This window comes from Amphiura filiformis, chromosome 1 (assembly GCF_039555335.1).
Source record: "Amphiura filiformis chromosome 1, Afil_fr2py, whole genome shotgun sequence".
NCBI lineage: Eukaryota > Metazoa > Echinodermata > Ophiuroidea > Amphilepidida > Amphiuridae > Amphiura > Amphiura filiformis.
The window spans coordinates 12,993,289-13,065,377 of record NC_092628.1 but is presented as its reverse complement, the minus strand read 5'-3'; the positions used below and the strand labels follow the sequence as shown (position 1 = coordinate 13,065,377).

The window sequence follows — 72,089 nt, the reverse complement described above, 5'->3', positions numbered from 1 at the left end:
AATTTTACTAGTATTTGTCTGGAGCTTTTATGAGTTACGAGTCCGGAAAATAGCTATGCAAGAATTGCAATGAAAGTCTTCCTCCCAGTCCCCATGGCACACCAGTCTTATTGGCTAAGAATGGAACAGTGTTTTAGGCATCAGTGACTTTTGCCACCTTGGCTGATGGCTTTATCAGAATAAACGCTGGAACATTCAGTGATCTTGCCAAAAACTTGTGCATTGCGTATAATAATTACTATTTTATGATGTATATGTTTTTCTGCTGAGGATTCGATGTCACTCATTCATGCGTTTTCTGGTTGCATTTTGTGCTTTTCGCTTTCTGTCACGGTATGGCACTGTTTTTGCGCACTCTCCATATCGTGTTTGCCTCCAGATTCTCCTCTCCTCCTTCCTGATTGAGCGACATCGAATTCCTGCATATCTGGTTTCTTTAATGTATTTTTCATGCGTATATTCATCTCTTTTAAGAGTTAACTAATTTTTGTACATACATTTGGTCTTTTAACTAGTATTTTTAATCACATCTTGTAATATATATAGTTGTATAATTTAAGTTGTATTAAGTTGTAAGTTAAGTATTTTAGTAGGGGAGAGCGGGGAGTGTTCGCCCTAGGGGCAGGTTCGCCCACCCCTTGTTTCTCAGCACTACGGCTATCGGGGAATTTGGTGATGGCAAAATTAGGTGACATAGGTCATTATAAACTTCTCATATTAGCTACGCGACATATAGGGACGTGTTCATCGAGCTGCAGCCAAAACAAAAAAATTACACCAAAACGTAAATTTTTCTTGCATTAATATTGTTGTATTATCATTGATACATAAATACAGATGGTTTTAATTGAAATCTGTATGGGAACATATGGGATTTGTCAAAGATTTAATGCAATTATAAACTCCTTATTCGATTTGTATTTTGCATACCCTGAAGAAAATACAAAAATGTGCACAAGGGGCACGTTAAGCCCTTTTTTTGAGGATGGGGCATGTTAGCCCTATATCTTCCCAGGCGGACTTACCCCAAACTGGAGGGGACCTGCCCCATCAGCGTATTATGCAAAATATTTATAATTATACCATTAAACAAGGTAAAACTACTGAAAAGCATGTTTTTTAAGTTAAGTGGTATCAGTATTACTCATACCACCGTTTATGTCTTAATCCATAATCTCCCCGAAGTTGTAAACATGATATGTCACTTTGGACCCCTACATTTTACCCTGACCCGACCCCTGCAACAAATTTAGTGACTCCCCAGAAGAGAATGAATGCCCCATATACTCTTGCTAAATGTTTGCATTTAATATGTTATTGTTATGCAATGTTTAAACCTTTTTTTGTGATTAGGGTGAACTTACCCCACAATATATGCGAACCTGCCCCAATATGGGGCAAGTTCGCCACTTTGCAAAACTTTTTTGTTTGCTCTATCCTGTTGCTATTGTAAGGCCTATAGTTCTGGGACTGTGGCCATATGTAGCTAAGACATAGGGCTTTCACATGGGCTAAGCAGGTCATCCCTAACCTTAAAATTGACATCGCTAGGCTGGTCAGAAAAATATAGGGCGAACACTCCCCGCTCTCCCCTATATTCTCTGTAAAGCGCCTTGAGGTGTTTCGTAAGGCGCTATATAAATGCAGTTTTGTTGTTGTTGTTGTTGTTATCATTTCCAACAAACATATCTACTTCATGTTTTAAAAACCTCAAAACACAAATGAATCAAAAGGGAAAAGTGCTGTGACCATCAATTTTCAAAGGTGCTATCACTATGCAGCAAAAAGCTATACTGGAACTTGGTGCAGAGGTGAAGTCACAGGCAAGGGTGCAGAAACAAGGGTGAAGATAAAGTGAAGACTGCAACAAAATGACGAAACCAAGACTGATGAAGAACTGAGGGTGCACTTTACACAAGGAGCTTCACATGAAATAAAAAAATAATTTGGATGGTCAAGTTATGGACAGCTAAACTGTTATTTTTAGCCTAAATAAAATATGTTAATACTTACCTCTTCCTGTCCTTTTTGTTGTCCTACTTGCCAGTGTATCTGACTCAATAGTCCTTCGAGCTGATGGGGTTGTTCTATCTATTACTATTGGGTCAGTCTTTGAAGCTTTCATTGTTGTTGTCATCTTCATAGTGGTTTCTACTTGGTTTGTTTTGGGTTGAGTTGTTGGTTTGGTAGTTGTTGGTGGGTTGGTAGTTGTTGTTGGCTGTGTTGTCACAGGTAAAGTAGTAACTTCAACAAATTTACTTGGCGGTCCTTCTCCATTGGCTCCTTCTCTTATTACTGTTACATAAAATCTATACAACATATTTGGAGTCAGGTCTCCAACAACGGTAGAGTAAACAGTTTGTGGCTGAGTAGGTGACACAGCTACTGTTGCTACCACAGTTGGTGATCCTACGTTATACACATTGTATGCGACAACAGGCCCATCTCCTGTATCCTCTGCATACGTCCCCCATGCATCCCATGATACTGTTACTGATGTGATGCCTACATTATCAGCTCTAGGAGATCGACCTAACTTTGGAGGAGTTGGAGGAGTTACTAAACAAGGAGTCAAGGGAAAACAAGAGCATTTAAATGATGAAAGTATAACACATGGCCTACTCCTGATTACAGATATAAAAAGCACTAATATTTTGGAATTAAAAAAATATTATCTTGTTTTGCCAACTAAAACATAGCTAAATCCTAATCCTTTAGTTGATTCTTACTGTCCATAAAAGTCAAATTTTTATATTTTGCAATTTGAGGGAAAATGGGCCAAAATATGCAATTTTGCATGTTTTCTAACAACTGAAATCACAACTTGGCACAAGTCTAAGCATTCACAATCTTGAGTATAGGCTAAAAGTTAGCTCATTATTTTAATATTTTATGTTATTTTTGATATTTAGTTATGGAAAAAATGAGAAAAATGTGCTCTAGAAAAATTAGAATGCATAATTTGAAATTAGTCTGTGGGCTTGATTGTCACACCATACAAAAAAAAAACCACCCCAAAAACTTATGTTTTTGGCCCTTATTTCCTAAAATTGTTCAAATATTAAAATTTGATTTTAATTGCCAGTTAGGACTAACTAAAGGATTAGGATTTGTTTCATTTGGCAAAACAGGGTATTTGTTAATCCAAAAAAAATTGTGCTGTATTTTTCTGAAATGGGGAAATTCACATTAATTTTAGTAAACCTGCAGAGTAATACAAATCTATAACGAAAAGACTTAATAGCATGGTTAGGTTAGTGAAAAGTTGTTGCAGTTTGCCATTACTAGCATGAATAAAACAAAGTCATACAATATGATAAGTTAAAATCATGGTACAATGCAAACTGTCCATGGACTTACAGTTATAATAGTCTTCTATGATTGTATAAAAAGCTGTTGTTGACTGTCCATTCTCTGTGTATTGAAATAAACATGTGACTCCTACTCCATTAGTTGAAGGTTGTGCTGTAAAGTTGGCTATTGCATACATTCCTTTTATGTCAAGTTGTGTTGGAGAAATAGACTGGGAATCATAATATAACGTAAATGTAGTTGAAGGCACTATAATTGTATTCCACATTGCTATGCATTGAAATTTCACAGTTTCTCCAGTATTCACCTTGCTCTCAACAGACAATTCAGCAATACCTAAAAAATCCAGAAATAAAATTATCTGAGAATTAATTTTGTTTTAATATTTTTTTTATGTTAAAGCACATCTGGCATTAAGGGCGTACTACACCCATATATTGGTTTGATTGGTCTAAAAAAATATTTTTTCATTTATAGCTAGGCGATATATGCACGGATCATGTGAAATTAAAAAAATTATGAAAAAACATCATTTTTCACCTATTTGTCTTAAAAGTTGATTGGTTGATAAGGACGCTTATTCATCCCTTTTTAAGGGATTTTTTATTTAGCGAGAGTACGTAGTCAATCTCCATAGGGATGGGCGATACCAGCTTTTGGTACCCATTGTCGAACTAGAGCAGTCAGGGGGTTTGGGTCGAATTTGTAGAAAAAATAAAACAAAATGAAAAAAAATGGCCGCGGAGCGCGCTTGCGGGACGCAGGGGGTTGTCTGAGGGAGTGTGTTCCCCCCTCAGAAATAAAAAAAAAACGTGTGCAAAATGAAGATCTAATTGAAGCGATTTGGTGGACAATTTTGGCACTATTATGCCAAGGCCTATATACTAATGTAAAATTTTAGTTTGGCGGCCGAAAATTTGTGAGAGCCTTTCGTGGACAAGTTTCAATTCCCTATTATCGTGAGGCCTATAAATTGTTTTAAACATAAATCGGCGAAAGCAGAGCGAAAATGGCCACTTGTATATCGATTACGCAGGGGAGGGTAAAATGAAGACTAAATTGAAGTGATTTGGTGGACCATTTTGGTACTAGTGTGTAAAATTTTAGTTTGAAAAAGCCGCAAATTTGTAAAATGATGGTCCATGAAACCTTCCTTGGACAAGTTTTCCCTGTAAGCCTATACCGCAAATTGGGCTTTTGCAAATGTTGGAAGAAGAGCGAAAATTATCATATGTTTATCCACTATGCAAGGGGGAGTCTGAGGGGGATGTTCCCCCCTGAGAAGTTTGAAAAATTTGCAAAATGAAGGTCGAATTGAAGCCATTCGGTGCATTGTTTTTACACTACTATTTGAATCAATTGCTTTAAACAGAAAAAGGGCCCAAAATCAATTTGCAAAACTTGAGATTGGCAATTACTAAAGCATGCATAAATCGATGAAGTCGTTATGGAGTCCGTCTTAATTTTTGACTTTGGTGGCAAAATGTGAGGGGCCCTGCATATCGGCGGACCATGAGTAATTTTTTCACGTGCTTTTAGGACGAGGACCCGCCTTCAAGCAATGCCTAGGCGCAGGCCTCTATAGGACCTACTTCCAATCGTCCCGACTGTGCGGTTATTTACACATGGGCCTACTCAATTACGTGCAATTTAGTTTCTCTCCTCCTTTCCTCCATTTTCTCTTCTCTTTTCTCCTTTCTTCCCTTCTCTTCTCTTTATTTATTTATTTGGGGGCGTCAGCCACCTGAATCCAGCATTAATTGAGTCCATGTGTAGGCCTATGTTGGGGATTGGAGGGGGTACTGAGGCCTACCACATTTAATAACGAACTTACTTACTCTTTGTGGGATTTCGAATCGCAACACAGGTAATAATAAAACCAGTAGCAAACTTCACTTTACCAACAAGATACAACAACTTTACAACTTTCTTTTTAATTAATGAAACAAAGCTTATTTTTGACTCAGAGTTTAAATTTAAGATGCTAGCCGAAGTCAATAACTTTGCACATTCTTCGGGTTCCTTTGTTTCCACTCATGTTAAAAGAAGACATAAAACCTGATGATCAGCTGACTCTTTCTGTTGACAATTTAAGTTTAAAACATTATTAACACAATTTTTGTGTTGAAATTAATTGTAAACATTAAACAAAACCAATACATTGGCTATAGTTTCAAATCTTTCATAACATATAACCGTGGTGTTTGTAAAATATTTTGTAAAAGATTTGCAATTAGGCCTACTTTGATTGGATTCGAACATTGCAACTTTACAATGCTCAAGAACACGAAAACTTGGTGTGTGAAACATTGTTAAAAATTGTATGAAATGAGAATTCCTAGCGTAAACTAGTTTCTATACACTTTTAAATGTGAATGATAGGAGGTCTGTAGGCTAAAGGGGGCCCCAAAATTTTTTGTGATGAATTTTTTTGCTTCAGCCCCCCCAGCAAGTGTTTGTGAACGGTCGACGGTCCCTATAGGCCTACCACACACAATTTATTCGCTACCTGAAGTCGCTAATAGAGAATGAAAGATTTTTTATTTAATATTTCTTTTCAATTTTCGAATAATTATTTTTGTTTTCAATAGGCCTACGTTCCATAAAAATAAAAGTATTGTATCGAAATTGACCGATACCAAAATGGTATCGAATCGCCCACCGCTAGAAAAACCAAATCATGGCGTCTGTACAAAAATGTATGCGGAAGTCTTTCGGCAGCGAATACAGTGAGTTTCATGGATTTATACTGGATTTATAATGGATTTTCTTAAAGTGGAATGATTTCAGCATGCGGTACAGGTAAGTGACGAAAACTGTCAATACACGTGAACTAGTAGGGTGTCCCATTTAACTGTTATCATTGTGAACATACCGATTCACATTACAAATGCATTATAAATCATGTTTTGTAAGCTTCCCGTTTTTCCTCAGAAAACTGAGCAAAAATTCACCTAATACTGAAAACCAAGGCATTTACTGTTCTTTAATTTCAACCTTATCAAACCTGAAACAAATATGCTGCCTTGCGAACACAAATTTTGCATATCATTGTCAACTAAAAGGGGGGAAATAAGTTTAATTTCATTGATAACATGAAATTGATGCATATTAATGTTTTCAAAGCTGTGCATAATTAATTAATTTCCCCCAAAAAATAATTTTTATACTTTTAGCGTCTGTCACAAATGCTTAACAAGTGTGAGTGATTGGATTAACGGTATCAATTCTGAAATTCTAAAGAAACTCGATTTTGTGAATCGAGGTCTATGTACCTCTTCCGAGCTTCTACCTTTAAAAGCATGTAAGCTACATTGATACCGATGCCACCAATAGAACGAGAAGATTTGCCCCTTCATTTTGCATACCACTTTGACCAATTTTTTTTTCTCATTTCTCCACAAAATGCAGAAAACCCGCAAAAAAAAATCCAATGGGTGTAGTACCCCCTTAACAATAATAGTGGACACTACACACAAGTGTCTAGCAATCAGTAAGTTGCACCCAATGGGAAACCCAACACCAGAAACAGCATGTTGGGTTAAACACTGAATGATTGTAAACAGGGCTGCATGTGCTGGCAAAGGTAATTTTCAGCTCCTCTGTATAGTGTTTGTTTAATAATTGGACATTTTGTAGTTGATTTTAGGTTATTGTTCTAATGAACCCTTTGAAAACAAACACCCATTACATATCGAGTAAATCTCAAAGGAGGGATAAACACCTATTTTCATGTAAACGTTTTACAATTTTTTACTGTTTCTGGTGTATCAAATCTTCTTTTGCTTTTGAGGCCACCTTCAAATATTATTTACAGAACCAAAGTTACAAGAGAGGAGGTAGAACTTAATGAATGACCCTTGTATATTAACCATATAATGAATATGATAGCTGCATGTGTGCATAAATTGTTCAGGATATAATAATAATAAAAATAATAGATATTCTTTTTAAGGTGCAAAATCTTCTGAGGAAAGGTATGTGATATCAGAGCCCAAAATCTGTATAGCATTATTTTCAATCTGGCTAACACAAGAAACCGTACCAACGGTGATGAACTCCCATCTTATCTGTGTTGAGCATGAGCTTATTACTATCCACCCAACACAAAACAGCATTAATACACTCTTGAATGGACAACTTAGTTGACATTAAGTCTTGAGGCATGCCACATTGTGGTATTTCAATATCATCAGCATACTTATGAAAAGAGCAATTGTGCTGGATGATAATGTCAGAAAGTGGTTTGAGAATATAATAATAAAATAAAATTGCCCAAGTACGGAGTATATGTGTACCATGAACTGCATGTGATTGAATTAGAAGCATATCACATTATATTCATGAGATAATGAATAATTTTTAATTCTTGTTGTAGGAAAAGAACTCTTTATATTCTTCATTAACCCTAACAAGAGACATGCTTTTTTGCTATCGGAAGGCAGAGAAGGAAACAAAAAAGGAGAGAAGATGAAGAAAGATTTCACTTGGCACCCTCGGGAATTAACCCTGGGACCCCTCGGGTGCCACTCACATGATCACTGACCTCATGCCACTGGGGAGTAGCTTGCCCGGCCAATGATTTGGTGGGCATGTATGACTTAGGGTGATTGCGCAATGGCATCACATTGAATGCATGCATGTGCAGTGGTTTTCCTTGTAAGATTTATATAGTAGGGTTAATATATTCTCATTCATTGGTTAAAAGTGTATCAAAAATATTTTAACTATTTTGCAAAGTAAAACATCATCTTGATGCTAGCAATGAGGTATGTACTATTGGAAGTACTCATTCCCCTACTTGGGATATAGTAACTATTCCTAGTGGTCAGTCAAATCATGTGTATCCATCTATAGTCAGTGAGCTTTGTTTGTTATGCATCATCCTTAGTTATGGTGTCTTGCAAAGCACAAGCAGTGCAGAACTGCAGCAAATACAGCGGTTTCATGAGTTACATTGAATTTTTATCTATATCATATATTATATTGACAGTGAAACACAGAGGTTACAACACTTTCACGTTAAGCTTTAGCTGCTCAGCCATGTGTGCAGTGCTGTGTGCAATCAATCAAAACAAAGCAAACAAGGCTGGCCTAGCCTTACCTAGCGCATGTGTATGCCTAGGCCGCTGTCTATGATAAAGGTCTTGCATGTTTAATATAAGAACCAATCAATGAACAAAGAATAAATTAATTAAGGATACAAAACAAATACCATAAAAATTTGTTAATAAGCATATGTGCCTATTAACAAGTACACTACGGGATTCTCATGAGAGTAGCAGCGCTGCTACTCTCGAGTACCCACGTCGGCCACCAGACCCTTGTGGCCCAGCAAGCCGGCTGCAACTCGCGAATACCTCGTGGCGTAGGTACTTTGAAGGTACTCAGTACCGGCACTGGTACTCACCTGCCGGGTACTCTGCAGCTGAGTACCGACATGGGTACTCTGGCAAAAAAAAATGAGGCAAGCAGGTTGCCATTTCTTATTTATTTCTGTTGCCATATTGATTTATATTGATTAATATGTTCTTGATTTATGTTTCTTATTTTATTCTTTGGGCATTTTTAAGCGGATAAGTTAAGTAGGCCTATTAGTAAATGAGTGAATAAATAAGTAAATAACAATACATATGTAAGTAAATAAATAAATAAGCAAATAACTAAAGTAGTAAGTAAATAAGGAAATAAGTTATTAAATAAATTATAACCCAAAGATGTAAATAAATAAATAAATAGATAAATAAATAATTAAATAAATAATAGGGAGATAGGTAAATAACTAATTATACAAATAAGTAAATAATTAGGTAAATAATAACTAAATAAGTAAATAAACAAGAAAATAAGATAAGAAAATAGCCAAGTAAGTAAATAAGCAACTAAATAAATAAATAAATGAATAAATATCTAAATGAGTAAGTAAATAAATAAGTGAAGATAATAAGTAAGTATAAAAACAATTAAATAAATAAAGAAAGAACTAAGTAAATTTATAGGTACATAAGTAAATAAATAAGTAACTAACTAAATAAATAAACAGGTAATAAATAAATCAGTAAAATAACTAAAGCAAGTAATGAGTTAATGAATAAAAAAACATATGAACATAAAATACATGATGTAATCTTTTCTAAACATTTCTGAAAAATAATAAATTTACTAAATAATTAAATAACATAAAAATTACAAATGAAAACAACCAAGCTGAGCAACCATCAGCCAAGCAAACAGCTAACTAACCAACCAAGTAAACAATCAAACAAACAAAAACCGTGTTACTTTCCTGACAGAACAAAACGGAAAACAAAAGAAAAACAACGGAATTATAACACTGTCGCCGGCGTACGGAAAAACTGCATTGTGCAACAAGCAATTGCATCAAGATCATAACAAATTAATAATTCCACTTCAACGCTTTCGTGTGCAAGCCTTGTTGAACACGTAGTTGAACGCGCAGTCGGCCGCGTAGTTGTACCACGGGCGCGCACGCCTTGAAGTCAAATGAACTTTACGATCAAAGGACTTTAGCGACGGAGTACCTCGCGGGTAAGTACCTTCACTGCTACTTCACTGCTGACACATGGGTACACCATGGATGCGGTTACTGTGCAGGTACTACCGCTGAAGGGCCATCGAAGTACCCCCGACCATGGTCTGCCTATAAGTCACCTACTCGGTACATCGCAGTTGACTCTTAGGTGACGCATGGTGGAGTATCGATGTAAGTACTTTGCTACGGGGGTATCTACAGTATGGTGGCCGACGCTGGTACTTTGGTGTAGTACCAACGTCGGCCACAAAGGGCTTGTGTACTCGGTAGTAGCAGCGGTAGTAGCAGCGAAGTAACATTGCAGCAGAGGTACTCCGTCGCCAGGAATCTTGTAGTGTACATATATTTGTAAATTCTAAAAGAAGAAAAAATTGAACAAAGTATGCTAAATAAAAATTTGTTCTTGTCCAAGCAACTGAATTATAGGTATTAACTGTTCTAGGATCTGGTGGAATCTATGTTTCAGTTCATCTCAGGGATCAATAGATTCCATCAGATCCTATGAGCAGTAAATATTGTGTATAATAGGTAAACGAAAGTGTTATTGCCATGATAAGTGCACATTTTGAACCAGATAATGGCCGGCACCGATAGTGGCAAAGTTTTAGCCTGTACTTCATCTTTCTTTTTGAAAAATAAAATACTTGGATGTCAAGAGAAATATCGCAAAGAATATTAACAAAAAACAAGAAATCTTCATTGCTACATGTAAATAAAACAGTCGATACAATTCTATCAGTGATTTATTTCAGTAGTATTATTCCCAAGTAGCGTATACTTTGCCTGGAAAAGTATGTTTTCTCTTGTTTTGCTTGTGGTTTCTTAAATCTGTTTAAGTCTCATACAATCTTACCTATATGACACATTGCTCCACTCCAACCTGTATCGCATCCACCTGTACATACACCGGTTTCACTACAAAAGGAACTACCAAGAGTACAGTGACATGTTTTAGAGCAGGTATCATAGCAACCTCTATCTGCGAGAGTAAAATTATTATTTTTTGTTCAGTTAATAGTACAGAAAGTTGATAAGATATGATTCAATATTCTACTATACCACAATTTATATCGATTAGAGATTGGTGACTGGATATGATTTGTTGATGCTCATATGGCAAATATCAATGCATGCCCAATGCCAACAGTGGGCATTTTATAATTCAAAGCACACATTAAAGGATAAAGTCTTTTTAGTGAACTATTGCACGACATGTTTGAAAAACACAATGTGCACTTTTCATAAAAAAATAAAATGCTTGCATTTATGGGCAGTTATGCAAATGGGGTGTTTACATCAGGGTTTACATGAAAGTCTCGATTACAGTGTAAAACCTGCAAAAATGGACTGACATGAATCATGTTAATAATAAAAAAGTGGACTGGAACAGTTAGTGATGAAAATTACTGTACACCAGAGCAGACAAATTAAACCAAACAGACAAAAATAATCCAGCATTTTGAGCAGACAACAGCAGGCAAAACTTCATGTTGTACCTCAAGTTCGAATTCAAGAAGTATATAGTGGCAAGTTGAAATTGAAACAAGTAACAAATAAGACAGCAAGCTCAGAGCAAAATTAGCTAATGTCTACACACAATGAAGGCAAATTCACTAATGACCCTCAAATTGTGTCATACATATTGCTGGCAACTTCCACCGATTTATCCTGAAATAGGATAAATGTGTATGAAATTATCCAAAGAAAGAAGAAACCTAACCAAAATGGAACAAACACGTACACACCACAACGGAAGGAATATACTATCGCAAGATCCCCCTCATGGCTAAAGCCAGGGAATATAACAATTGTATGTCCCTATCTGCTGAGCCAAACGAAGTATCATCCCAGGTCTTCTTATAATCAAAACGATAGTTTGCATGACTTGAATTTGCACTTACATTGTTGACAGCCATCAAAGTTGGCTCCAGTAGAGGACACATATCCAGGTTCACACAGGCTCAGTCCAGTAGCATCATCAACATCACATTTACCAGTATCTCTGTCACATGCTACACCATTCAAGCAATGACATTCTATTTCACAGTTGGTGCCATAGAATCCCTGTAGACACTCAGTATCACCTGTGCAGGAGCCTATGATGTTGTCACATTGACAGTTGCATTTCTCAGTGCACATAGTGCCATAATAACCTGGGCCACAAGTTGCTGGAACTAGAATGATTTTGATACAGTAAAGGAGAAACAACATTCTTAAATTTGTCACATATGTTGGGTTTTGTGCAATAATTGAGCTGGTTTGAAATTCCCCTCAACAGAACAATCTGCTTATACTGGCAGTTTATAGGGTTGTGTGGGGCAGTAGCTAGAACATTGGAATATTGACCACAAAGTTGTGGGGTTGAACCACACATGGTCATAGCCTCCACTCAATTAACCAAAGAGTAATATATAGGCCTAATTGTTTTGTTCAAAAATGGACCATCAGGCTATGATGTTTCCAAACAGACATACACAAATTTGGGGAGCTGATCATGGTTGCAATGGTTATTTTTAAACGTAGGGTAATAAGGGTTCTGTACATATTATTAATTTATTTGTTATAAACATGCGGAAAACATTCAAGCGCTTGCCGTATTACATACTTTGTGACCTACTGTGCATATATTAACAAGTCATTTAGAAATGGGAGTGATGCACCATGTGAAAGCTTATTGACAGAAGACACATTTTTACACATAAAGATACCTTACTTTGACAGTTTGTTCCAGACCATCCTGCTGCACAAACTCTTGGACCTGAAACACATACTCCTGTGGCTGAGTATACATGTACACCCCCACACACACATACATGTACATACAGATATCTTACTTTGACAGTTTGTTCCAGACCATCCTGCTGCACAAACTCCTTGACCTGAAAAACATACACCCCACCCTCTCCACACACACCCCCCCACACATACATACAGATACCTTACTTTGACAGTTGGTTCCAGACCATCCTGCTGCACAAACTCCTGGACCTGAAAAACATATTCCAGTGAATGAGTTGCAGCTGACTCCATCTGGACAATGACAATCTTGTGAACAACCAGCACCAAAGAATCCTGGAGAGCAGGCTGTGGGGTTTAGGGAACATAATTTCACAAATTAGACTACAGGTTAGCAACTATTTGCAAAGTCCCAGTATGTAAATGTGAGGAAACATAAGCATCATATCCATCCCCCTTTTTGATAGGTAGGGGTACCGTATGAGAGGTCAGGAGAACATCAACAACAACAATAACAACAACAACACTTAAACAACAACAACAACACTTAAATAATTGTTATAGGGAAAATTGAATTATTCAAATGCCATACAATGTGGATTTTTAGGCACTAACTAACTAAAAGTACCTCCTGTAAAAATCCCACCAGTAAATAAAAGCATGAATCCTTAATTCTTTTTGCTATTTTCAGAGGAGAGAGATCTGCATTTGTATGTGAAATTACCCAAAGGCAAAGGGCATGTGCTCCATTAGAAGAATCTTTATGATATACAAATTAATTTTAAGCGAATTTATGCACAATTTTGATGATGGGCTATCTCTATTATGCAAATTTATTCTGCTAATGACAGCCTATCACCCACATTGTACATAAATTTTAATCAATTACAAATTAATTGATGCAAAAAGTGCAAATTAACATAACAATTACGAATCAATAACAATATTAGCATAAGACAGAAACATGTTAGGGTGAACAGCAACCCATAGATCTTGTAGAAGTGCTATATAAATCTTTCGACTCATCATTTTTATGTGGCGAAGACGACGATGATTTTTGATATTTGGGAGGAAAATCCAATGCGATTTCAACTTGTCACTTACTATTCTGACATTCTGGTCCTGTGTATCCCGTCATACAGCTACAACCCACAGGATCTGGCATACAGAACACAGAACCTGCACATGTGTCTGTAAATAATGTTGTCCTACACTGATGGCCACAGTCATGCCCATAGGTATCTCTTCCACATGCTGCAAATATTCAACAAATATCACTGCTTTGACCCACATCCTTTTGATAATCATAGTCCATTCAATGTAGTAAAGCTTATGGGTATACCCAGATATTCTCGCATTTATGACCCTAGCTGCTATGGGCTATTTGTGGGGAGGAGATAAGTTTAAGTGACCGCTTATGGGTTCGAATTTCAACCAGCCTAATCATGAAGCTCCCGTGGCCTAGTGGTTAAGGCACAGGTCTCGTAAACCTGAGGTCCTGGGTTCGATTCCCAGGTGGGATCACTTTTTCTACTTGTCTCCTTTATTATTAATAGCGACGGCGAACCTGGTGAAAAATTATGTTTATTTATATAATTCCCGTCGATCATGCCACTGTTTTTACATGTAATACCCATACATAGGTCTAATTGCAAAATTATAGCTAACATGTTACATTATACCTGTAAGACAGTTAGGTCCCATGAATCCAGGTCTACATACACACTCTCCAGTCTTGTCATCACATATGCCTCCATTGTAACAGTTATCACATGTCCTTACACAGGACGGAGGTCCCCATCTTCCAGCAGGACATTCTGCATATTGTATCAAAACATTATTTGAGGTTAAGCAAAATACCAATGTTTCAAAAGATAGAAGCTTACTTTACCACAAGCTACATAATTCTTCTTCTATATTTGTTTCAGAAAATATAAACAGCATATGTTAACATTAAACAGAAAATTTCAGATGGCAAGAAATTCAAATTCCAGTTGTGCCTTCAATCTTCGCTTTCCATAAGGTTTAACAACATTAAAAAACCACCCATCTGTTAAGTTCCATGGATTTGCAGATCCATCTGGAATATTGACCACTTTGGGTTGTGTGCCTTGAATGTGAAAAATGAACAACCCCGGGTGGGGGCACTTCAATATGAAATGTATATATTTGTTGGGCTGGCACTTTCACAGTGGGCATTCGGTGAGAGCAAAATGTAAAAAATATGGGGTCATTGGGTCAGTGCATGATTTTTGGCATTCGGTGAGAGCAAAATGTAAAAAATCTGGGGTCAATGGGTGAGAACATGACCTTTTCTTGAATGGATCCTTTGGGTGAGAGCCGAAACACTGGTGCAGAAACCTTGAACATTAAATTCTAAATGGCTTCAAATTTCTTTGTTTTTTCAAAATAAGTAACAAAATCAGTGACAAATGAACTGTTCAAATTGAAAAATAAGGGTCCTTGGGTGACAGATCAAATGGAAAAATAAGGGGTCTTCGGGTGACAGAGCATGTGTTCATAAACAAATATGGGATCTTTGGGTGACAGCGATGCTTAAAAATGGGTCCTAACAGCCTTACATACACTTAACCTCCAAAGTTGGAGTGCCCCCCCCCCCGATAACAACAGTCAAACAATTCTTACCTCTCACAATGAGTCTAACCAGACTGAATAAGAATTCATTGCGTAGATTTCTCAAGTAAGTGGCATAGACTCCAGCATCCTCTACTGTTACAGGATCGAAGACCAGAGTAGTACTACCATCACCACTTGAAATATCCTGGAATTCACCCACTGTTGCACCTTGTTTCTCCCATCGAATATCTGATGTTGAGTACCCAGCAGGAGTGTTTTTAATGTTGACAAAAAGGTTAAAGGCATCGCCTGCATTACTTGTTAGTGTGAATGGCCCGTCAAAACGTCCTGTTGACAAAAAAAAGGTTACAGATATTTAACCCAGTTGCTATAATGAAAGACAAAGATAAAGAGAATTTATCGCGTCTGACGTCATCTGTCAATCAAACCCGAGCATGGTTTGTTTACAAGTGTCGTGATGATGACTTGCTGAACGCGGATTTATAACCGTGCGCCTTATTGTTAATTTTGCACCTTTCGACATGCAAACCATCTCAAAAGTTAGGTCTTTATAGTAGGAAACTTTCTTTGGTAAAGGCACCATGTCCACAATGCCTAGAAAAGCTGCTTTTTGCCTTGTAAAAGTATGGACTTTTTCGCCATTTGCTGCTATTCCTTTTCTCCGATCAGCACCAGATAGATCGGTCTTCCTTTTACGCGCTGATTAACCTGTGTAAACCAATCAAGGATCGTAATTGACAGTGACATCAGACGCGATAAATTCTTTTTATCTTGGTCTTTAATTATATTTTAAGTTCTTTGTCAAGACCAAAGGAAAAACTTACATTTTTCTGCTGACAGTTTCACCAAAAACTTTCTAGCTTTCCCAAAGCGATTGATGTTGTTATTGATCCATCTGCTTGGAGCGGGAATCCTGGCCGGATGTTATTGTTTTACCGGAACTGTCTTGGTGCTGCTTTTCTTGGTAATATTTTATACCAAAAGGTGGTTTATTACTCTACTATAAACTCTAAATTCCATATTTATACATTTCTTTTACCCTTTGACTAAAGAATATTTTATGGGGTGGCAACAGTGCCACCCAGTGCACATGCCACCCCAGTTCTGACATCTATGTTGCATATTGAACCACTGCCTATACAGTTCTGTTCTGCCATCTGTGTTGCATATAATGAATTTGCAGTGATGGTACTTACTATTGGCATGGTAGCCAGGATAGTGACGGGTACCCTTGTGGTGAGTCCTCTATTAGATGCCTCACTGTAGTATACACCCTGAGATTCTATGCTATAATTAGTGCCTAGGAATAGTACTTACTATTGGTAGCCAGGATAGTGACAGGTATACTTGTGGTGAGTCCTCTATTAGATGCCTCACAGTAGTATACACCCTGAGATTCTATACTATAATTAGTGCCTAGGAATAGTACTTATTATATCACTCATACATAAATTCTAGACAGTTCATTGGTTGATTACCATTTGCCATTTTTACTATCACCCTCTCCGTGTGATAGTCTTTACCATCATAGTGCTCTGTCGTGAGTGCGCCTGCGCCAAGCCGTCAAGCTGACTCTTAGACTCGCCGATTTAGTTATGGGGTGGACCCCAAAATGTGAAGTATATCACGGCAAAACATGGTGTTATGTTGATGAAAAAATGTATTTCCTACCTTAAATAGTAATAGAATTTATGTATGAGTGATATAAAACAAATATTAACTGTCTCAAATTAGTGATGGTCGAAATAAGAAATAAGATGTATTGTTCCATTCCACTCGCCGTTCGCTCGTGGAATGGAACAATCCATCTTTCACCTTGTGATTATATTTCGACCATCACACTCATAGACAGTTAATATTTGTATACTATCGGTAGCCAGGATAGTGACAGGCACCCTTGTGGTGAGTCCTCTATTAGATGCCTCACAGTAGTATACACCCTGAGATTCTATGCTATAATTAGTGCCTAGGAATAGTACTTACTATTGGTAGCCAGGATAGTGACAGGTACCCTTGTGGTGAGTCCTCTATTAGATGCCTCACAATAGTATACACCCTGAGATTCTATGCTATCATTAGTGCCTAGGAATAGTACTTACTATTGGTAGCCAGGATAGTGACAGGTACCCTTGTGGTGAGTCCTCTATTAGATGCCTCACAGTAGTATACACCCTGAGATTCTATGCTATAATTAGTGCCTAGGAATAGTACTTACTATTGGTAGCCAGGATAGTGACGGGTACCCTTGTGGTGAGTCCTCTATTAGATGCCTCACAGTAGTATACACCTGAGATTATATGCTATAATAAGTGCCTAGGAATACAGGGTGTATCAAAATGATTGGTACCGACGACTTCTCATTTTTTTTACTATTTTGTGTACCAGTTTGGGGTTAATTGTTTAAATATTTGACATTATAGTAGTTTTATCTTCTCTAAGAATTTTAGATCATAAAGATAGCACATTCAGTTCAGAACTTACATGCTTCTAAAGGAAAGTAGACGTTTAACACTTTTCATCGTAACGCTGGATCAGTAGCGCACCATTTTCAATGCTCTATTTTACTACAAATACCTTGTGAGAATGGTATGTTGAAAATCATGGAATTGTTTAATTTTTTCCTTGCCTATTTTTTCATTCATAATATATATCAATGTTCTAATAAATATTGGTTGAGAGTAGTATTACTGACTTGAATAATTTAGGTGGGGTGAAAGAAGTTTGTGTAGCAACACCTTCTAGGGCGGTAATTTAAATTGTAGTAGATGTTTGAGATTACTAAGTAGATGGTGTGGCAGATTGGCAATAGACTGTAGACAGTGTATGGTAGGTTAGACCTGATAAAGGTTATTGGAATAGCTCCATAGTATTCCACACTCCAGCATTCATTCATAGTAAAGAATTACTGGTTGACACAAGCTATGGAGAAGTGCAGAGAAGATTTAGAAGACAGTTTCCAAGAGCAAGGAGTATCCCATACAAACATGCTATAATCCGCAATGTTTCAAAATTTGATATGGGCAGTTACAGAATAGATCCATCCCGGGTGTTAAGTTCATTATCAAGATATGCCTTCATCTCACACTCCCATGAGTCGTAAGGCAGGGACCTCAGTAACTACTTCGTAAAAGCATCTGTAAAGCAATTTTATATTATGTAGACTGAGGAGAAGAGCACGTATGCAATAAATAGTTCAAGCAGTGAACCTATTCATCTTGTGTTGTTACGTTGATCTTCGTTTAAATGACAATAGCTCCCAGATGCATCAACCTATTATCTTCAGACTATTAGATCAATAAGTTAACATATGCCACTTACTATTTATAGTACAAAAACTGTATCAATTAGGAATTTTATATTTTTGGTATATTTTTGAATATGTCACATAGCCCGGTACCAATCATTTTGATACACCCTGTAGTACTTACTATTGGTAGCCAGGATAGTGACAGGTACCCTTGTGGTGAGTCCTCTATGCCTCACAGTAGTATACACCCTGAGATTCTATGCTATAATTATTGCCTTGGAATATAGTACTTACTATTGGTAGCCAGGATAGTGACAGGTACCCTTGTGGTGAGTCCTCTATTAGATGCCTCACAGTAGTATACACCCTGAGATTCTATGCTATAATTAGTGCCTAGGAATTGTACTTACTATTGGTAGCCAGGATAGTGACAGGTACCCTTGTGGTGAGTCCTCTATTAGATGCCTCACAGTAGTATACACCCTGAGATTCTATGCTATAATTATTGCCTTGGAATATAGTACTTACTATTGGTAGCCAGGATAGTGACAGGTACCCTTGTGGTGAGTCCTCTATTAGATGCCTCACAGTAGTATACACCCTGAGATTCTATGCTGGGTGGTAGAGTAGTTTCTATGTAGCCCAATGTTCGATTTGTGAACATACCTGATCCATCAGGTATTGACAATGTATCATACGGGGAAATGCTTCCTCTCATTACATATCTACTACGTGTGATATTATTAACTTGGTTTTTATCCGGATCACTGAGAAGACACACAAAGTTACTATATAAAGACGAGGAAGCACCAAATGGAGTAGATGTGACTGACATCAGATGAACTGTGTCCCCTGAAACAAAATTATTTGATAAAAAGTGTTTTAAAATGCTCGGATGCAAAATTCCTTGCCTAGAAAAAAGAAATCATTGTGTAGGTCTCTCCTGTAAGTTGCATATACCCCATGTACATCCAGTAACATGCATCCAAAAGACCTAAAATTAGTAGGTCTTTTTGGAAACTTCATGTATATCTTCAATACAAAAGGTCAATGTTTTCATATGTTGGTCAGCTTTTTATCCCAGATACATATACTTTAATATCATTAGATTGATAAAGTTTACTTTGAGGACTGTTTTAAAAATTGACATTGTTGACATTTAAAAATGTCAACAATGTCAATTTTAATAATTTGCCATTAAATCCAAATCATTTGACACAAGAAGGACATTCCGCCTATTCAGAAAATGTAATGGTGCGCCCCTTAGAACCAAGTTAGATGCACAGACCGTCAATATGAGTACAAGAACTTGGTCTTTGCATAGACATGAGTCAGCCAGGATTGAAATTCAGGAAATCCTTGATCAAGAAACTTATTCTCTTTATATCCAGGTCACTCATAGGCAAAACCAGAGTACATATTTAACATGTACAAAATCATGAAAATGTATGCTTTCAAATATTCCATGATTTGATATAGAATTACCCGATATTTTCATCTGGGAGTGATGGGGTCTACATCTGCCTATCTGGCTTATGTAAGCAATGGGAAGGGGGGGGGGGCAGATGAATTGCTAATGGGGTAATGAAGTGAGATAGTAGTTACTAATAATATTTACTAATGAAAAAAAATGCAGGAAAAAATGGGTCTCCACCTCCCCCTTTTTTAGATTCTTGAGCGACGTGGCGGAAATAAATTGGGTCAACAATTTAGTGAAATTGAGGCACACATTGTTAAAAGTCATGCTTAAAATCACATTCTCAAGTCAAAATGATTTTTAGTAGGCCTAGGTCAAAGATATTATAACTTACAATATAACTAATATTATGAAATAAAAATTGAAACCCTAGATGTACTTACCCCCCCCTCCTATCAAATGTCCTATTTTGTCTTTAATACACAGCTTTTGGTTTAACTACTTGCATGCTATGTCAGCACATCTACTAACAAAGGTGCATGTTACAATCTTCCAAATTGGCAAATCCTCAAATAGGCCTTTAATTGCATTGTGCCAGTTTTGGATATCATTATCTTTGCTGCAAATAATCAACAAAATAAGTTACATTTTTACACCTTGTGACACCCAAGTACACTTCACCAAGACCATAATGATGAAGAATATTTTTAATTTGCAAAGCACAACATTCTTTGCCATAAATCTTAACAATGACATATCAACTTCAGTTGTATCCAAAGATAAATATGCAACCAATATTCAACAGCTTTATGTCTTTGCACCGTCAGTGTGTATATAAACAGTGTTCAAACAAGCCGTATGTTAATGTAACAGGAAATAGGTAAAATATACATGTATACAGATATGTCATATAATAATTGCTATCCTAATCATTTTTATTCTTTCTATAATTTTTACTCACCTGCAGTTTCTGTCCAAAACACAACCAATATCAACCCCAAAATTCCTTGATAAAGCTGGCATAAATACGTATTGCAGAAGGTTTCCATTTTGGTCGAGTTTTGTCTGGTACTGTGGGTAAACAGGTTGAATATAGTTTATAATTTGCAACAAAAGAGACAGTTATGCAGGCAAACAAAACAAGTTGAGGAAACTATATAAAAAGTTTTGGTTCAGTGAACTATGGTGAAACAGTGGTTCAGTGGGTGCTATTTCATGAAAGAAACAAAGTTTTAGGACGTTTTTTCACACTTCCGTTAGCAACAACAAATTTCTCAATGTCCGTTTGATTAAATTGCACCCTATTCTAGTTTGACAGAAGTGAAAAACAAGATTCATCCATCTATTTTAACACCATAACCATGCTTGACATTATGGAGCTTATTGGGCTATTCCATTTAAAATCCACACTCCCCTTGTGGAAGATTTGGAAATATCTTCCACAGGGGGAGTATTAATTTCAAATGGAATGAACACATTATCAGCTCCATTTGAATTTCATACACCCCCTGAGAAAGATATAACCTGAATCTTCTACTGAGGGAGGGTGAGTTTCATATATGGAGTTGCTAATATGTTCAATCCATTTGAAATTCATACTCCACCTGTGGAAGATATTTCCAAAATCTTCCACAGGGGTAGTGTTTATTTTAAATGGAATAGCCCATTTTTTGAATACAGGGCCAAAGTTGAATAGATTTTGAGATATGAATTCAAAAAGTGGGTCAAAGTTAACTGAATGCACAATAGCTGTTTTTAAGGTATTTCAGCCCCTAGACTAGAGTCCGAAGTTTACCGTTTTCTAAAATCCATTTTCTGTGTTGTAATCTGTCTTGTAAAATTTGTAAATCCATGTTTATGAATAAAGCTTAAAATGTATAAACAATGATTATGAATGATATTAATGTCACAATAAAGTGTTCAATATCGCGATCAAAGAATATTCTCACGATAATAGGCTGACTGTTACGATGTTTGGATGGATATGGGGTTCATGCCTTGATAATATTATACCTTTATTTCGGTATTAATAAACAGTATTTTTATCATAAAATTTGACACACTCAATCAACTCAAGATTGTTTTTAACATTTATTTCTCTTATCTTTTAACAATTTTCGTCACGTCATACAAAAATGTAATTTTCCGTGTTGTACCTCCGATTCCGTGATTTTTTGTCCGTTTTTCGTAAAACTTCGGACTCTAGGCTAGACCTAAAAGGTTTTCCCAAAAGAATTCCAAATTTAATAAATATCAAATTCAATTGTTCAATAATCAAAATAAGCTCCACAATATCCAAGACCAGTAGTTGTTGTGGTTTTATATAGGTCACTGAACTCCCTTTGTAACTTTTGTCAAGCTAATAAATAAATTGATGCTCATGCAAACTGGCACTATAATAAAGGAGAGAGAAAATCAGAAAATCAGAACCGCCGTTCAGATTCAACCAATCGCACACTCACGATTACATGTCGTTAAGAAATTAATAACATTAAGAAATTTATTGCTGTTGTAGAAAATGGAAAGCATGTTACTAGATATAAGAATGAAAAAACATTTTTAAAGAACAATATAATTTTGAATAAAACAATAACAATATGTTTAACTTATTTGAGCAAATAATAGGTTATTAACTTGTGCATATGAAACTGGGTCACGCAGTCAATGAAAGTGGTCAAGTACAGTTCTTTACAAGATCAACCAACATTTTAATAGTATGCATGATACTTTTTGATATATTAAATGGAAGAAAATGAAGGTCTCCATATGAAACACTACAGTGCGCAAAAGAATAAAGGTATTAGTAGCTATTAGTAATGTTCCTAAACAAAGAAAAATATGTCACAATTAAAACAAGCAGCCATTATAATACCTGTACTCTTTAGCTCTGATTTAAGACCTCATTTGTTGACATTGGTTGAGAAAGAAACAGTGATCTAAAACCTAACGAAGGAACAAAATCAAAAGTTGCTCTTTTATGTTTTAAGCAATGAAAGCACAATGCTAGTTTTAATGTGGTAATCTATGGAAAGCAGTGCTAGCTCTCTTGTTCGAGAATGCTTTGTGTTCAAATCAATAGGGCATGCAAGGTAGCAAACAGTAACTTTTGAATTTGCATCTTCCTTGGTTTTTGGATCATTGTGTCTTTATTTCTTGAACGATTTCAACGAATGAGGTCTTGAATTCGAGCTAAAAGATGCAGCTTCCAGTTATGACATAATTTGTCTTTGTTTAGGATATACAGGGGTGAACATAAACTGGGCTTTGCATTCCCGTGGAATAAGTTCTATAGAATTAGCCCGTAATATGACTGGGACTGATGCTGTCAAACTCCTGAATTGAACATGAATTTTGGCATGATTTATTTATACTCATCTTTACAGTTATTTACATGGCAAAGTAAATTACATAAAAAGTATTGCTTTTGATTTTTTGTGTGTTTATTCTGTACATAAGTGGTTACAACCTGAGACTAGTAAATCAACAGGTCAATTTACATAATGCTCTTCATGCTAGCCATAAAGGCTTCAACATAAAAAGTGAGCGAGGTATTTTATCAAAATATCAAGAGCTATCTTAAGAACCACTGAACCAAAACTAGGCTTGTTTGTACTCATTCATGCTGAATCCAAATATGTTTATGAAAATTTACATTTCTGAAATATTTGAATTAAAAAAAATTGCAATTTGTCGTCTCTGCAGTTTACACCCCATGAGAGAGTTATTGTAATTTTGTTTCAACAAAATAATGTTGCATGGAACAAGGTTTTATTTACCCTATGCCTAGTCATGTTATTCATTGCTGATCAGTGGGAACTATTATATTATGTTGCATGCATGAGTGTGTAAATTATTTAAATCATGAACACTGTAAACACCAAAGATTGCATAGCTGCATGCACAAGTCTAAATAAGCCAACTGTATGTACCATGGTCGTGTAATATATTATACTGACCTAATATAGTTGGCCTACCCAGGTGGATGTCAGTTCATAAGAGCAATGTCGGGGATTATAGATCACAATTTTTCAATCGATGGGGAGAGATGAGGTCCCACCAGGTCCGACCGAGTCTCCTACACAGGTTACGCTCCCTGTGGAGGGGCGGAACCAACTGGCTGATGTGGAGACTAAGCCAGTTTTCGTCGGTCTGATACTGCCTATCCTCGTCTTTGACCATGCGCAGATCTGGCTGGTCAGGAAGATATTTAATATCCCGAATTTATAATATGCCTACCAGTTCCACCGTATAACCGATTTGCTAGAGAATATTTGTTACCATGTTTAATAAATTCGTATTAATCGTATAATAAAATGTGGCCAAATGTATATTTGTGTACATAGTGTGTGGATCCACACTTCTACGGACTTGGCTACTAAGCATGTCGGGAAGGATATGGCGGTATGCTGACCTGGGTCAATATGTTCTGGGCAGATGAGGTCCCACCAATTGCCTACGACCTTGTGTGCGATCATGTGTGACAGGCAATTCCCGATAATAATAGAGGTTCCCTGGCCTACCCATCTTTGGTGAAACAGGGTTACCAAACCTGCAATTTGGTAGCCCAATTGGGTGACTTTTTAAGATTTTCCCAGTAACTTTTGACAATATCCTGTCCCATAGAAACCAATGGTAAAGAGAAAAATTGGCTGACTTTTTGATTATTTGACCCGCGATTCAGGATGAAATTTTTTGTTCCAATGGGAACTCTTCTAACTTCAAGCATGCAGTTGGTAAAAAAATTACAGGAAAACGATCTACACATTTAGTGTCAGTTTCAATGAATGTGATAATTGTTTACTGTTCTCAATTTCTATTATGGTGAATGACAACATTGTTTTGCAAGGAATATACAAATTTTGACTTTCAGAACACAGATAAAAACCAAATGTTAGGTACATGAGATCCCCCTTGGCACTTAAAGCAACAATGTGCGATTTGCATTAACAACAGATATTTCTTTTCTTGCCAAATGTTGTTAGTTTTGATACATGTCCTTTGTAAAATTTTGGGCCAAACAAATGGTAAAACAGAAAAAATGTCTATTTCATTCCAGTGCCTAGCTACACCCAGGGGCTAAACTGTCCAATGTGTGTATCAATGCATTGATGGCAGTCTGCTGAACATTCTGTAGCTTCACGGATGGACGTATAAATAAAATGTATAACCTGAAGCCGTATAGTAATTGCACACATAGTTTATGCGGCAATGATTCAGGGTTCGATAGTCTCGCATACCGATGGTTGGCAAATAAAACCAGGATGCTGGGAATAGACTTTCACAGGGTATTTATTTCATTGGGTATTACAATTGTGCAAAAAGAAGGAATTCAAGAAAAATTGAGGGCACTGCTATTAGCACATCGCACATCATTTTAAAAGTGCCAAGTTAAAAAGGACTAATTGATTACTACCGTACTTAAAACTTACAGATATCCAGTCACTCCACAATGATACAGCTTCAAATTTTAGCATCACTTACATCATCAGTCTTGCAATGCAGTGCCATCCAATAGGAATAGCCCTGTCATAAGGCCTAAGAAAAAGTTTGTATGGCTCTTTTTGACTGACCCAAAAATCTGAACAAAATAGGATCACACTTTTTTCTTTCTTCATATTTAAATTTTCATATACTTGGTATAAATTTTGCAAAATGTTTGCATATTTGTAATTCATACCACACAACTCTGATATTAAAAAAACAAGCATGGCCTAATCATTGTTTACCATCGAATTGTGTGGAGAACTTGCAACATTGTATGTGGCAACATATTAAAAAACACGTAATTTCTATTCAATTTCTGACTTTAAGGGTGACTACACAACTTTTTTTAGGACTAACTATTATACCATTTCAAATCTGGTCACAGTAGATGTTGTACAAAAAATATTGTAGGAAATGGCTCTCTTGAGCAGAACAGAAGTAGCAAATAATGGCTTGCAAATAATTACCATACATATGTAGAATATGTTCATACTTTCGTTCAAATTATTTTGACTCGCAAAGCAAAAATTGTTCTTTATCAAATGCAGTGTTCCAGCACCTTTATTTGTCACTTTAAAACACAATAACATTTTCTGTCAAATTTAATAACACATTGCTTTCTATACAACATAATATAGCCTGTACTCATTTTCAGTATTTTTCATGACAAATTTCATTCCACCCCAAAAGGCTAAAACAAAATATTTTCTTACAGCCCTATTCAGTAGGCTTTTGACCAATGACCCCATGGATTGATTTGTAGTCAATTTTATAATAAATGTGTTGTTTTTTTGCCAAACATTGGGCTATTCCATTTAAAATTCACACTACCCCTGTGGAAGAGGGAGTATGAGTTTCAAATAGAATAGAGAGTTGGGTAACTTTCATTTAAAATACTCACTCCAGCTGTGGAAGATATAGATAAAGCCATAATACAGGGGGAGTATGGGTTTCAAAGTGATTAACCCTGACCAATTACATTTGATAAACATACCCGCCTGTGGAAGATATTGAAAAAATCTTCCACAGGGGGTAGTGTGAATTTCAAATGGAATAGCAAATATATAGTACCACAAAAATATCTTTTTAAAACCTGCAAATTTATAAACAACTGCTGAAAGATAGATCATATACAATAATAAAAGAGCAAATAAATTCATAAAAAGAACAAGTGCTGCTGCAAAGAACAGTATATAGGCCAGTTTCAAAAGGCGAGTTTTGAGAGGCGTTTTTAACTAATCGACAGACACCCGAGTTTTTGATTTATGGGAACAAGTGAAACAAGGTCAAATTTGGTCAATTATAATAATAATTTGTAATAATGCACTCAGATGATCTTTGCTACCTTCTTTACCAGACCTGTAACCTTGTTTCCTGAAAATATTAAAGTAAATTATATTTTGACCATTGGCTTGTTAACAAAATGGAACATTAATTGGTCATAACTTGAATTTTATTATTAATTTGGTTGAAGCAATACACAATATATTTTCATTACTCATAACTTAATAGGGTATAAATCAGTTGTTGGCATTAAAAGCTCATTGATTAATGTAGAATAAGTTGATAATAAAATTTAAATTTTTATCTGCGCCAGTATGAGCCGGAGTTACTTGTGCTTGATCACATATATCATTTAAATGGCATATTATATTAGTACATGTGTATGTTTAATTTGTTCCAGAGAGGCAAAAATTTGAGTTTTTATCAATTTTAAGGTGTAATATTCATGTAAATTGCTGAATAGGACAATATGAAGTTATTCACAGCCCTTAACAGTATTTACCACATTTATGATTTATTCAATTCCAATCATACCATTAAGATTGCAGCATACAGGCTGTTGGTAACAATCCGTTTCCAACATTTATGGACAAGACTAAATCCATCAAAATGCAGCATAAGAAACACCGTTGTAGATTAATATTATAAAAGATTGCTAAACTAAAAATTCTAAGGTTCATTTGGTTTGAACAATTAACTTTTGTTTTGGATGTTCAAATAAGCTTGAATTAGTCATGACTAATGATTTAAGCTTCAATTAATCATTGACTAATGATTTAAGCTTCAATTAGTCATTGACTAATGCTTTAAGCTTCAATTAGTCAATGACTAATGATTTAAGTAAGTCCCCTTCTCTGAATACTTGCCTAATAAAGTTACAACAAATATCTTAATGCCGTAAGGTACGATTTCTGTCAAATTTTAATTTTAAAGAAACGGAGCTCAGACAAACTGGCATTATAATAAAGGAGAGAAAAATCAGAACCGTTCGGATTCGAACCAGCGTGCACTAACGATTACATGTCGTATAGCTCACCACCACACGCCACAACAGCTCATGGCGGATCTACCGGCGAATTGAACATGTAATGATTTTATTCTCTCGAAAATGTCTCACAGCCAATTCTAATTATAATTTTAAAAAAAATTTAATGTTGTTATTCTTTACCAAAAAATGATGAAATAATATTAGTAATAATTGTCAGTGAGTGTGCATTTGAAGCCAAAATAATAAGGTAAAATGAAAGTGAAATTGGGTATCTCGGCCACTTCAAAATGTGGAGCTATATGACGATATTGTTATTACAACATTAAAGCCATATTATAACATTTGCTGAGGAGAACGCCCTCAAAATTTTTTTAATTCTGGTTTTTACATGATTGTAATGTACTTTAGTCAATAAAGATACTCTGCAGAAATCAAGACTTTAGCTGCTGTAGTTTTGTCAAAATCCGAGCTTTTGAATAAAACGATGGAACTGGCGTTTTATTATTACGATGGAAATATTAGTCGAACACGTATGCACAGTATGTACACGGCGTGCGGGATACACATACACACACACCCCGAGGATCGTACCGTATTACAACCGCAGGAGTAACATGCATGGGCGCTAGTAGTAAATTCCAATTTTCTATGCTTTACCTCACTTGTTCGGCTCAAAATTAAAAGGGGACATAGCTGACAGTAAAAGCTAACATTTTATGAAAAATAAATACTAATCTATTTTTACAGAAATGTTTTAATATGGCTTTAATTGAAACTTGTTGCGTTATCCTACAAACACAACAAATTTTGTTGATTCCAATTAGGTGCAAGTTGGGAAATGTGTAAACATTACAAATATGCAACAACAAAAAATCAGTTTTGACAAATATTAACCAATTTCATTTAAAAAGATCACACATTATGGCTTTAAAACTCGACAAAACATTCACTTTTAAAATATGTGTCAAATATATATATAATATAAATGCAAAATTTACACATGCAAATATAGTAAAGAATTTAAGGAAATAAAAATGTACAAAAATCATAATAGGAAGAATACATCATAAATATAAATATTGCGTTACAAAATTTGTTACTTGAAAACAAAGTACAAAAATATAATAACTAAGTTTCAAAATATTATTCTTGGATTAAAGAAAGACTATCATCTTTTTCAGCCAGGTTGTCATCTTATCATTGGGCTACATACACCCCCTATGGAAGACATGACCTTAATCTTCCACACAGGGAGTGTGAATTTCAAATGGGGTTAACTGCATGGGCTACTCCATTTGACATCTACACCCCCTGTGGGAGATTAAGGTCGTAAGTTCCATAGGGCTTGTATGGATTTCAACTAAAATAACCCATTTAAAGAAGTAATAAGTAATCTACTCCAAGAGTACTTCTGATGAGACAGTGCCCTGTTGTATTGCACGACTAAGTTGACTCTAGTCAGTAGTAGTCGTAGTCACTATTAGTCACACCCTTTGGCTACTTAGTAATAGTAAGCATCTATTTATTGTATGTGCCCTAAACATCGCAAGCAGTCAAACATTGCGCCCACGGAAAATGATATTTTCGTGGGAAATACAACAAAATTACACCTGTAAGTGCATGGAATTAGTAAAATTCTACCATAATTAGGCAATGAAATGGATGGGAGTTGAGTCATAATAGGTTTTGTCCATTCAATTTAGCGATCGTGACTGACATGACTGATGCAAGTTTTAAGCTTACCTACACGATATATCATTGAAATGTCTGCATCTTTGTCAATTTTTCACAGAAAAATTGGAGGGGGGCGTTTATTACAGGGGGAGCGTTTATTACAAACAATACGGTAAGTACATATTTCTGAAATCTTGAAAACTAAAATTCACATTTTGCACTCATCAAATACCAAATAAATATATCATAAGTCTAACTTTTAAAAGTACTTTTATCAAAATATAAAAAAATCTATCTACATTTACTGTGTTGGTCTTATATGAGGAGAAGCAATGGGAGATCTAAGATTACAAACATTGTATACAATTGATTGTAGCATTTCAGTGATGCCACATCCAGGGCCAAGAGTGGGGTGGGGGTGGGGGGGTTAGAGTAGGGAGGTGCTACAATCAAATAATAATGGGACCCAACCAAGACCCATCTATTATTACCCCTCCTAAGGTTTCTATCAAATTTAAAACAAATTTGCAGAGTTTTTGCTAAATTTCCAAAAATGTCTGTTAAATTTCAAATATTTTTTCATCAACCATATACCAAAGTAGACCTTATGGTTATTTAGTCCTTCCCATATTTTTAGCAAAATTGCCTCTACCACATAAAGCTCCAACAATTTTTAAAAAAATTGAAAAATCTGATAACCCATCCGGGTTTACAGTTTTTTGCTGCAGGTTTTTTCCACTTGGCAAAAACAGATTTTGTTAGCAAAAATGGCAAAAACTACATAAATGTCTTCACTTTTTTAATCTCAAAACAAATCATTAAGTAACAAAAATAAGTTTTTGAGTGTAATAAGGCCAGATTTTGAAATTAGAAGTAAAATATTAAGATATTCAAGGCATGGGTTTTCATTACTCGATCACTAGTGCACTTAACTGAAATGTGTCATATCAAATTTAAAACATTTCCATTTTAAGGACTCGACAAGACAACAAATATGTTGAAATATTCATTTGAAGTTGTTTGTTACTGTTTATGAGCTTTCTGTGTTACTTATTAATATTTGACTGACTGTATATGAGGTTTTACCAGTTTTTGCCCGTTTAAACCAGACAATAACAGGTTTTTGCCAGCAAAAATGAACCCTGTTACCCATGTAGCATCACTCTCACTCATAGCAAATACAAAAGTCAACATGTTACAAATGTACAAAAATATTGCTTGCTGTTTTTCAAAAAATGTTTTCACATTTCTGTAGAGGTGGTATGAAAATACTTACTAATATTAGTTATATTGCAAAAATGAACACCCAGATTCAAACTCCACTTCTATAGACCACTTGACATCATAGTTTATCAACAATGGCGAGGGACTGGTCTATTGATATGCTTGAAAGAACCGCTACACTGTTCAAATTGTACTATATGAAATGTGGTGGGCGATTTAAAATGCACATGCCCTGAGCAAACTACGATGCGTACGCACACTGCAGGGCATAGACATCACATGTCAAGTGGTCTATAGGTTATTGTGCTAAGTTTATGCTGCTATTATTATGAGAAAGTCTTCTATAGATAACAAATATCACGAGTGTCACCATTACAAGGTGTAAGGTCTTATCTGGAACAGCTGCCTTATATACATTTGGACAATTTCTGCATTCTATACTACAGTGTGGGCCAAAAACAACTTTACCCAATTTCAGAGGGTGGTTGCTCGAATTGTAGAAGAGCTATTCATGATTTTGTTACATATTCTAAATGTATATCTTTCTAAAAATATGTGATGAAGAAATGAAAGCAAAAGAAGCTAAATTAACAAAATGGTGCTAGTTTTACGTCCGAGGGTCAAAAATGACTTTGTCCACACGTAATTCAATGGGATGTGTCCGATTGCTAAGAGTAAGGCATACATATGCGTTAGGCATACATGTACTTAGTAAACACGTTTGGCTTGTCTTTGAAAAGTGATGATTGTTTTACATGCATGAAAGAAATACAATCGATTTTAATCCCCATTTACCTGTCATGTACTCGAACTTCACTCCTGTCATTGACCAATAATTAGCATAAAAATTACACAATTACAAAGGTTTCATCTGGCGTTATTCTTGAATTTTACAGGCCTTCGTGTATTTTGTGACTGCGTGGCTTATTTCTAAATAGGTTTGCAAGGTGTCGAGATAAGGCAATTCACAACACAACAGAGGACTTTTATGGCAGAGGTATACTTAAGAACAGAAAGCTTTTTGGAAGTGCAGCGTCAATTTCGGATTCGTTTCCCGTAAGAGTCCCGCCGAAACCTACCACAATTCTACTACGAACAACTTTCACAACCTCGGAAGTGTGATGAATAGATGCAAAGCACGGAATGGACGTCCAAGAACTAGCTAAGAACTGACCGTTCAGCTGCAAATATTGCAGCGGTTCAAAGGGAACTTGCAGCTAACCCCAGAGTCAGTTGTCGACGCAACAATTTGTCAAAAATACCACAAACGCAATAAGTGCAATAACTTCTAACTTTCTTGTAGATAACATTTCGTAATGACAAAAAAAATGAGGATACATTTGCTTTGCGCATATTTGAAGAGCATTGTTTTTATATCTTTGCAGCATGAAAGCTGCATATCATGACGAAATATTGTAGCTTGACATTTAAATTGTTTATGATTGATTTATTTGATTGTGTTATATAAAATTGCTGAACAAATTTGTGCGTATACTGAGTCTTTCTCATTCTCTATCGAACTCGCTATTGCAAGTGATGCGACGCGACATCTAATAGGCTTTCGCGTGGACAAAGTTAATTTTGACCCTTTGATTTAAAACTAGCGTCACGTTTTTATTTTAATACATTTTGAATAGTTTTTCACCAAATACTCTTAAGAAGATGTTTTTTACGAATATGTGAAAACAATTTGAAGCAGACTTTTCAATTTTGAGATACGAACCTTTTAAATTGGGTAAAGTTGTTTTTGGCCCACACTGTATGTGCATCTAAAATATGACACCTGGCAGCTATTCCAGATAGGGCCTTCTGGTCCTAAACCCTTAATTTAGTTCTATTAAAGGCAATCACTTTTTCCTTGAGGTCAGTAAGTCATGTAGATGCGTAACTCCAATTTGCTTTCTGGCCTCTTTTCACCTCTTTCAGCCTCTTTTTTACATCTGTATATTCAAGGCCTGATTTACTGGCAACTCATGCCCTACATCGGTAAAATTGGACAGAATTGACATGGCAAATGGAGGGTACACCAAAATGTAAGTCAAGGTGTACACCTAATGGGCAACTTAGCTATGAAGGAGTCTCGATGAACTTTCATTGTTTAACTTTATTATAGTACTGAAAATACATAAGAGATTTATCATAAGCAATGGTATAACAAATTGTAGTACATTTATATTTGGAATCAGGTCAAAAAATCATTTTTACTACCCAAATCTATTACTGTTGATGAAAATCATTAAGGGAAGGGGTATGAACGTTTGGACAGTATTTATTGTGGGACATTAGAGCACATCAGACATATCGAATTGCAATCTGAATACGAAGAATGTCCTTCTGATATCAAATAATTTTGATTTTTTGAAATTCGCAATGTAATGCACATTTTATGGCAAATCATTAAAATTGATATTTTGATATTTAACAGTACTCGGTAAACTTTATAAATCTGATGATTTATACTTAAAGTGTATGTAGGTGGGATGAAAAGCCGACGATCAATTGAAAATTTTGACCTTTTCAGTATTGAAGATATGGATTTTTTCCCCAAAACATCAAAAAAAAATTAGGTCTTTTTGGGAAAAAAATCCATATCTTGAATATGAAAGGTCAAAATTTTCAATTGATCGTCGGCTTTTCCTCCCAGCTACATACACTTTAAGAATATATCATTAGATTTATAAAATTTACTTTGAGGACTGTTATATATCAAAAATTTGAAAAATATCAAATTTTTATAATTTGTCATAAAATTTGTATTATATCGTGATTTTCAAAAAATGAAAATTATTTGATATCAGAAAGACATGCTTCGTATTCAGAATGCAATTCGATACGTCTGAGGTGCTCTCATGTCCCATAAAAAATACTGTCGAAACGCTCATTCCAGATCCCCAAGTCCATGCCTAATATTACAAGAGTTATATCAGTTGCAGCAAAAAGTACTTGATGCATCATTTGTACAGTTTATTACAACATAAAATTTGGTTTCACGCACACTGTGAAGTGTGTGGTTGGTGCGATGGTTGCATAATAAATCAAAATTTTATGTTGTAAGTACACACCTATAATACGTGTACAACATGTAGATATATATAGGTGTACATTATAAATTTTTTTTATATGTATCAATTTGATACATGAAGAAAATTATGACCCATGATATCCCCTTTAATTATGCCACACCATTAAGATTTTTTAGCTCCAGAATACCCACTACACCTGTGACTTAAGAGTAAAGGTCTGTTCATATTACACCGCAATTGCGTTGCAATGCGGTGCGGTGCAACATAGCATTGTACTGAAAAATACTGCATCCAGGTAGTAAACAATAATGATATTAAAACTATAATCTAGTCAACTGGACTTACTAATTTTTGAGTGGGAAATTTTCACCTCCAATCCTGAACGCATCATCAGCCCTACTGATCATCTGGCGGTAAAAGTTCATTGACCTGTGAAACGGATGTTGTGAAAATTTCCCACTCAAAAAATAGTAAGTCCAGTTGACTAGATTATAGTTCAAATATCATTACATTTTAACATGGAAATGCAACGAGTTGCGTCAAAAAGTAATCGACATATCGGCAACGCACTGCATTGCAAGGCAATTGCGGCATAGTATTTCAAAGAGCAATTATTACAGCAAACATTACAGCCACACCTACACTGTGAAGTGTACGTTTGGGGCTGGTGTGCTTATACAAGCAGATCCACAACATTGTGGTGCAGGAATTCTGTATTTTATCACTATATCTTGAATTGTACTATAAAAATATACTGCAAGAGACATCTCTTAGCAATTCTTGGTACATATTAATAAATAGGTTTATAAATATTAATAAAAAACCATGTGGGGTTGGGACATAAACTTAAATAATTAAATTTAGAGCTGTACTACTGTTCTCAACATAGCTTGAGTATCAGCCTTTTTTTCACTGTGTAAAAAGAACTGATAACACTACACATTGGTTTGCCCCAAGTTCTGTAGTGACGTATTTGCGTATTTCACTGATAGCAGTATCAAGTCGAACGCATAAAGTTAATTGCGTAGAGCGTACACACATACACGTACAAAGGCGGTTTGCTGGCATGCTTGCAGCGCAACAGCGAAAAATCATCGACGTCACTACCAAACTTCAGGCCAACTAAAAAATACACTGTGAAAGCAGTGGTTAAATATGTGTAAATGTATAACATGATGACAACTTTATACTAAAATCAGAAAAATATTTAACATTAACATTATATTTAGTAGGACATTTTTACAGATATATAAAATATATATTTTAATAATAAGTACATCAAGGTTTACTATTTTAAGTACAGCCTCTTTGCGTGAAGGTGGAAGAAAATTAAGACATACTCGTATAATTTATCTACATTGTATAAAAAGTTGCAGTTTTACACAACATTATAATAATAATATAAAATTTGCTTCAATTATTTACATGCTTTTTTTTAATCGATTAATTCCTCTACATTACTTTTTAATCAGTATCAAATACACACGAAGTGTTTACGAAACTTCTGGTGACAGGATCACGCATGATCCAGTTGACATGGTGATAATCCGCTTACACGTAACACTTTGCTGGCAAATAGACTATTATGGGCACATGTAAGTGCAATGAAAATGGAAAATACGAAGTTCATGCATGATGCCCGTAGCCAGGGGAATATTAATTGCATGTTGCACCCCTTATCCACCAAAAGGTTCACTTTTTGTAAACATAATGTCAACATTTGCCTCAAAAGGTCCTAATTTGGCATATAGGTTCCACTTTTCAGAGAGAAAACTTTCCAATAAGTCTTGAGGGTTTGGTGGGTTAAAGATACACAAGCTCAAAGGCTCAAAAGCTATCAAATTTGTCATTCGCGATGGTTGATTTGAGCCTTTTTTTATTCCCAGCATGCATCACATCGCCCATCGATCACTATCAGCAATTGACCTTTTCAGTAAATCCCATAAGCCTTTGCGAGTACACCTGAGATGTTGTCAGGCATCATTTGATGTAACGTCGATGCGCACATCGTTTAGCGAACATCATTACTGCGCATTGCAAGTTGGTGTGACGTCAAATGACGATAACTCAGGTGTACTCGCAAAGGCTTATGGGATTTACAAAAAAGGTCAATATACTAAGATCCACATTTGGAATCCAAATAAATCCTGGTTACAGGCTTGCATGCGGTGTGCATGATGAGCACTCATTTAGCAATTACTGTCAGTGTCTTTAATCTGATTCATGGATGAAAAGAGACCAAATAATTCCTGTTTATTTGGTACTGATTCGACCAAGAGGAACTAGCAGAATACTAAAAATCAACATTTGTTTCATGATTTGTAAAACATTCAAACTTCCTTACCCAAATTATTCATATATGTATATTAAAAGGGTCCATAGATCTATATGTTGTGATTGACAATAATGAGGATTTGTAAAAATGCATACAAGACCGGGAGCACCATTATTATCAATGCTACCCCCCTAATCTCTTACTTCTAACCCTATAATCCTATGGTGACCGCTAACCTAACCTTAACCATAACCTAATCTTTTGGGATAGTCGCAGTGATAATTAACTTCTGCCTGAAATCCTAATGTTGAAAATTATATAGAGGAGAGAAAAATTATTTGCTCTAGGTTGTGTCCAAATACAATAGTCATGACATCAATTATTTACATTTGAACACATAAATCCTCTAAGAAATAGAAAAATAGCAAGTGTACATGTATATTGTTTCACACACTGAGGTGTGATAATGTATGAATGTGTACAGTATCTGATGAGCATTGGGTGATACATTGGTATTAACTTTGCGAGCACTCAAGTTATAACTCACTTTATTATACCCACTGATCATGAGTACAGGATACTGTTTCGAAAGTGTCCTGTGTGATAACTTTTGCAAGATTTCAAAATGTAACAAAGGTTATAACAACAGATTTGAAATGGAAGAAGTTTAAAATATAATATCACAAATTTATTTTTCAGTTTTTAGATTCGCTTTGCCAAATAAATTACACATTCTGCTAGTTCCTTCATATTCTATCACACACATATTAGGTAACAAATCATTGCCACACTGACTGGGCTATTCCAGTTGAAATCCATACACCTCCAGTGGAAGCTATTACATTAATCTTCCACAGGAATCTCCACCACCTGTGTGGGAGATTAAGATCATGTCTTCCATAGGGATTGTATGGAGTTCAATTGGAATCCCCCATTATATTAAAAAATAATCAAGCTACAATGTGCTACAACTTGGTATCAAACATGATATTCTGATAGAGTTGTTCTTGCTTCTTACTGCCTTTCTTGCTTGCTTTCTTACTCCCTTTGACACTTCCTTTTGGTGTACCTCCACCCTCCGCTCCCTTCCCTTTTTGTCCTTCTTTGTCGGTTTAGGCTTTAACTCTGGGGGTGCTGCTTTAGGCTTCGTTTCAGGTAATGATTTGGCCTCACTTTCAGTGGGGGATTTAGCCTCACTTCCTGTGGCTTCACTCTTTGTTGCTTCTTTGATCTTGTTCTTATCAGTCTCACTCTTACTAGAAGCTTTAGCCTCACTACCAGTGGATAAATTTGCAGCACCTTCATTCTTCTCATCCTCTTTCTGCTTCCTCTCTTTACTTCCCTTTGTCTCCACTGTATCCAGCACCAGCGCAGATCGCATCACGTTATCATACTGAACATCGTTATTGTCATCGTCCTTTATTTGTTTAGCTTTGCCGACATTGATATTCTGGTAAGCTTTCTTACTGGCATAGTCATCAAAGGCTTTGAGGTAATCTAATATGGTCTCATAGCAGAAGAGATACTTGGCCTAATGATTAAAAAATGAAATAATATCAATATTAAAAAGTAATTTTTATTCATGTTTTTTAGCAAGTAAGAGGTAAATGAGATAAGTGTCAAATAACCAGTGGCATAGCTATGGGAGGGCACATGCCCTGGGTGCCATCTCATGGGGGCACGGAATCAACCAATTCAGTGCCACCTATATCAATTCTGCACCCCCGTCCAAGCGGTGAAAGTCAACACGCTTTGCACGCATTTCAACAATAATGTTAATTTAGCTACAGTTTTAAGATTGAAATTCAACTTGATTATAACCAAATTAGTGGTATTTGTTCAAATTTTGCACAGACAATTGTTTCACAAAATATGGGAGGGGCATTCTACATCCTTGGCCTTGGGCGGCACAAACCCTAGCTAAGCCACTGCAAATAACCGCATAGGAACATGAATAATTGGAATGTTTAGGAGTTACATTAGTTGCTACAAATGTAAGGTCCTCTTGCAGTGGCAGCACCAGGATTTGTTTTCCGGGGGGGGGGGCCTAGTGAATTTTGGGGAAAATTGCTTCAAAAAGTGGTAATTTGTGTGATTTTGGGGCTTTTTTCATCAGAAGTGGAGGAAGGAGGCAAGAACAATATTGGGGGGGGGGGGGGGAAATGCCCCCTCCCCATGTAGTGCCGCCACTGTCCTCTTGGTTAAGAAAGGGATCAGTGGATGCACAAGTCAAAAGCACTTTACTAGAAGGGGATTGGTTGGATGTTAAACTATTTTTGTAGTCTAACCTTGTAACAAAAATTCAATTATTACACCCATATAGTTCAGCTACTTATTTAGTACCCACCTCTAAGATGATAGTATTATATCACGATATACGACTTACCGCTGTATCCACCATGTTAGTTCGGTGAATTCTGAGATGTTTGACGTTTTGTAAGACATCCACACCCTGCTCCTCTCTTATCTGATCCAGACATGTCTGTATTGTACAGAAAGCTCCAGTCCTACCAGCTGCATTCCTGCATGAAGAACATATCAAATGTATTCAAAATTAGTTTATATATCAAAGATTATTGACTGCCGTATTTGCTTTATTAAACGCCCTGAGCGTTGCATTTTCGAAAAGGGGGGTATTTATTAGAAATGACTTTTCAATGAAAATGGAGGTTGCAAACTGCTACCTCCGGTTTGAAAAACAACATGGCGGCACCCATACTGGGACCACACATTATCGGCAAGTAACACTAACATTGGTTGCTGTAAATGCATTTTTATGCAAGAATGTGATTTATTTAGTATAAAGATTCGCTTAATGGTGCACTTGGTATCCTTTGCTTTCGGTTAATTTCATGTGCAAATAGAGAGCTCCCTCCTATGAAATTTTAACAAGAATTAATATTCTGTGCCCTTGTTAGCTGGTGGGAATTTTGCTGGAGGGCACTTTTTGGTTGTGCCTAAAATTCCACTTATGTCAAGTGAGCCCATAGTGCCATTAGGCAAATCTTTACTGTATATGAACATTGTATTAAAATGTGGCAATGAACTGGATGGAAATGTAAGTTCAAAATAGGATTCGTCCATGCAATTTTGGGATCGTGACATGCCATTTTTAAGCTTCTTTACAATGCTTTCATGGAAATTTGTGCATTTCAGTCACTTTAAACAAAGATGGGGCATTTAATAGCGGGCGTTTAATAGAGTAAATACGGTATGTATAACTTTATTGTACTTCAAATGACAAATACCAGTTTCATTTTTTACAGAACAATGTACGACCCCTGAAATACAAACATGTGTGATATAAATTTACCTCATTGTTCTAAATTATAGAACAATTCATAACCTCCACATATCACACCATATGTGCGTCCCAATCAAATTGCTCATTAGATGATATACGCACACTGGCGCGTAGGTTACTGATATTCATCAATGACCTCTGCGTGTGCTTATATGCATGACTTACGCGTATGCGCATCTGTTGCGCCGGAACACGACGAAAGCCTTGACGGGTTTGTAATTGGATTAAATCTGGCCCTACACAAATGAATGGGAGAGCAAATGATCTGCAACACAGATCAGAAGAAACCAATCACAGGCTTCCCCTGTTAAAGTCACTGCTATTTGGGAATCATAACTTTCAAAAAGGACCAACTTTGAATTTCATTTAAAAAAAAATTTATGGTTTTGTTAAGAAATGTTCAACTATAGGAAGAACTATATCCCATTCTCAGGAAGACAGGAAATCAACCTTAACCATCATAAAGGAAGTGACATTATTTGTATAAATATTATATATTTCTTTTTACGTTTTGTGTATAATTTGCAGTACAAACCTACTAAAATAAATGGACTTTCCCAGATTTTGAAAAATAACTGAAAGCCTCCCATGGTGTATTATGTAATCAATTACCAACTCTACAAGTCCTTGGCACTGGCAACATGAGCTAGGGAGGAAGTATACCTTGTGGGCATGGTCTGCATTTTGCTCAAACACTACCCCTGCAGTGCACAGTATGCCTGGGGTAAAGTATGATAAGAAAGTCCACTATCTAGCAATTCAAATGTCAAATAGATGTATTTTCACAAAGTTATGATGGTAAATAATTATTTTGAAAGAATAGATAACTTCAAAACTTTGGAAACAAATAGAAATTTTTGGAAGATGGCAAAGCTTCCATGAATTTTACATTCACTAACTATGGACGCCAAAGGACTTGAAACAAGTCTAACACAACTACCATATTTACACACGGCGTCATTGCGAACTACTGTAATAGGTAAGTCCATTTTAGCCTGTTCGATTTTTTGAAGGGCAAAATATAAGTTGTGATAAAAATTGTTTATTGCAAAAAATTTCAGAGAATAAAATCTTGATATTTGGTTGAATGATGAGTTAAAAATGAGCGGTTATGAATTCAAGTTAATAACTTTGCATCAGTAATATAGTTGGGCATTGTGAAAAATCTAAACATTTTGCTTTGGAACTCGGAATATCCCTCGGTTCCAAAGGCAAAATGTTCAGATTTTTCACATTGCCCTCTAAATGACTGATGTGCAGTTATTACCTATAAACAGTGACTGAGTGTACTTACATGCATAGAACAACTATAGGTCCTGGTGACTCCACTGTTTTCTGCCATTTCTCTACAGCTGATATGAGTTGTAATATACCTTCTGATGTAGCAGGTCTCTCGTCGTCTTTAGGCCATGTTGTATACTGGAAGTGACACACTGAGATGGGGCTTTTCACATCCTGAACAGAACAATAATAGAGAGATAATGTGAAATCAGGGGTATTAAAAGAAGGGTGCTGGTGGTGGGGAGGGGGGGGGGGGGGGGAGACCATCGCGTCAGAAAAATATTTTAAGATGAAAATATAAATGAGACCCTACAACTGGGACAAATTACTTTATGGCCAAGCATTTGTTCCATTTGACCAGGCTGGTTAGGTGCCTGATATGCATTCTTACATAACTGCTAATATTTAAATTAATCCATGGTAATTCCATTAGCACTGAATTATAGACTACAATGTGCACAAATGTGTAATTCATAGGCCTTTCAACTGTACAGCCATATATGCCCCAAATACATACACACACACCATCCTACCACACACTCACAGGCCTACACAAGCAGAATCACATACAAATCAAGCATTGTAGATCCAAAAGTTCTTGAATTCTGCATGCAGATATACAAAATATTTTGCAAAACAAATCTAATAAATATAATGAATTAGTAAACTGGATATGCTATTGCAACTTTACATTGCATATATCTTGTTTTCATTGTAAAAATGATAAGCATGCTATTATGTTGTTGGGTATGATTTCACTTTACATTACATCATATTACAAAAGCAGGCAATAAAGAAACAATATCATTCACTACATGTACTATATCAAATACTTATTCCTTTCTGAAGAAAAATTGCCAAAAATGTTTTGGTAACATTAGGGAAACACTATATATTACCATATTTTCAAAGCAATGAAATCTCTACATAAAATACAAACAAACACCTTGCTTGCATTGCTATGTACATTACTACGTGCATAAGGCCCACCGATTACAAGCTGATTTAAGTATAGTAAGCTACAAATGTAAAACAATTCTGCAATAGTACACTTGGTTTGGTACTGTAAGTTGACGATGATCAAAATTGTCTCATTTGGCATGGTTTGATCAGATTATGTCACATGCATGTGACATGATCAAGGGGAATGAGTCACATGTCAACCCTGGTAGAAAATGAGTTTTACATATTTGTCTAAAGAAGACATTTAGAGCTTTTAGAAACTGAAAACCCCATGTTGATACGACTTTTCTTTGCGAAGTTACATCAATTTATCAATCGCTGACAACAATATAAATTTTAACACTTTCTTTGCCAATATCTCAAAATTAATGTTAGCGACATCCGACTCATTTCCCTTGATCATGTCACATGTATGTTGATGACATTTTAGAAGAATCATTATCCAGAAATGCATGCAGAAGCAAAGAGTACAGATACTTACCAAAATTATCACTATACAAGATGAGAAGAAAAGTAAGGCAGAGAAAGTTATTATTCCACCGCCACCATAGTGCTTACAGTGCTACACAATACTAACTGAAGAACATCACTGCTAATTAAGGTAAGATGGAACAGAATTGGAAACAAGTCATCTAAAACTACATATCAGAGCTTTGGCTAGAGCATTATCACAGATTTTACACAGAATCAGATAGTTGACCTATAAATGCCACAAAAATACACTACCAGATTGGGCTATTCCATTTAAAATCCACACTACACCTGTGGAAGATTTTGGAAATATCTTCCACAGGGGAGTATGTTTTTCAAATGTAATTAGTCAGGGTTAATCATTTTGAAACCTACATTCCCCCTGTATTGCAGCTTTACTTATATCATTCAGAACTGGAGTGTGATGTGTGTACTCTAGAGTACCAATGAAGTAGCTTAGCAGTAGTGTACCTCTGGGGACAGCAGCAATAGGAATCCCAGGCTGTGTACTTACATAATGTGCTTATGCAGCAACTTGCAAAAAAAAGCATTTTTGTGGTGATTTAAAGCCATAATGTACAATCTTATATTGTAAAATTGGTTTTTTTTTCAAACCTGATTTTTTGGCATATTTGTAACTTGCACCTATGTGGAATCAGCCAAATTTGTTGTGTTTGTAGGTCAACAGAGCAAAGTTCTACATAATGTCATAATTATGTCTTCAAATCCATTTGAATGTTGCAAATCCAGAAATTTGATATTACTTGTGAAATGTTCAACTTTTACATTCCTGTGTATATAAAATTTTAAGTCTTGGCTCCTCACAAAATTCAAGAAATTATAAACCTCACAAAATTAAATAGTTCTATGGTAATTAGTTTTGAAGACTTCATTTAAAAAGAACTAAAAATTAAAAAACAAAATATATTCAAGCAATGGGCTATTCCAGTTGAAGTCCATACACCCCCTATGGCAGACATGAACTTAACAAAAGAAATGTGAATTTCAAATGGGGTTACTTGAATGGGAACTCCATTTCAAAACTACCCTCCCTGTGTGGGAGATTAAGGTCATGTCTTCCATAGGGGTGTGTGTGTATTTCAACTGGAATACCCAAAAAAAGGGAATGTTCATAAAGACCAGCAAAGTGATAAGACTTTAAAAAATTGATTTCACTGTACTCATCTTTTCTTTTTAACCCAACACATTTGTACAAAAACAAGTTCATAGAAAGGAACACATTGAAATCCCTCTAAATAAACTATTTATAACTATGCACACGCTTATATAATGGTCATTACATAAACATACATAGATGGGCTATTCCAGTTGAAATCCACACTACCTCTGTGGAAGATTTAGCTAAAGTCTTCCACAGAGGGAGTATAAGTTTCAAAATAGAATAGACAATTGGGTAACTTCCACACTCACTCCAGTTGTGAATGATATAGGTAAAGCCATAATGCAGGGGGAGTATGGGTTTCAAAATGATTAACTCGATCTGACCAATTACATTTGAAAAACATACTCCCCTTGTGGAAGATATCTCAAAATTTTTCAGGGGTGGTGTGGGTTTCAATTGGAATAGCCTAATAAAACAATGAGTAAAGTCAAAATCATCATTACCAAAATATGACTTGAGTGAATCAGATATCAAAATCAGATATTAGAGAATAAAGTAAGGAGAAGATGTGATACATATAGATACACAGCGATACACGATACACAATTTTTCCTCAAAAGTAAAATAGTAACTGTATTTTGTACATACCCTCTTTGTGTATACAAGCTGTAGTGATCTGATTTCAAAGTCTGGTGTGCTTTCTTTGGCCATGAGTGATACTGTGAATGGTCCGTATTCATTGGTCCCTGCATTAGGCCAAAACTGTGGACAATTCTACATCAAAATAGAAATCAAAATCAGTCATCAAGACTTCCACCTTATTTCAATTTTAAGAAATATTTTTGTTCGACTTTTGTTGTGAACCATGGCGTGACTGAAGCCCCTATGACGGGGTCAAATGTTCCAAACATATGTGTCACATAACAAACTTGAGTCAAAAGCACAGAATAAGAGAAGGAGAACCGGACTCCCTATACTGCCACAAACAATCACGCCATCAGCTATAGGGAGAAAATTGGGGGTATTTGGGTCCTTGCTGGTGGTGTGCGGAGATGAACAAAAACAATTATGCATCTCTTCTGAAGCTGCTCAAATATGCACCCATCATCCATGTCGAGTTTGCATGACAACGAATGCCTTGAGCACATTCCAAGCGAAACCGAATACCCTCAATTTTTACTCCATGCCTGTATCAAGATGGCTGTTGAGTCGTGGTTCTCCTTCTCTAATTCTGTGGTCAAAAGGTTAACTTGGACACAACTGCACATGATCAAACCTCCAAATCCTACTGGTGAGTCTGCCACAAGTTTCTCAGTTATCAACCCAGAACATTGACTGGCTGACAGTGTCAGTCTACATCCCTTCATAATAATAATAAATAAATTTTGGATTTATCAAGCGCCTTTCGATCTCCAGATCTTAGAGGACTCAAAGCGCTGTAATTTCGCTGCAATGGTGAATCATCGCAATCAGATCGCATCAACTAGGTTCCTGCCGAACGGCGCACACCTATCCGCATTTAGATTGCAACATCCACCAATTATCTGTGCAGCTCCCCAAATTCCATTGGGTGAAGGAAGTTTTGATAACCAAACAACTAATCACCCGATTTTTTGCGATACAGGAGGAAACCGGAGATCCCGGAGAAAACCTGCGAGAGCGAGCATGGAATCGGGATACACCAAGTGCACATGAGTCCTTGGGCCGCGCCGGGGCTTGAACCCGGGACCTCAGTGGTGCAAAGCAAGGGAACTACCGCTGCGCTAACTCGCCCTCCCTCCCTTCATTATACTAACCTCATCCTCAGAATCCAGAGCATTGAGTTGTACAATACTTGTGCAGTTGTAATCATACATCATCCTCCATAAATCTATGACTGTATTAGCCATGGGCATCTGAGTAGAGATGAATAAGTCTTTCTTCTTGTAGCCCTAGAAACATAAAGCAAGTGGTAGCATTTATGTTATCAACGATGACAGTAGTTAAATGCAAATCATAATGTCCCTGCTTGAATATGCACCTACTGCGATGCAGAACATGAACCAAAATGGCAAGTGGGCTGTCATTTTTTTCAGACTTTGTGGGTGCTCTGTCCACTAAAACCCCACTGCACTATAAACACACACGTTCACCCCAACATTTAGGCCTACAACTTAAATGTCTCTGAGATTATCTTCAGCTCAGCATGGGGTCTCAAACATAGCGTCTCTAACAAAATAATTGAATTTCTCAGGTCTGTAACTTTTTTAACTAATTTTGACTTTTTTGATACATAATTTGCACAACTGCTCTACTTGATCATTCATACTATAACCCACAAAATGGAATGATGTAGTAACACAGAAACAACATATGAATTCTATATGTAAAGCTATAACCCATTTCCTGTGAGATTTAAATTCTACAAGTACAATATTTGTAAGCTTTACCATAGTCTATTGCAACAATAGTATAACACAACTTACATCCATGTATGAAGCATTGATGTATGGGCTTTGATCATTATCACCTCTTGGAGTCATCAGATATGGACGACTTGAATCAACTGTTAAGATAGAAATTCAAGAAAATAAATCAGTATTAAGTAGGCAACTTTGTATTCATCAAAAAGGACTAGTATAACATTACAAATGTTATGTAATTGACTTCTGTCCATTTTAATTTCAAACCTGGTTAACAAAAATAAGTTCACTGTGTATTAAAGACATTGCATGTTTTCTTTATTTTTTTTCTACCCAACACACTGAGAAAGAGAGTGTGAGAGAGAGTCCTAACAAACTGTAATATTGGGCAAATTTGCAGAATTTTGACTCACACTGCGAGGAAAGACAGACAGAGACAGACAGATACATAAGGACTGACAGAAGGCAGACGAGGCACAGACATAGTCTGACAGACAAAAACCAAGAGTGCCAAACTGATGGGCCATGCATAAACAAACAGACAGACAAACAAATATACCATAACCAAGCCTACCTGGCAAGCTGTTCATAAATCTGATTTTGGCCATGTTATCTGATTTCATGCTTCCCCTTGTTTTATCTGGAACAAGGTTGGGTGACACTAGATTTAGGATCTGTTAAAAATGAGAAACAACAATCAAATGTTACATTCATTAAAATCAAAATTGCAAATTTAAACATCAGGAGAAGGTACTACAGTTGAGATAACTCAGTCAATACTTGTTCAAACCACAAACAAAAGTGCTAGCTCTTTTGTTGTGCTATAATTGGTGGGCATAAGTTTCAAGTTATATACGTACTCCATTTGGCTTTCTCGAGAGAGTAATGTCTGTGCCTGCTCCAGTGCGTGTAGTATTAAACCACGCAAGTTGACTTGAAGAACTTTTGTGTTTACACATGCGATCATAGGCGTTACATCTGTAAACATGTACTGTAACTCTTGACAGATTGCTGACGTCACTCTCTCGAAAAAAGCCATTTGGACTATAGGAGGTGAAATTTGCCTGACTGAGGGCATGAGCTGGCATGAGTTAAGCCAGGTGATTTCCATCAGGGTGAGTGCAATTTATACATTTATACTTATTAACTAATCAACTTCAAGTTGAACTGCACTTGCAGCATTTTGCAAATTTGATTTATAAATAACAGTGTACATATTTATGAAATCTGTTATTGTTTTTGATTATTTTGTAAAACTGATGGTTATATTGATTGATTGGCTAGATGCTGTAGAAAAGAAAGTATGTAATGAGCATATGCAAAAAATTGCTTTGCTGCAAAAGTGATGGAGTAACAATTCATTCATTCATTCATTCATTCATTCATATTTTATTTCCATAAAAATCAAAGACATTACAAAAAAATATATAAAAACACGGTACATATGGAGGAAAAGGCTGGAAGACCAAAAAGGTCTGAAAGTTAGCCTTTCCCTGAAATCAAATGAAATTAACAAAATAAATCAACATTACATAACATAACCAAAAGACAAGGGAAGGGGAGAGGGGGGGGGGGGTGCTCACGAAAAAGATTAATTATATTTAGAGATCAGTTTTGTTTTGAATTGATTACGGAAATGTTTAACAGATTTTGAAGCTTTCAGATTTTTATCTAAAGAATTCCAAAGAATGGGACCTCTTGTACGTATAGCATGATCAGAAAAGACTTTCTTATTTTTGGTTAGATTTAGGTCATTTACATATCGTGTCTTGTAGTTATGTATGTCAGAACGTTTAGTAAAATAATTATCAAATGAACAGGGCAGCTCATTTATAGAGTGCCTGTACATGAATGTACCTAATTCCAGTGTGTACATATCTTCAACTTTTAATATGTTATAATTAGCAAACAATGGCAATGTGTGGTCTCTATAGTGAACGTTTGCCACCGTTCTAATAGCCCATTTTTGAATTTTTACAATTTTATTTAAGTAAGTTTTACATGTATTTCCCCATAAAAGTACTCCATAATTCAAATAAGGCAATATTAACGTACAATAAAGTGTAAATAAAATACGACTTGGAACAAAATGTTTCAATTTATTCATGACACCGACATTTCTTGAAATTGTTCTAGATACGCAATCTATGTGACATTTCCAAGTGAGACATTCGTCTATTAGTACACCAAGGAATTTAGTTTGATGCACTCTTTCTAAAGCCGTGTGATCTAGTATGATTTGCAGGTCTTGATTCATCGATGTCATTTTGGGTGTGCCAAGTATCATGTAATTTGTTTTGGTAGCATTAATTGACAATTTATTAGCTTTAAACCAATTGCTTAAATTACTTCCTTTAACTCTTCATTAACAAGGTTTGTCTGGCGTTCTACGTTTTTATGGGAGTATAAAATGGTGGTATCGTCTGCAAAAAGGACGAATTCGAGTACTTTAGATGCATTAGTTATATCATTAACATAGAGTATAAATAGAAGTGGCCCCAGGATTGATCCTTGTGGAACACCACATATAATATCGTGTGATTCTGATTCATAAGAATTATAATAAACATATTGTTTTCTGTTACTTAGATAATTTCTGAACCATTCTAACACAATACCACGAAAGCCATAGTGTTCTAATTTATGTAAGAGTATGTTATGATCGATTGTATCAAAGGCTTTTGATAAGTCCAGAAATATTCCAATAGTTGTTTCGATATCTTTCAAATGCTGAAGTAACTTTGTCTACCATTTGCTCTATAGCCATAAAGGTGGAATGTTTTGACCGAAAGCCAAATTGTTTGGGGTTAAGGATTTGCTTATTGTCAATGTAATCCGTACATCTGTTAAAAACCAACCTTTCAAGAATTTTTGAAAAACACGGTATAGGAGAGAAACTGGACGATAGTTTGAGAATGCCTCGGCATCATCTTTTTTGTATAATGGTATGACTTTTGCTATTTTTAATTTATCAGGAACAATCCCAGTAGATATAGACAAATTAAATATCATATTAAGAGGTTTGGCAATTTCATTACACACTTTTTTAATGATTAGATTGCCAATATTGTCATGGCCTCCCCCTTTGTTTATGTCGAATTTATCAATTATTTTTACAATATCGGATTCAACAATAGGCTTCATATACATATTACTGGTCTTGTTTTCATTGAGATAAGCGAAATATTGCTTTCCTGTGTTTTGGATATTTGATGCAAGCTTAGGGCCTACGTTTACGAAAAAGTCATTGAACTGATTTGATATTTCTTTAGGATTGGTAATAGAACTGCCATCTTCAGCTTTAAATTTGCTCTGTGCAGATTGTTTCTTTCCTCGTCAATAATATTATTAATTGTTTTCCATGTTTGCTTCATATTATTTTTAGCATGCTCAAACTTGGTAAAGAAGTATTTATGTTTTGATTTTCGAATAAGCATTTGCAACTTATTTTTATATGTTTTGAATATTTGAAATTGTTTGTCGTTTGGAGATTGAATGTATTGTTTATATAACATATTCTTTTTGTTAATACTTTTTAACAATCCCTTCGTAATCCATGGCGATATTGGTTCTTTTCTTCTATTACCAGTACATTTCTTTAACGGAATACATTAGTTGTAAAGCGTATTAAAGGTGTCAATGAATTTATTATAGTCATCATTTGCATCAATATTATCAAGAATTTCACCCCATTTAACGTCGGATAGTTTTGTTTTAAATTTATCAATATTCTTATTATTATGATTTCTTTTATATATAACGTCTTTCGTTTTACACTTTTGATTTTCTACTTGAGGTTGGTTGATAAAGTAGTTGGAAAGTGGTCACTTATGTCAGTAATCATAATTGTTGATTTGATAATATTGTCATTATTTGTAAGGATATTATCAATAATTGTAGCAGTTGATTCTGTGATTCTTGTTGGTTTATAAATAGTAGGTATTAATGAATAGGAGTAAAGAAGTTCAAGGTAATCATGAGTAGGTCTATCACTGTCTACTTTAAGTAAATCGATGTTAAAATCACCCATAATATAAATATGTTTTTTATCCAAAGTTAACTTCTTTAAAATAGGGTCAATGTCTGTAATGAAATTATCGATTGAAGTGTGTGCTCTATATAATACTCCCACTAACACATTCTGATTAGATTTACATTCAATTTCAATAAAACAAGATTCCAAATTTGAATTGGCATGACAAAGATCTTTTCTGAGTTTATACTTTACTTTATCAGAAACATACATGCAGACACCACCTTTTTCCCGACCAGTCCTGTTCATATATTCCAAATTGTATCCAGGAATATTAAAATAATCATGAGGTTTATCTTTCAAATGAGTCTCGGAAATACCAATTACACTGAAATTTTGGTCCAATGTATTAAAACAATTTTTTGACACGCTTCTGATATTGGCATTTAGTATATTAAATTTTCCACGACTTGCATCAGGATCTGAACAGAACTGTGCAGGGGTAACATATGAGCATTCATGCATATCACAGTTTGCACTGTTTACAATATCATTATAATTTTTATTATTAAAATTGCAATCCAGTGTTAGGGATTAAAAATCATCTTATCATATTTTCTAGGTCTACATCTTTTATATTTTTAACGTGGGGGGACTGGTTTAAATCGTATACTTCAGCCTCAATGTCAGAATTTGAATTGTCACAATTATCAGAAGGCCTACTGCAGTTCTGACAAATCCATTCCTTGGGATTTAGAACTTTCAATTGTTTTGGTTTTAATAGAGTACACTTTTTATGAACATAACCGTTACATAATTTACATGATATATCCTTGTGACATTGGTTTACAGTTTTTGAGCACTTTACACATACATCTTTAACAGGCATAAAAAAACAAACAAAGAACAACAAAAAATAATGGCTAAAATTTAAATGCCAACTATGCAATGAAGAACACTAGCTGACAAATATTTGTAATAAGTGATTAAACAAATAGTTACTCAGATTGAAAGAAGAAAAAGGCCAACGACCCGGCAGCAGAAACAGCTATAGTTGTTCCATTTTTTTCATCGCCAATCACAGTTTCATCTATTTTTCATTAATTTGTATATATCTTTTACCTCATATTCATCTTCTAGATAGGTGTTGCCAGTTTCTGGATTCTGTTCTTGTAGGGATTTCAATCTACCAGCAAATATGCCTGCTTCTGTAAATGTGTTTTTGCAGAATAAATATTCTAGCATTGCATCATGGACAAATGAATACTGGCTCTGTGGAACAAGAATGGAGATAAAATTGGTAGGTTTAAGATACATTATGCAAACATGGTACTACATTATTGACATTATACCTTGATGGGCCTCTACGACATTGACCTTTATATTTAATCAGCAAACTATAGGGCGCACATGATTACAATTCAATTTTGAAACTCTGGATATTTATACATAATCATGAGATTTCAAAGACAAAAAGTACACCTGATATTTGTACAGAAAGACATATACCTGTAGATGTATCTCACAGCCAGATTCGAAAAGAGTATGGTGTTAACCCCTAACTGTTCCCAACCCGTCCTGATGTTCAAATGGACCCAATGGAAATAAGCCTCAATAGAGGCTTTTTTTGGGTTATCCAGGGTTGTCAAAATCTGAACAAATCAAATCAAATCAAATCAAAAATTCATAGGATGGTCTTTTATGCATTTTATGCCTTTGGAATTTATTAAATTGCCAAAGGCATAAAATACTCAAATATTCATAACAGCAGCTCCTTTCCCACAAAAAAAACAACAACCAAAAACACACACACACCCCCACCCCCTACACACACACACACACAAAGTAAGAAAATAAAGCAAACAAATTAAATATAACTTACAGCAGTCTGCACTATATTTGGTCTGCTATTTCTCATACTAAACACAAAGTTGTAGATGTCAACCTGTCCTTTCTCTTCAGCTAATTCCATCATACCATGTATGGTTATAATAGCCCCTGTACGCCCTGCACCAGCACTGTAAGGAAGAAAAGAAGTTAAATGTTTTAGATTGCTTCTTAAGGGTTCTGGAATGAGCGTTTTGAGCGTTTCGACAGTATTTTTTGTGGGACATGAGAGCACATCAGACATATCGAATTGCATTCTGAATACGAAGAATGTCTTTCTGATATTAAATAATTTTCATTGTTTTGAAATTCACAATATAATACAAATTTTATGACAAATTATAAAAAGTTGATATTTTTCAAATTTTTGATATATAACAGTCCTCGAAGTAAATTTTATAAATCTAAGGATATGTTTTGGGGGAAAAAATTCATATCTTCAATACGAAAGGTCAAAATTTTCAATTGATCGTCGGCTTTTCATCCCACCTACATACACTGTAAGTATAAATCATCAGATTTATAAAGTTTACTTCGAGTACTGTTAAATATCAAAAATATCAATTTTTAATCATCTGCCATAAAATGTGTATTACATTGCAATTTCAAAAATCAAAATTATTTGATATCAGAAGGACATTCTTTGTATTCAGAATGCAATTCGATATGTCTGATGTGCTCTAATGTCCCACAATAAATACTTCCCAAACGTTCATACCCCACCCCTTAATGAAATGTTTTAGATTGGCTCACAATTGGAAAGTTGCAGGTTGAAACCCTGATGGTTCCATTGTGTTATGCACTTTAAGACCAGTCCCTTTACCTCAATTATCTTTCCCCACCCAGGTATATAAATAGGTACCATCATGTAGTGCTGGGATGGTAAAACAGACTCATTGTGCAGGAGTGACAAACCCTCTATAAGAAGTTCATTCAGGCAATTTTACTGGACGTTACCTTCTATAGTGCACTGACAAATTTATGCTCGTTTTGTTGAAGCAGGTCACAGATACTTATTTAATATTTCAATTAAGAAAGTAGTCCATTAACACAATATAATTTGTCCTTAACATTCCAGACTTGGGATAAAAGCTGTATAGATGAGGTAACCACAGCGTTTTAAAAGAGGTGGTCTAATGATATGTAAGAGGTTACAGCATAAGGACTTATTTGTGGAGCATAAATGACCACTTCATTGTTTGATAGTGTTATTGCCCTTTAACTCGCTTGGTCTGATATTTTAAAGCACCTGTCCTCAACATAACATGATGCTCGCACATACTGCTAAGCAAGACCAGTACCATTGCTGACCAACTGTTTGATCATTACATAACATGACACCTTTTAATCTACATGATTGACAGCTTTACAAACTAAATGTACATCGCTGTATATACAGGAATTGGTCTATTCCAGTTGAAATTCACACCTCTATGGAAGACATGATCTTAATCTATCTTCCACATATGTAGTGTAAATTTCAATGGGTTACCTGAATGGGGGACTCCAGTTGAAATCTCACACCCCCTGTTTGTGAGATTAAGGTCATGCCTTCCACAGGGGATGTAATGGATTTCAGCTGGAATATCTCAACCCAGAGTCAGAGCCTTCATCTGAATAGATCAGACTCCTATCTTACCTGCAGTGAAGAAGCAGTGGTGTCTTCCTATCATGATGCTGATTAACATCTTTGATAAACTTGAGGACTGGGGTGCAATGCCTTGGTACATCTTTGTCAGGCCATGTTGTGTAGTGAAACTGAGTCAATTGTTTAGTATCCTCTTCTCCCTGAAATATACATGATACATGATAATATTGGATTGTTCCTCGTCATGTTATTTTTCAACACAGTAACTAAGGGATGACTTCAAAACACAACCATCAGCACCCAAGCAAAGCTGGTGGTATAACCATGTTATTGGTGTTCTATAATTATATAATATTGGATGGCTTTGAGTGTGATACGAGAATATACCGCACGAGCCATGAAAGTACCAAACGAGTCCGAAGGACGAGTTTGGTATTTTCATGGCGAGTGTGTATATTCTCATTTCACTGAAAAAAGCCATCAATATTATTATTATATATATATGAAGCTTTTTCGATGCTTTTTGAGTGCCAAAGTATCAAAATAAACATGTTAGTGCCATTTGGAATAATTTTCACCATGTTTGCCGATGGTACAGAACAACCAATCAATTGCGCCTGCTTAGGTCTCTCCGCGCGCTTATGCATACAGCGTAACGCGCTACGAGTCTCGCGAGCCAACGCAAAAGTGCGCGCAGGTTCAGTATCAAAATAATCTTGCATGGTATTACTGTGCAGTATTGAAAATTTGTGGTATAGCTAAAAGCTTCATATAATAATTCTATATATTGGTCCGATCAATAACAAACTAATCCCAATCACACAGTTCTGCTAAGGCACCAGTTTTCAGTTTAAATATGTGACATGATCTGCTACATGGATTCCAAAGGAGGCATTTTTAAAAATTGATTTACTATAATTATTACCTTATACAAACATTTAAGGCTATCATATACTGAAAACACCAAAGGTCTACCATACTTGGTTCTAAAGTTACTAAGTTTTGTGATTTGTATTTTCTTGTTTATTTTCTTGTTTTTACACCATATTTTTGCCTTTATCTCAATTTCAAATTTGCCACCTTTGGCCTCCATGGACCAAATTGTGTCACATGTAAGCTATAATTTATAAGTGCAAAGTGTCAGGTCTTCATCAAGTTTTTCGATTGTGCAATGCCTACGAAATACCATGGAAGGATCATCTTGAAAACTGAATGAAGATTAACCCACCAAAGTCTTGTCCCAAGTCCACAGACCTCAGAGCATGTTAATCTAGAAAGAGATACACTGCATAAGGTGAATTTTTCCCTACTATGTCACCTTCGCAGAGTGATGTACCAGGAATGCTCATCTTAAAATGGATAAAAATAGGCTCCGCAGATGACATCGCTGGTGTTCTACGAATGACTATCCCTTCACTCAAAATCACAAGATTGGTCTTGCAGCAAGATTTACATTTGAAATCTCATCTTTAACACAATTTTTTGCAAATGACATCTAAAAGATCTAGCAATTTCATACATAAACATCAGATCTGTGGTTAGAACGCAAACAGATGTGAAGCACCACATTTGTTGTGGCCTGCTTTTCTTTGGGACAACCTGTATATACATACCTCCTTGCTGAGAGCAAACTTTCTGATGATGTAGTATTCTTCTTTCTGCTCCTCACTTTCAAGGTCAATGGTTATACCATGGTATTCTATGGGGGCGCCCTTCTTAGGCCAGTACCTGGCACATTTTGGCTGAGGGGAAAAATATTCAAGAAAGATAAGTGAAAAAACACTGTAAAATCAACTTAACTTGGAGAACAATTTAATATGTATGTAAATCAGGGATGTGAGTGGATCATAAAAAAAAGATTATCATCTAACTTCTAACTAATTGGTCAAGAGTACATTCTTTCCACAACCCTTAACACAAATTCCTGATTTGGGGATCATTTTGAACAATTTCTGTGTCAAATTTCAAATATCTTTTGATTATTACACATGCATGTTGCACTAACATCCGGATGATTCAAAAATTATTGTTTGCAATATATACACTGCACTGTAAACTCAACTACTAATACTATGCAGTCTTTGGGGATGTAGTTCAAAACCGACAAAGTGTGAAATATTGTGCGCACAAATTTTTTTTGTTGCACTACTTACCCTTCCTTCTTCAAATAAGTTACATGCCATCACCATAATTGAGATGTTTTCCTGCCAAATCATCCTCCAATGATCACCAATGGTTTTATCATTAGGACCTGTCAAAGAGAAAATAGATTTGGTAACAATTTTCTTATGTTATATAATGTGACCCGATCTGATCCACTCAGGATAAAGTCGGAAATTTTGAAAATTGAGTTACTATCATTATTAACTTGCTCAGTACCTACAATTACTGATGTTGAATCCCCCGCTCTCTTGAATACTTGGTTGCACAGTTTTATATGTCTATTTTCTTATGTTTTTTATTGTTGTTTTTTCTTCTCAATTTTGAATATATCTCAGTTTCATTATTGCCGACTTAGACTGATTGGATATGTGACCACATATGTTAAATCTTGCATACTTGGTATGCAGGCACTAGACCTAAGGTTCACTACTCCGAAAAAACATTTGAACAAGCGCATATTAATTTTTCTCTTAATTTTGTCTCTGTAGAGTGAATTTTTGGCCAATTTTTTAAAATGATTTATTGGCTAAAAATGGTCTTAAATCAGAATGTATTTTTAAAGTCACTCACCTTGTGATGCAATATATGCTTTTGGATTCTGGATTCCCTGAAAACGAAATGAAAAAAATTATTTTAATATGAGACTTTGGAACAATTCAAATACACATACATTTATGATGAACATACTGAAGGAACAATTAGTGGGTTTTTAGCGGGTTTGCCGTCGGACAAGTTTAGAACTTGAAACTTGTCCGACGGCCGAACCCTAAAAACTTCACTAATTGTTATAATTCTGTCGTAAAAGCCTATCCCACAATATACTGAAGGAAGTGGATATTTAAGCTAAACTTGGGTTTACTATTTGGTTTGCAAACAGTCAAACCTGGAGTTTCAATATGTTTTAAATCTAGCATTAACAAGTACTTGGAACACACTCACACACATATAATCACTACATTTCCAAGGACTCTTCAGAAAGATACATGGATGTCAGACACACACAGGAGTTATATATTCATCAATTCTCAGATGAAAATATATGTAGGGTAACTCGCCCCCACGTAACATAGTCTGTGAACTTAATGCCACATACACTGAACTTATTGCAATAATCCCCCACTCCCATGATGAATCTCATCAAATCCTAGAAACTGCTCCTTTGTACATACAAGACCAAGATATGATGAGACAGCATTATAACATTAAAACTTGTTTTGGCCATTATCACTGACTGCAGTTCTCATATGATACTTCACACATACCTTGTGCAGGAATTAACAGTTCATAGTAATTGAGTATTTGAATCCTTGAAAATATCATGACAATACTATGTTATGTTTCATAATTCAATTTATAACACCGTATAACTATTCATGAGCAAATCATGCCATTTTATTGGTCAATTTCAAATGACACAACCTATTTCATAGTGCAATAGTTGCCCCTATCTGCATGACAACCTCATGCCCACATCCCAAGTTTGGTGTAATAAAATAAATACTACATGGTTTATATTAGGGAAATAGGGGTAACTATTTTTCTCCCTCTATCCTGGCTATGGGCATATCACCCCTAGGCCTGTACAGTAGGTCTGATAGGCCTGTAGACAGTACCTCAGGAAAAATGGTTTGCCTTATTTCCCTTCAATTTGTGTCCCGGGATTTGCATAATATCATATTCTTACAAAATATTCCATTTTTATTAACATGAACATCCATCTTACCTTAATATAGCAAGCATTAACGTAATCAGAATCAGGATCTTCATCTAATGGCTCCAAAACAACACGAGAATGGTCATCTAAAAGCCAGATAAGAAAAACATCAGATCAAATTTATTGGATATAGTTACAGTCACAATATCCTGCTAGTTTAATGCTTTTGGAAAAGATTTTTATTTGTATCTTATTTAGCTCTGTGATTTAAATTATGATACAGTGTTCCAGTAAAAAGTGAGGTCTCAAGCACACTTAAAAGAATGCTATACACCTCAGTTTCATTTATATGTGTTTATAGACTATGGTGAAAATTTCATTTGAATGAACACAGCTGGTAACAGCGTGATGATTATCTGTGTATACACCTTGCAATGAATGCCCACATGTGTGTAATGCGGAAGTGAATCCAACTCACTAATGATTTGTTAGTATTTTCATTAAGTATGTTTGGTTGTGTGCTTGTGTTGTATTTTGAAATACGTCCGCAGTCGGATCACGAACAGCTGTTGGCAGCTGTGTTGATTCAAATGTAAATGTTACTATAGTGCAGTCTTGGGGCAAATACTTCACACATACACACACACCCCCACACACACCCCTACTCGCCCCCACCGACAACCGTGGACCCTTATTGTGTGTGAGGTTGTTAACAGTGAAACCGTGGACCCACACACGCAGACATATCATAATCCAAACGTGGACTTCTTTGATATTTCACCGCCAACCGTGGTCCTGGTATTACACCTACCATAGAGGACCCTACCCCATATGCAAAGTTATGCTGTATAGCACCCTCTGCCGCTGTCCTACGACCGTGGACGTCCACGTTTCGCAGTTTATGGTTTTTCACTACATAAATGTGGACTCAAAGTCCACGTTTGTAGGTGAAAACAAGCACATTTTTAATGCGTGCTAGAGTACATCAGCGCTTGAAATGCACACAGATGTCGTCACAAGCTGCATAAGAGTAAAAATACTTGAAATTTTATGAAGTTTCAACGCTCAACATTTTACTTGTTCCTCGTAATTGATATATTTCAATATCATACTTACATGCAACTACATTCCTGTAGCGATTCTTTCCTTTGTTTTCTGGCTTCTTGGCGATTGTTGTAGGTCTGGCAAGATCTTTTGGAAGGCTCTATTACAAAAAGAAAGAGTATAGATTAAATGTGCTTGATAAAAATCAAAATAAAATAAAATAATCCTACAAATTATTTTAACAAACACATATAGTACAGCATTTGATCTATCACTCATATATTTTTTGCCTACAGTTTTGAGTGCTCGATCATAGCATATATTTAATGAATATTCTTCTTTAATAAATGAATAAACTATTGATCTATTATTTGGGAAATCTATTATTATGATATTTTTGTACATATTAAATTATAAATATTTAATAACAAACTTCTCATCTACTTTTGGCCATCCCAGGAGATGTGGACGGGAGGCTAGCTAAAGTACCTAGTTTTGTCCTGACAGACATCCTGTCTATGCACCCTGACATACATGACACACAGTCAACACACAAACAAGCAGATGAGACAGACACATACAGAGAGACAGACAGATAGACAAGGAGATCAACAACTACACTCACCTCCCACTCCACTCTCAGATCAGTGGTCTGCCTTTTTGCTCTCACATAATTAGCAAAATCCTTCACGTTCACCGGTGGGATACGCAGTCTTGTCTTAATGGAATGCGTTACCAAGCCACCGCTTGTAGGACGTCCCCTCACTGAGGGCGGTGTTTCCATGCTGCTAGCAGCCAGTGGTGGCATTGATGTTGGTCGATGTGAGTCAGATGTTTCATCTATATCTAGGCCCAAGTTATCAATACCGTCCAGGGTTGAGACTGTAAGCAGTAGGAACTTTTTATTCAGTTTTGTGAAACACATTTGCGGCCAATTTTACAAGTTGACCTCAAATGTCTTTGACCTTGAACACTACCATTACATGAAAGTTCCCATAATGCAGCTTTGGCTTAAGTTTGATTGCAATGGGATTTGAATTGTTCATGTGAGACCAGAATTTGTATTTATCAGCCTATTTACAAGTTTACCTCAAATGACCTTATATGTCCTTGACCTACCATGTGTTATGAGTCATTTTATTTGTAAATTATAAATCGAACAAACTATAAGCATGAACAAGTCAGAAAAACTTAATAACATTTCTATCACTTTTTACTTACTTTCAGCTATAGATGCACTTGGTGATGTTGGGAAAACGGCAGATAATCTGTCTAAATCAGCCTCACTAGCAACTATGCTGGGTGGGTAACGCTTCACACGACTTCGTTTTCTGCAAGAAAGAGACAAATAAAAATGCATTTTTACAAGAGCTATCTTTTTACTTTTTATGTAATATGAAAATATACATTTTTCCTAAATTTGGCCAATGTAAAATTCTATAAATCTTAAGTATAATATGTGTGGTAAAAAATTATAATTACTTTTAACCAATGTTATAGGGCCTCTAGGATTCATCAGCAGAAATTTGTTGAATACCGGGCCACCAAAGAAGTGTAGAATAACTCCTTTTTTTCACAAAATAATAGCTGTATGGAACAAAATGCCAGCTTTTGTGATTAACTCAAAGACAGAGCAAGTCTTCAACGACAACACACAATAAAGCATTTTTCCAGTCAAGGTCACTAAAAAGCATTCAAGTTAGCTCAATCGATAAGTGGTGCGAGAGGTTGCAGATTCAGTATGCTCTTATGGACAAATTGAGTTAGCTTGAAATTCCCCTGGACAAGGAACTTTCTGCTAATTGTCTCGTTGTAACCCATACAAAACTCAGGGAGCTGATCCTGGTTGCGATGGTCATTTGGGGAACGTCTAGGGTGTGCACTCTTGAAGCTGCGAAGTCCTTGTGTCCTTGGTTTATGAAATGTGGGGCTGTAGTGGTCAGCAACAACCTGTAAAGTGTGCCGAGGCTTGTGGATCAACGTCCAGGCATTGTGCCTGTGCGTAGCGCAATATAAATCACTGCGCTTTTTTTTAAAAGTTCATCCGAGTCATCAGGTCATAACAATTGGTGTGATATGTACTAATTGCACATATGAAGAAGAATATGAAGAAGAAGAAGAAGAAGAAGAGGAGGAAGATGAAGAAGAAGAAGAGGAAGAAGATGAAGGGGAAGAAGAGGAAGGGGAAGAAGAGGAAGGGGAAGAAGAGGAGGAAGAGAAGGAAGAAGAGGAAGAGAAATACGAGGAAGAGGAGTCACAGGATGCAGAGGATGATGATGAAGAGGATGAGGAGGAGGATGAGAAGAAGGTAAAGGAGAAGAAGAAGAAGAAGAAGAGGAAGGAGAATACAGAGTTTTGTTACTGCTTGTCACACTTACTTTTTGAGGAACCATATGACTGCAATGATAAAGATGAGGATGAGAGCAAGTGACACAATGACAACTATGATGATTGGTAGCTGTATCCCGTTTATCGCACCTGTACCACCACCACTTGCTTGAGTTGTTGCTGTGGACCTTGTCTGAGCATCTGAAAAGGACAAGTCAGTAAAGTGATTACAATTTGTGAGTGGTTTTCAGAAAAAAAAACAGATTGAGATTCATTTCATGTTAGTACACAATGGCTAGTCTTATTTAATATAACAATGATGCATCCAGTATGTACAACCGCATTTGTGTTGCGATCAAGCTTAAATGAGTGGGATGTCAATCAAAATCAAGTCAGTTTCAAATTTCATTACATGAGCCATTCTCAGAGCTCTATTTTGCTGAAAACTCCATCATAACTAGACTTAGAGTTTCAGAGATATGGTCCTTTTAGGTTTTTCCGAGCAATAAAATACAAAGAAAGTTGAATACTATTATTGGCTATATCTCAAAATCAATATTCCCGACATCCGACTTATTTTGCTTGATCACATCACATTTTGCAACTGGGGACTTTGACTTGGGATGAGAAGCAAGAAAACAAACCAATTACATTAGGATATGTGACACGATCTGGTCCATGGGGGCCAAAGGAGGCATTTTCGAAAATTGAGTTACTATAATCATTACATTATACTAGAGTTCCTTTTACGGAAAACGGAAAAAAATCACGGAATCGGAGGTACAACATGGAAAATGACATTTTTGTATGTTGTGACAAAAATTGTTAAAAGATAAGAGAAATAAATGTTAAAAACAATCTTGAGTGTGTCAATTTTTATGATAAAAAATATTGTTTAATAATACTGAAATCGTATATTACAAAGGCATAAACCCCTATCCATCCAAACATCGTAACAGTCTGCCTTTTATCGTAAGAATATTCCAATCAGAGCATATTGATGGTGATATTGAACACTTTATTGTGACATTAATATCATTCATAATCATTGTTTGTAAATTTTAAGCTTTATTAATGAAACATGGATTTACAAATTTTCAAACACGGATTACAACACAGAAAATGGATTTTAGAAAACGGTAAACTTCGGACTCTACATTACACATATAATAGGCTATCATTTACTGAAAACACCAAATGTCTAGCATACTTGGTTCTAAAGTTATGAAGTTTTTTGATGCCTATTTTCTTATGTATTTTATTGTTTTTTACTCCATATTTTTACCTTTATCTCAGTTTTGAATTTGCCGCCTTTGGCCCCCATGGACCAGAGCATGTCACATATATCATTGTATATAAAAGCAAGTAAGATTTGAGTATGAAAGAAAACATTTTTATATTCACAAGCATACGTCATGGAAAGCAGGGTAAAAACGCTTCTCAACTTCTTCAAAATTTCTCAACCTTTTTTCATGATACAGAAGTACAAATAAGTTCAATATTTGGTTATATTTTAGACAATGTTTTATTTCATTTTGTTAAGTTGAGACACATTGTGCATTGCATCCCGATATTTTTTTATATTATTCAGTGGAATTATTAAGTGAACATTCAAGAAATTGAAGTTTCCTCATTTTATTTCTGCATTCCTAATTAGAGTAATCATCTAAGTTACCAGCCATAAGCAAAATTTACTCCCATTCCAGAAAAATACAGCGCTAATTTTTTGGGATTAAAAAAATATTAGCAAGTTCTGCCAAATGAAACATAACTCACTCCTAATCATTAATTTAACACTAACTGGAGATAAAAGATTTCATACAAGTCTTTGAACTTGATCGTCACAACACATACGTCTGTAGACTTGATTGTCACATGTCAACAGGTGAAAAACACCCTAAAAATGCATGTTTTTGGCCCTTAATTCATAAATTTGGCTAAATAGTGAAATTTATTGCCAGTTAGGACTAAATGAATGATTAGGATAGGGCTATGTTTCATTTGACCAGTACATTATGAAAAAAAAAGTTTGAAATAGAGCCCTATCTTGAGTTACACCTTTGGTTGTTGGTCGTCTCACCTGATCCTGTAGTCATGTCACCTGGTAGAACACCAGAGTCTGTTGCTGTAGTCCTTCTATCAGATGGCCTTGTCCTATCAGTTGCTGAGTCAGTCACTGGAGCTTGCATTGTTGTCATCTTCTTAGTTGTTTGTATATTTCCCACGGTTGTGGTTTTAGTAGTTTGTGCATTGGGAGTGAGAGTTGTTGGGGCTTGAGTTGTTGGTGGGTTGGTAGTTGTTGTTGGCTGTGTTGTCACAGGTAAAGTAGTAACTTCAACAAATTGACTTGGTTGTCCTTCTCCATTAGTTCCTTCAACTGTTACATAAAATCTATACAAAGTATTTGGAGTCAGGTCTCCAACAACGGCAGAGTAAACAGCTTGTTGTTGGGCAGCTACAGTTGCTACTACAGTTGGTGATCCTACGTTATACACATTGTAAGCCACAACAGGTCCATCCCCTGTATCCTCTGCATTTGTTCCCCATGCATCCCATGATACTGTTACTGATGCGATGCCTACATTATCAGCTCTAGGCGGTCGACCTAACATTGGAGGAGTTACTAAACAAGATGACAAAAGAGAAAACAAACAACAATTACATGAAATGGATGCAATATAATAGCATTAGTGGTAAAATCACAAATTATTTTAACTAATGTGTATGATTCACATTACAAATCCACATGGTTATACTTATTCTTCCCTACCCCAGAGTGATACAATACATCAAAGTTAAAGGTGAAATAATAATAGTCTATTGAATTTCAAAAATAAAGACAACCAGTATTAGCCAAAGTTACATATATCTCAATAGTGAGTCTTGATTTTTGTCAGTACTGAAAAGTTATTATTTCAAACAAAACCCTACATTATGATCCAGTTAAATTATGATACGTATCGGTTTGGATCAAACTTACAATTATAATAGTCTTCTGAGATTGAATAAATAGCTGTTCCTGTCTGTCCATTCACTGTGTATTGAAATACACATGTGACTGCTGCTCCATTAGCTGACGGTTGTGCTGTAAAGTTGGCTATTGCATACATTCCTTTCATTTCAAGTTGTGTTGGAGAAGCAGACAGGGAATCATAATATAACATCAATGTGTATGTTGAAGGTACTGTATTCCACATTACTATGCTATGAAATTTCACACTCTCTCCAGTATTCACCTTGCTCTCGACAGACACTTCAGCAATACCTAAAGAGGAAATGCAGAAATAAGAAAATACAATTTTTTTTAAACAATTATTTTCTTTATAGTATGTATTATGCATCTTTCACATTTGCTCATTATGGCAAGGCCACGGTTGGCTTTGATGGATACACTTGTGGAACAAGCACAAAGGATAACACACATCAGCGCCGCAAGAGTCAGGTTGCAAATAAGGTAGACATATCAGATGCTGGCAATTTGCTGGCAAGAAAAAAGCCTTATTCTCAAATGATCTGAAACTCAAACTCTCAACTCTCATTAAATCTCAAACTTTCATTAAACTAATTGGAATGTATGCCACAGAAAAGATGCCATGTGATCCACACTGAAGGTGATGCAGATGTTGATATAGTGAAAGCAGGGAGGGAGGGGGTAAAAATCCTGGGGATGTGTACGTAAGAAAAATGGTGATTTGTTTGAGCAATAAAAAAAATGAAAGTGAAAAATTATAGTATTTTCCAATATTTTATTCATAAGTTATAATCAATTGACCTAAAATTGTTCAATTCATTTTAACCATTTCTCTAACATGCCATTTCGCTTTAATTTTGAGTCTAATATGCAACAGTACAACTATTTTACATTATGCTAAATTTATTTCATACCAAAATACATTATTTTCTCTCTGCGCTATGATCAATGTGTGGATTGTCACTGTTGCGACAAAAAACATGGAGCACATAGGTTAATTGCAAGAAGTTTTTTAGCATTTCTCAACTTATCTGTAAAAACATTAATCATGTTAATCCAGAACCAACTACCTCCTGGAACACTAATATAACCCTAACCCTAAAAATAATTGAACCTTTAACCTAAACTCTAACCCCAACCCAACATCTCAATTTTGCTATTAGTAGTCGTGGAAATCCTTCGCCTTTTATTTGTACGTAACTCGAGGGAGGGAGAGGGTAATAAGTTACGTACGCTTTGTACGTAAGTGAAAATGGCGAAAATTTTGGACGGCCCTGACAAACATTTTTAAAAATTAAAGAAAAAAATAAACTGCAAGGAAAATGAAAAGTTAAGTTGACTTTTGATGGGGTTCTGCACTACCTTTTTACTTTTGGAATGCTGAAACAAATTATAAACAAACTAACAAAAATTATATAAAAAAAATGCCAGAAAAACAAACACATTCATTATAGACATGCCATTCATTACAATATAAGCCTACAAAAATTTGCCTTCAGAAGAGTGATAACAACATGTGCATGAACTATTTTTAAACAAACCGAAAACGTCTGGGTCCGTCCAAGGAGAAACTTGGCACCCCACTATGACACTAAGAAGCTACTTAAGTCGTCTTAACCCTAACACGCCTGAGTACTACAAAATACTACTTGATAAATGCGCTGTTTGTGCATGCATCACACGTGGTGTGATGATGCAATCGCCCAAAGTGATATATAGGCATGGTTTTGCTGGCCAGCGAAGCCCAAGACCCATGGCAAAGTGTCGCTGATCCCGTGCTTGGCATGCGAGGGGTCTCGGGTTCGAATCCCACCCAGAGCAAGCAACTTCTTTCTTTCTTTTCTCTCTTTATTCCTTCCTTCTTTCCCTTCCCGTCGCCAAAAAGCCCCTGGCGGGTTAGGATTAAGCCACTTGTGAGTATTTAGATGGGAATATTCTAAGGATAATCTTCCAGCTCAACTGGTCTTTAGCAACAAAATGTGATGTGATTAACCAGCCCCCTCCCTGTGCGTGCCATTGTTATGAAGCACACTGACCACAACCTGGTGTTTTGTAACTTTTTTTATTGAATTATAGTTGTTTGATGCTTTTGTTGAAGTCAGCTTTGTCACAAATTACCCAACATTTAATACATTTTGCGGGTGAGATTTTAGCCCAAATTTCACGAAATCTTGAGAGCACTTTCTTTGTCGCAGGACGGAAGTCAAAAATTGCCCAATCGGATGCCCAAATCGCAGGTTTGGCAACCCTGCATATATAGCCAGTGGACAAGTAGCAGTAGCATATTGTTCACCCCATTAATCTCTTACACCAGTTTGGTAATTGTGCTGTAGTACCCTGATAGTGTGGGCTTCTATGGCAGAGCTGTTTTCATCATTGTACTATTATATGTCAGCTTACGTAATGTCAGGCTAGGGGTTTGGAAATGTCATTGTTTATTAAGTTAAAGCCCAGTTTTTGCACAAGTCATGTGGTTGTACTGATGACTGCACTTTTCCGAAACAGAACTTCATTTCATGGAATCCGGCAAACTTTTACGGCATAAAGCAACATTTTTATAGTAAGTATACTGCTTGGGAACGTTCTTAAAAAGCGACATAATTGGTTAATAGCGAGAATCGTGGTGTGAAAAGCGAGATCTTGTTTTTTACCAGGCCTTATTGAAAGCAGACGCACGATATTTCCTTTTCAAATATTCTACAGCATATTGCTTCTGGTTTTAAATCTTACCTATGTGACACATTGCTCCAGTCCAACCTGTATCACATCCACCTGTACATACACCGGTTTCACTACAAAAGGAACTACCAAGAGAGCAGTGACATGTTTTCGAGCAGCTGTCATAGCAACCTTCATCTGTGAGTGTAAAAAGATTGTAAATGCTTTAATACGTTTACTCTCAGTGAGTCCGTGATGTGCAGGGTTGACGATTGTTTCGATTTTTTTTTAAAATAAAAAAATCATATGCGCAATCCTATCAGGTATTTACCAAAAATAAAAACATGTTTTTACAGTGATTTAAAAAAAAAATTAAATTGCGTCAATCCTGGATGTCTGTGTGCACATTTGGGCGCTCACATTAAATGAGAATCCACTCAAAGTGCCTGCTTACATTTGTATGTGTTTTAAAGACGCCACAATGATATGTGAGCAAAACGCCTCAAGGACCACCTGTTGACATTACTGACTCTCCAATATTAAAAATACTATATAGTTACAAAGACATGATGCAACACACGATTAATGACTAGAATAAGGGTCCGACTTTTACGTGATTTATGACAGCAAAAAAGCACACCTGCATTTTCTAAAAACGTGATACACTTAAAAATAGACCAAAAGTGCACTATTCATCTCACTTCCAGTTCGATCATTTACAAATTTCAACTTACTTCCAGTTCAATTTTTCATAATGGCAGAGCCCAAGTTACAGTGTGATTTATTGGAATATTTTTTGGAATGAAATTACATAAAAAATTGATGCAAAAATATGATTTAGCAATTACAGTTCTTTAAATAACAATTCTACTATGTAATGTATTAAATTTGAACCCTCCGACGCACTTTGCTTGATTTTCAGCCGACTTTCAGCAAATAATCTCACAAAAATCTTGGTTGGTCAGGCCCATAAAACAGACAGGAGTGTAAATAATTTTTAGAATACCATTAATTATGTACATGTATATTGCACAGCCAAAACTCAATTATCAATTTGGGTCCACACTTGCAGCAGCATTGGCCCAAACACACAGTGCCACTCCAGCTTTTTTGTTTTTCACTTACATTGTTGACAGTCATCAAAGTTGGCTCCAGTAGAGGACGCATATCCAGGTTCACAAAGACTCAGTCCAGTAGTGATATCAACTACACATTTACCAGTATCTCTGTCACATGCTGCACCATTCAAGCAATGGCATTCTGTTTCACAGTTGGTACCATAGAATCCCTGTAGACACTCAGTAGCACCTGTACAGGAACCTGTGTTCTTTTCACATTGGCAATTGCATTTATCAGTGCACATGGTGCCATAATAGCCCGGGAGACAAGTTGATGCTGGAACTACAATTGATATTAGAGAAAAAAAGGTAACATAGACTTTCTTCTTCTTTTTGAATAGTGGATGTCGGTGCATATATTCTGAAAATATTGGACCTGATTTTCCAGCCTCTAAGACTTGATAGTTAAGCAAAAAAATAATAAAAAATCACATCTTTTATTCTCATGTTCAATTAATGAATTGAATACCTGGGTGGAAGAAGGGCCCAACTCCATTTTTTTTACAAAAATGAGTTAGACCCAGCATTTTATTGCCTGCAGACTGTTCTTTCTTGTGTGTGAAAGTTGAGCCAAAATCCACTCTCTAAATAATCTTCCTCGTACACTTAATCATGGTTTTCTTCCACAAATATTAGGTTAAAGAGGAATTTTGTTCATCCATGAAATCTGCTTTTCACTACAATAAATTTTCTTGCTAACATATTACATGTTTCTACTTGTGCAATTAATGGATAATTTCCAAATTTCTGTAGTTATTTACAACACATCTGCTTACAGAACTGGCAATTGCAGTATATTAGTGGAAGAAGGGCCTAACTCCAGCTCGTCAGCGTTCGAAATAGGGTCGGTCAGCCGGCCATTGGCCTGTAACTTTTTGGCCTGGCCGGTAACTTTTGTGACTTGCATCTATAGTTGCCGGCCCGGCTGGCCGGTAACTTTTTAAGGTCAAGCCCAGCTGGCCTGTAACTTTTTGAGGCATATTTCGAACACTGCAGCTCGTATTAAGACCTTTAAGGGGGGGGGCAGAGTGCCCCCCTGACAAAAAATGAAAGAAAAAGTGCCCCTCTGACAAAAAATGAAAGAGAAAATCAGGAGGGCAAAGGAAAAGAAAAAGGGCAAGGAACCCCTTTTCTAGCAAAATTCAGGGCCAAAATAGTGTAAGATACAAAAATTTTCCACGATATGCGCGCACATTGTAACAATAAAGCCCTTTTTTAGCCGGATAATGGGCGAAAATAGTGTAAAATATCATTTGTTTCACGCTACGTGCGCACATCATCCCAATAAAGCCCTTTTCAGGAAGCTCGAAGACATACAGTCTCTATGTATTGTATGATGCAACTGCAATTTTTTTCCTCTGTGCCCCAAAAATTTTATTTTGCCCCCCCTGACCAAGAAAGCTGGCTACGCCCCTGATATACACTTTAACTAAGAGCCATGGTATATACATTGTACATTTACACACCCACCCCGGGATGTGTTTGCCGCCAACCGATGACAGTGTGTATTGCTGTGGACTAAAATGGCGGATTTTTTGTGTGTATGATATGAAACAGAATTTTAGCCATTTACTACTGACTGTATTTTTTACACACAAGGTCCACGGTTTTGAACAAATATTGCTCAAATGCGTTTAGCATGCATTTGCGGTCTATTGCAGCAGTTTGAGACTGAGGACTGTTCTCGGTTGCAGATAAGTCTGCAGTTTACAGTTTAAAATCTTGTGTGTGTCCTCATTTGCAGGCAAACACTGACGCCCCCAACATACACCCCTACATAAACTCCCCTTGATGAACATCCATGATAGGCCTACTTGCATGGACACACACACATACAGATATCTTTACTTTGACTGTTTGTTCCAGACCATCCTGCTGCACAAACTCCTTGGCCTGAAAAATATACACACCCCCCCCCACACACACATACAGATATCCTTACTTTGACTGTTTGTTCCAGACCATCCTGCTGCACAAACTCCTTGGCCTGAAAAATATACACGCCCCCCCACACACACACATACAGATATCTTACTTTGACTGTTTGTTCCAGACCATCCTGCTGCACTAACTCCTTGGCCTGAAAAATATACACGCCCCCCACACACACATACAGATATCTTACTTTGACAGTTGGTTCCAGACCATCCTGCTGCACAAACTCCTTGACCTGAAAAACATACTCCAGTGAATGTATTACAGCTGACTCCATCTGGACAATGGCAATCTTGTGAACAACCAGCACCAAAGAATCCTGGAGAACAGGCTGTAAAAAGGCAAGAAAGTCATTATTGGTAAAAACAAGAACTAAATAATTCAGTTTCCAGTACTTTTTATTATACACATTGAAGCAAAAGACATGAATTTTGTATTAATAGAAAAGGACAATGTTTTTGATATGATAAAGAGTAGGTTCTATATTTGTTTTACTTTTCTATAACTTTGTTTATACGTTTTGTGTTAATCCCACACTGGCACTGGATGCTGTGTCATATTTTCCCTGTTTTTAATTCTATATTTGTGACATACAAAACAGAGAATAAATCCCATTTCTTGACATTTCCAGCAAATAAGCTTTGAAATGACAAAAAAACATATACATGTATAGGATAAAACAAATGTTTTTGCACAGGTTACCTTTGCACTTTTGCTTCATTGTTCCTAAGATCTCTACTTAAATTAGCTAAATTTGATTGTTAATTAATGACTAAATTATTCCCAATTCAATGGTCTCTTTAATCAAAAGTGAACTTAGTACCCTCTCAATTACTATTAAACTATAATGTACAAACAATTGTTCAGTGTTTGCAATGAGCAGCTACCATTTTACTTACTTTGTTGACATTCTGGTCCTGTGTATCCTGTCATACAGCTACAACCCACAGGATCTGGCATACAGAACACTGAACCTGCACATGTGGATGTGGATAATGTTGTACTACACTGATGGTCACAGTTGTACCCATAGGTATCTGTTCCACATGCTGAAAATTTAAATATAATAAAGTGTAGGAGAAGAAATCATCAGTACTTCAATCAGAATCAAGTACCTTATGTATTTTCATCACAGGAGTGTGCAATTTTTCAAAACTTATAATTTATTATGATTATGAAGTTAATAATTTTGCACAAGGTTACCATAACCATTTTTTAAACTGGTTTTTGCGGCATAACAAGGTGAAACAGGACTCCACTTTTGCGTTTTGAAAATATGTTCACTGTATTAACTGCGATTATTGATAGCAATAGGGGACATCATCACTCCTGTTAACAAAGGAGAAACTTGAGTGCGACTCACTTGAGTGACATGATCATTCTTTTTCATATCATATTCATTTTCATATCACAGTCGAAAACAGCACCCAAGTGTTTGACAGAAGGAGCAGGGAAGATCTCAATATCACCAAGACGGAAGATCAAATGCTGAAGATAATATGCAGCTGAGGACCCAATGAAGACCTCACTTTTTTCTGAGTTCATCAATCATATGCTTTAATTAAGAGGGCGAGTGATTATTACAAACAATATGATATACTTATATTTCAATGCATTAGTTATTCATCACATGCACTCAGTGTTAGAAATATGCCTCACACATTTATTGGCCTTTGCTGTACCATACCTGTAAGACAGTTAGGTCCCATGAATCCAGGTCTATATACACATTCTCCAGTCTGGTCATCACATATGCCTCCATTTTAACAGTTATCACAAACAAGTATGCACTCCCATAAAACCTATATATTTGACTACATACCTGTAAGACAGTTAGGTCCCATGAATCCAGGTCTACATGCACATTCTCCAGTCTTGTCATCACATATACATCCATTGTAACAGTTGTCACAAACAAGTATGCACTCCCATAAGACCTACATATTTGACTACATACCTGTAAGACAGTTAGTTCCCATGAATCCAGGTCTACATACACACTCTCCAGTCTTGTCATCACATATGCCTCCATTGTAACAGTTATCACAAACAAGTATGCACTCCCATAAGACCTATATATTTGACTACATACCTGTAAGACAGTTAGTTCCCATGAATCCAGGTCTACATACACACTCTCCAGTCTGGTCATCACATATGCCTCCATTGTAACAGTTATCACAAACAAGTATGCACTCCCATAAGACCTATATATTTGACTACATACCTGTAAGACAGTTAGTTCCCATGAATCCAGGTCTACATACACACTCTCCAGTCTGGTCATGCACATATGCCTCCATTGTAACAGTTATCACATGTACTCCCATAATAAGGCCTATATAAACTGAGCTCAAAAAGAAACTTATAATTTTTCACAAAGTCATATCTTGAAATCCTGTCCATCAAATTGAACCAAAATTACACACAGATTTACTTTAATACTCTACTCTTTAACACATGTCAGTAACCAAGCAGTTATCCAACTGACACAACAGCAAAATGCACTGACATGGGACAGCTTCCTGGACCACATTCACAGCCCAGCCCTGTTTCATGAAAAAAGTGTATGAAAAGCAGAAAGCACCACCGTTTTATCATCTGTGCAAGGATCTTGTGTGCATTCTCACAGATGGGTGCCAAATGTTGGGCTGTGAAAGTGAATGAAGTCTAGGAAGCTGTCCCATGACAGTGCATTTTGCTGTTGTGTCAGTTGGACAACTGCTTGGTTACTGACATGTGTTTTGAGTAGAGTATTAAGGTAATCCTGTGTGTAATTTTGGTTCATTTTGATTGACAGTATTTTAAGATATGACCTTGTGATTCACAAGTTGTAAAAAATTATAAGTTTCTTTTTGAGCTCAGTTTATTTGACTACATACCTGTGAGACAGTTAGGTCCAGTGAATTCAGGTCTACATACACACTCTCCAGTCTGGTCATCACATATGCCTCCATTTTAACAGTTATTAACAGTTATCACAAACAAGTATGCACTCCCATAATAAGGCCTACATATTTGACTACATACCTGTGAGACAGTTAGGTCCCATGAATCCAGGTCTACACACACACTCTCCAGTCTGGTCATCACATATGCCTCCATTGTAACAGTTATCACAAACAAGTATGCACTCCCATAAGACCTACATATTTGACTACATACCTGTAAGACAGTTAGTTCCCATGAATCCAGGTCTACATACACACTCTCCAGTCTTGTCATCACATATGCCTCCATTGTAACAGTTGTCACATATTCCTATACAGGATGGTGAACCCCATCTTCCAGCAGGACATTCTACACATTGTGACAACATATCAAAAGCTTAAGATAGTTATAAGCAGTATTTTACTTTAGATATAAATTGAGCTTTGGGAGTCATTTGAATCTGAGAGAACATAATGAAAG

General features: G+C 36.0%; 3 protein-coding genes, 1 long non-coding RNA gene and 1 other non-coding gene across 5 annotated transcripts in view; 1 reads left to right on the top strand and 4 right to left on the bottom strand.

Annotated features, from left to right (window-relative positions):
- LOC140167939 (uncharacterized) overlaps positions 1–2,736 on the bottom strand; it is a 3,341-nt gene extending 605 nt beyond the window's left edge. The window contains exons 1-2 of the mRNA XM_072191235.1: positions 2,730–2,736; positions 2,014–2,559 (exon numbers count right to left, since the gene is read on the bottom strand). Of these exons, the coding sequence (XP_072047336.1) occupies positions 2,014–2,559; positions 2,730–2,736 (553 nt within the window). The remainder of the gene's footprint in view (positions 1–2,013; positions 2,560–2,729) is intronic.
- An 11,315-nt stretch (positions 2,737–14,051) lies between these two features.
- Positions 14,052–14,125, top strand: Trnat-cgu (transfer RNA threonine (anticodon CGU)). The gene has a single exon. It is a non-coding gene; the product is annotated as a tRNA-Thr (tRNA).
- A 22,171-nt stretch (positions 14,126–36,296) lies between these two features.
- LOC140167930 (receptor-type tyrosine-protein phosphatase kappa-like) lies at positions 36,297–54,156 on the bottom strand. The gene is made up of 11 exons (XM_072191226.1): positions 54,118–54,156; positions 52,859–53,007; positions 51,215–51,350; positions 50,455–50,604; positions 45,934–46,033; positions 45,423–45,502; positions 44,754–44,888; positions 43,606–43,731; positions 40,414–40,574; positions 38,202–38,337; positions 36,297–37,346 (listed from the first exon to the last, which is right to left on the bottom strand). The coding sequence occupies exons 1-11, from the start codon at positions 54,154–54,156 to the stop codon at positions 36,771–36,773; spliced, it is 1,788 nt and encodes a 595-aa protein (XP_072047327.1). The 3' UTR covers positions 36,297–36,770.
- Positions 54,157–54,419: 263 nt separating this feature from the next.
- On the bottom strand, positions 54,420–55,595 carry LOC140156514 (uncharacterized). Its single transcript, XR_011859564.1, has 3 exons — positions 55,541–55,595; positions 54,961–55,058; positions 54,420–54,549 (listed from the first exon to the last, which is right to left on the bottom strand). It is a non-coding gene; the product is annotated as an uncharacterized lncRNA (long non-coding RNA).
- Positions 55,596–56,070: 475 nt separating this feature from the next.
- Positions 56,071–70,720, bottom strand: LOC140167920 (uncharacterized). The gene is made up of 13 exons (XM_072191214.1): positions 70,636–70,720; positions 69,578–69,727; positions 68,869–69,009; positions 66,751–67,026; positions 65,698–65,823; positions 62,977–63,261; positions 62,077–62,619; positions 60,047–60,197; positions 58,890–58,999; positions 58,294–58,550; positions 57,741–57,828; positions 56,694–56,770; positions 56,071–56,127 (listed from the first exon to the last, which is right to left on the bottom strand). Exons 1-13 carry the CDS (start codon positions 70,655–70,657, stop codon positions 56,071–56,073), a joined length of 2,283 nt encoding a protein of 760 aa, XP_072047315.1. The 5' UTR covers positions 70,658–70,720.
- Positions 70,721–72,089: the final 1,369 nt, after the last annotated feature.

What these genes read in the sequence shown, in the direction of transcription:
- LOC140167930 (XM_072191226.1), bottom strand. Translation starts at nt 54,156, where the DNA reads ATGAGCATTCCTGGTACATCACTCTGCGAAGGTGACATA. An exon ending in CAAATATAGTGCAGACTGCT is followed by an intron (nt 50,605 to 51,214) that starts GTAAGTTATATT and finishes CTTGTTCCACAG; the next exon opens with AGCCAGTATTCATTTGTCCA. An exon ending in CTAACATGGTGGATACAGCG is followed by an intron (nt 37,347 to 38,201) that starts GTAAGTCGTATA and finishes TTTAATCATTAG; the next exon opens with GCCAAGTATCTCTTCTGCTA.
- LOC140167920 (XM_072191214.1), bottom strand. Translation starts at nt 70,657, where the DNA reads ATGGGAACTAACTGTCTTACAG. An exon ending in CTCAGAAGACTATTATAATT is followed by an intron (nt 62,620 to 62,976) that starts GTAAGTTTGATC and finishes CATCTTGTTTAG; the next exon opens with TAACTCCTCCAATGTTAGGT. An exon ending in CTACAGGAATGTAGTTGCAT is followed by an intron (nt 56,771 to 57,740) that starts GTAAGTATGATA and finishes TCTGGCTTTTAG; the next exon opens with ATGACCATTCTCGTGTTGTT.